Here is a 72,089-nt window from a genome sequence, read left to right on the forward strand (position 1 = left end):
AAGAGAAAAAAAATCTGTTTGGCCAAGCAGTCCTGTTTATTTTATTTTTCTCTGTGCCTTTTTCTAAATAAATATCCCTCCACAGTTTTCATTGGCACAATACGGCCAAACGTATTTTAGTCCTTTAAACAATATGAAGCAGTTACAGAAGTTCCGGAGTTACTAACCTTAAAAAAATCAATACAAAGGTTTTACTTTAAAGTATGGAAATGGAATTACGTAAGTTCTAGTATGTTCAATTCAAAAACAAAAAAGCATTTCTGAAGTTCTACTGCTTAGTAAGGTGACCCATAAAATAAATGATTTTGAAATTTTGCTCATACAAAAGAAACTATATACTTTTAAATAAATAAAAGCTGCTATATACATTATACTGTACATTTAAATGAGAGATGACATGAAATGGAATAAATTTAGAACTGCCTTCTCATCAGCAAGGCTTATATCTTGACTTTATTACAATTCTGAATAAACCCCTCTGCTTTCGATTACTACTTTTTTCATCCTAGTGGCAGCCACATGAACGCACCACCATATTCCTATATTTCTTTAAAATAACATTGGAACTGTCATCAAAGTAGAGCACGGAGATGGCATTCAGTTTTGTTGGTGCACAGCATGGCTTTGGTACATGATCAGGGAACATCAAATGAACCTGAAAGACAGAGAAATACATAGCTCATGTATCACAAGGAAAGGTACAAGGACAACATCAGAACAAAATCCATCTTTGCAATTCAGTTCTGTGGTTGCAGATTTTCCTCAGTTAGCGACTTTATAGAAGAGCTTACCTCCAGAATGTTGCTCTGATTTCAATCCTGCGTGCAGTGTTACACAATAATAGCAGATGGAGAGTTAAGTGAAAAGTGGCCAAGAAAGAAAGTTGGTTTTCAGATGAAATTTAGAAAAGAGCTGAAGTTAGTCTGCAGTTTGTGAAAACACATGTTAGTACCATCTCTGCTGAGGACGATGCTTAACATGAAGCACATGCTCATGTCCCTTGTCTCACCAAGACTCCAGCATGTGCTAAAATGCTTTCTTGCACAGAGTCTCAGCATGGAGAAAAGCTGTGACAGAAAGCAAATGCTGTGCAGGCAAAGGCTCATACTGAAACACTGTTTTTGATCTGTGAAAGAGTAAGATGTGCATTTTCTGACAGCACGAGTGTATTTTAAGATCTTATCTAGGTATCCACACATCCATCTCTACTTCTACTGAAGTCAAAATCAATTTGTAAGGTGAGTGCCAGCTGGACAGGAAGTTTGAGGAAAGAGCTGAGACAGAGAAGGCTTTCTGTACACTAGGCTGAAATATATCAATGAAAGGTTAAAGAGAAGAATAACAGTTTTGAACAGCATCCCAGAATGAAAAAGATCTAGTGGAAATATCTGAAAATGGGGGAAGTACAAGTTCTTTGTACTTGAAAGAAGGTTGGAGGTAATATTCTGCACATGCTGAAGACTTGGAAACTGGGGAGGCCAGAAAAGAGGGAGTTGTAATAGAGAGGGCAAGAGATTATTAAGGCATGGATGAAGACTTCAGCAGTAATAGGTTTCATTTGTATGTTAAGTCTTTGTAAATCTGTTAGAGCCATCTGTCTTACAGTGATATAAGCCCCAAGTCTTTGCCAGACAACAGAGAACAGTCTATCAGGAAACGATTTTTACATAACTGTTACCATGAGAAGGTCTTTTGAAATGAGCAATAATAAATCCTGAAGAAACAGTTTAGAAAGGGTTTAAACACACACTTAAAAACAGTTTAACAAATGAATAGCAAAGCACTGAAGAATGACTGTGCCATGTCTGAACAGATGTTTGCCCCACAACAACTCCTGGTTCCATCAGCCCCTGCCTTGCTAGTTCCAATGCCCTGCAGCACCTCACAACAGCAATGCCCACAGCATGGCAACAAGGGAGCATCCCTACAAAAGGTAGAATTTCAAAAGCCTGGAAGACAGTGTGAGTCTACCTGCTGATGCCCTGAACCAAATGACTGTGAGATAAGTTAAATTCCAATGCATTTTCAGAGGTTGACTGGAGACGAAAGATAATATAACTCATTAAATACAGCTTTTCTTGTATTTATATGTATCTGTATGTTCTGTCTACCCAAGTTTGACCTCAAAAAAAGTGAAAGGTACTTGCCCAACATTTCTCCTAAGCTTGTTACAAATGAGAAAAAAAAAGAGAGTAAAGTTTGGAGGGGTACCAAGGAACAATCATTTCCCAACCCAAAAGAGTGGGCTTTTTTAGAATGGTGTAATCAGTATGGCTGAGAGATGATTACATTTGGACGAGGGTGGGGTATATGAATAATTGTTTCTCAAGCCATCCCCATGTGCACACCTTGTGTAAATCTGAGTTGCGCATAATTTAAACCATAAAGCATTCAACTACTGTTATCTCATCTAATTTATGTGCAGTTAAAATTTAATTAGCGTCTTGATTTTTTGGCTGCACAAATGGACGATCGTACAGTACATGCAGAGGGAGACATACAATTCCAGAAAGGCCATAAAAATGAGAGAAAATCTAAGTATCCAATTTTTTAAAAGTGGACAATCTACAAAAATTTCTTAAACATAGGAAATTAATCATTTTTGGAAAGAGTAGATGCACAAGAGAAAATAGCACTGGGCCACTTCTTATTTAACAGCCCATAATTGCAGCAGGAAACTCTAACTTGAGGATCTCAGTGTTATTGGTAATTTTTGTGGGCAGTGTTTGCATAGTGATAAACTTTTGCTTTGCTGACCTACTTCTTTTCAGTTCAAGACTGCATGGATTCTGTTGTTCATCATCTTCTAGGCACATCGCTATATTCCTTGCCAAGTAGCATTTGCTGTTCCCCTTCACGTGAACCTCCTACCACAGTTTTGTATATTCCCAGTCTCTGACTTTTCTTTTTGTCAGTCTTGCTGGCTTCAGGTCTGGGTCAGAGCATGATGTTGTACTGATGGCTGGGCTTGGGGAAGGTACATAAATGAGAAGATGAATGGAAAGGGATAGGACTCAGCACATGGCGAGTTTCTAAAAATATCCCTTTCATGTAACATAGCAATTCTCACAAGCAAAGTTTATTTTCTATCAGAAAGAATAAGGGAAAACCAAAATTATTTCTTTTTCTTTTCTTTTCTTTTGGTTTTGCCCAGGAAGGTGATAACTGTACTAATTTCTGAAGTTGATCTGTCATTTATTTTTTTTCAATCAAAATCAAACATCACAAAAGCACGTTTCTCTAATTTCAGGCAAGTAAGTGTTTTGACATTTCCAGAAGCTCATAAGGAATTACAACCATTTTATCGTCTCATTTCATACTCCCACTCCTTTCTTGCTTAGTGTATCTCATTCCTCCATTTCTTAATTAGTCTTTTAATACTAATGATTTTCAGAGACAATTCTTCAGCTGCCACATTTGAAAAAAACAAGGTAGTTCATCAGAACTGTGGCACTGCATTCTAAAGGTCCTGATTTCTGGAGCTGCTGTGTTTACCAAAGTGTAGCTGAACACTTGTAGGCAGGAGGAGGCCCTGTGATCTGATCCAACTAAGATCATCTTTTTGGCAGCTCTGGTTGATGAACAGGACTAACATGAGAACTGGCAGAGGCAAAAAGCTGGCTGCAATTCTTTTACATGTACCAGGCAGAGTAACAAATCCAAGCACACTTACTTATAAGCCGTATTTGTTAGCCAGGCATGACTGAACACAATTTCTTACATGCAAATGCATCTGCTTGCAAAGCTTCACATTCAATTACATCTTAAGTTTTTTTTGCCAACAGTTGACGACAGAGGTCTACAGAGTGGCCAAGTGTCAACATTTCTGGAAGAAACAGCATGTAGATGCTAACGTGGAACTTCAATAAGCTGCAAAAAAAATAATTAGGGGAACCCCAGAGACTCCCTTTGGTTCCTGTCTACACAATGCTTCAATAATAAGACACAATCTTCTCATGTATTATTGTTTTTCAAATTGAAGGGAAACCTATCACTCAGGTCACTCTGGACAATTTGTCTGTTCTCCAGTGTAATCATCAAGTCATGTCTTTGAAATGGGTAATTTCACAGAAATAATGAAAATCCAGAGGTAGTAAACAGAGAGGAAGAGACAGGCCCTGCCCCAAGACACAAGCACAAAACAAAAAACAAAAAACAAAAAACAAAAAACAAACAAAAAAAAAGTGTAACATAGGCACAGACATACCAGTGTCTGAACAATGGCGTGGTTTGTTGCATTCATGTGGGCGTTGAGGGGAAACGAACACTCTCCATCACAGTAAAATGCAGCATAGCCCTCTGGTGCAATAATCCAGTCCTGAAATCACAACAAATAAATTTACTCAATTTTATTTATTTATTTATTTATTTTCATACAGAGAATGTAGAACTATATCAAACTAACCAAGGCTTGTCCAAGGACAAAATGAACTACAGAATATGGCACATTAATACACTTCTTTTTGCCAAAAAAATAAAAGTATTTGCTTTCTTCCTGCAAAACTCCAATGAAAATTAAATTAAACTGAACTGAATACCAACTAACGAGGCTGTAAAGGGAATTAAAGTTCCAAACATATTTATTAGCAAATTTTTCTTCCCAGAAAGAAGAAACTTTTTTGTGTGTAATAAGTGTGACCTCTTTCTTCATCATATTCAATACTATTAATTGTAATATTGCATGAGACTAAGGGTTACTAGAGATTACTCAGTTGAATGCCACTGAATCATTAATTTTGAGGACATCTAGCGACACAGACTGTATAGGGAAAGGAACATACCAAGGAAAATATATAAAAATGTTAACAATTGAATGTGGTTAGTTTGCTGAATGCCTCCTTTGCTAGGCAAAGGTAATGGATTTACCATGGGAAGAAGGGAGATAATCTATTTCGTCTTTTTTCTTTTTTCTTTGACCACCTTGATTGACTGATCTGTGAGCCTTGTGCATCATGGGGCATATCAGAATTTTATGTTTCAACAAAAAAAAAGGAAAGAACTGATGATACCCAAAAAAGACACAGTGATGACTTGTTCAGAAGCCTGAGCTCAAGTCAATATCACAAGCCTGCTCTGTCAGCACAAACAGAATACTTATGCTCTGTAAACTTGTGAAAATACTATTCCTACTTCTTCAGGCTGCTGTGAGTAAAAACACACTACAAAATTCAGAATTTGAGTTGAGCCAAAAAACATCTAGACTGTTCTCTCTTTTCCTCATAACAGCTCTGCTTCTGTCTTTGTGGCCATTTACTAGAAATATCTTCTTTTTCTTATTATTTTACAAAAGACAGAGTTTTTCCTAGGACTTCTGTCAATTTGGCTTTGGTGTTTTAAAGATCACTGAACAGTGATTTAAGTTTTCATTATCTAAGGATCCAAACCCAGTGAAATCCCTTTGATTCACAGAAGACTGGAGCAAGGAAAACTTGAGGGCAAATTTCAAAAGTTCCTTTACTAACAACTGTAGGGATTTAGGTTTCATTTACCGCAGACCTATACAGATCAGAAGTAATGTTTCAGATTTATCTTCCAGCAAATGTATTCAGATTGTAAAGCCAGTAAAGCTTGAAAAACAATTAAGAGAACGGCACCAAAAAAGGTAGAGAGACAGTGATGGGGTTTCATTTCAAAATGCTTTTAAAGCATTTTGTCTCTCATATACCTGTTACCATGAGGAAAACGTACTGTAAATCCTGGGGGACAGTAAAGTCGACTGACCCAATTAGCATTAATAGGAAACAGAATTTATAACAATACCTGCCATCCCAAATCTCGGAAACTGACGTAAAGTTCATGTTTCTTACATGCTTGCTTTTGCTCACTTGTGTTAAAATCTATAGGAAGAAAATAAAAATTATTTTTTATTTATTTTTTAAGAAATATTGTTAGAACTGAAAAGAGATGACTGTTTTTGAACTCCCGACTAAACTGTTCAAAGGAAGGTGACAAACATACTGTCATCTATACTCCTTGGGGTGATCATAAAGGGAATGTAAAGTAGGATATTCAGAATCACCAATGTCAGCCTGATGCAATGTGTGCATACTGCAGGGATGAAACAATACTAGGAAAAGCAGGTTAATATGACTTATGCTTGCTTGCTAGCTAAGTAACAATTCTGATAATATCTGCACAGGTAATTAAAGCAGTATACTGTCAGCCTGATCAGGGTATACTGAAGTCTTCTGCATGTTGGCACAGATTTAATCATGAGGTAAATAAAATAGCTCTGTCCAAAAGATAACAGTGAGAAAAAAAAGAAGTCCTCAATCAGCAAAACTCCAAGAAGTCTATTATTTAAATATTAGCATGTTTTGTACTCTTTAATTCCAGAAAGATCAATCAGGAAATGATCTGTAGTTTTAGATCTAATAATGTACATGAGTATAATCACAGCTGCTATTTAAGTTCTGAATGTTTCCAGGCAGTGAAAGATGTGTGAGGATTGAAGGACATGCAGAACCTACCATGTTTTCTTCTCCAGGACAACCTTAAGCCTTGAGAAAATGTAGTGTTTGTTCCTTACTGCCCCTGAGTAACAGGAAAAGAAGGTGGTGTGGTCATGCCTTCACCCCATTAGCACCCTGGATGCTAATGCTCTAAACTGAGTGTCAATAAGATATGCAAGGGAGCGGTATTTTCTGAATATTTTTTAGCACTTAAAAACTTGAAAAGCTGGGATAGGACAGTCTTTGTTTAAAAGTTCTTTGAAAATTAAAGGAGATAAATTTTTCACATAAAATGAAATATATATATATATCAATTTTCACTGTACTCTAGAATATGAAAGAACTTCTTGTTGACTGGAAGAACTCCATGGCATGCCACAGAAACTGTAGAAGAGAGGAGGTTCTTCTAGAATTAGTTTTCAGATCCTGCAAAGTTCCTACAGCTTAATTGAATTAATAGCTTACGTATATGTTTAGAAATATTAGTAATACCATTAATTAAAGCTCATAGTTAAGAATCAGGAAGTCATAGGATTGGTAGGCAAAAACAAACAAACAAACAAACAAAACAAACAAACAAACAAAAAAAACGCTGTGATAACTTAAGTTTTGTGCAGTAAGATGGAAGTAGTATATACTGAGCACTGCTAACAGATATTTGCCTAATGTTAAAAACCTCCATGAGTGAATTCTACAGCATCTGAGATAACCTGTTGTATTGCCTCACCATGTCTGCAGAAGATGTAAATGAACTTTTCTACAAATGTACCAGTTGCTTCTTGTCAACTACCCCCACTTGCACTTTTGTTGATTCTCTGAATTCTCCTCAGTTTGTCTGTGTCTTTCTGAAGATTCAGTGCTCAAAACTGGAAATAGTACTACATGAAGTAGAACAATTATTTCCTGTGATTTCTGGATGATTTTCTAGCAGTAGACCACTCAATGGGAATTTTAAAGCAAAAACACACTGCCAAATGATCTACTTCAAAACCTTTTTTTGAAGTACTGCTGGTTATTCTGATGAATTTGTGTAAATCAATGAATAAAGAGCAAACTAGGATTGGGAATATTGATGAGATCTGTGAAAACCATGAGATCACAGAGCTGAAGGTTCAAAAGAGGTCAACAAGAACAAAAGATCAACAAGAGAATTGCAAACATGGGCTTCAGGAGAACAGGACAGTTTTCAGACTCAGAGGTCTTCTTAGTGTGATCTTTTGGGAAACCGAGCTGGAGTCAAAAGGAGCTTGGTGTAGCTGGCTAATCTGATCTGCCAGGAGAAACTTTGAGAAGCATCAGGTATGCAAGCCAAGTAGACAGCACAGAGCTACTATGGCTGAATAGTAAACTCTTGACTGAGCTCAAATTCTATTATTAAATAATTCTAATATCAGTGTAGAATGAGAAATAACACAGACATATTTTCTGAGCATACAGGGAAGAGTAGTAGGAAAGCCAAAGCTCAGCTGGAGTTGAAGCTTTGATGAACATGAAGAGTAGCAAGAAAGGTATATTCAGATCAAGAGAAGAATTAAGAAAAATGCAGATCCATTGCTCAACCATGCAGAGGACCTTAGTGATAAGGACTCAGAACAGTTATGCTACTCAGTGCCTTATTTACCTTGTTTTTTACCAGCAAGGTTTGCCTTCAGCAATCCTGAGTTCCTGAGCCTAGTGGCTGAAACTCTATCCACACAGTAAAATAAATAGAGTTAGCATTTAAGAAAATCAAAGGTATGCAGGTCTATGTGAGCGGAAGGCATGAGTTTAAGGGTGGATAATGAGTTGATCAACATCTCTGCAAAGTCACTCCCTGCCATTTTTGAGTGTTCATTATGACTGAGGAATATTTCTTATGATTCACAAATGGAAAATACCACACCCATCTTCAGGAAGAGTAATCAGCTTAACCTCAATTTCTGTGAAATCTATGAATCAAATCCTGAAAGCCTTGTGCAGGCATTATGGAGAACAAGAAGGACTCTGTGGGCTAGTTGCAAGTAGGTACTGTTCCCACTCCTTTTGGAAAGCTTTTTACGAGCTCTTCCATAGTATTTTTACAGCCAAATTGATCAGATGTGTTTTGGATAGGTAAAGAATATAATGGGAGGTAACTTGGCTGGACTGCTGGGCTCAGAGTGTTGTGATCAGTGGTATGAAGTCCAGCTGGCAGCTGGTTGCTAGGGGTGTCCCTCAAGAACCAGTACTGGTGCCAATACTTTTAACTGTCTTTGTTAACAACCTGGACAAAGGGACAGAGTGTGCTCTCAGCAAGTTCACAGAAGTTACCAGATCTGGGGGAGTCATCAGTCATCCAAATTACCAATAAAATGTTGGACCAAATCAAATCCAGAAGAGATTCAATAAGATATCATTAAAAGTACCCATCCAAATTTTACATTTATTAGTAACATGCTATTTGAATATTTTTTTCTTTCTTTCTTTTTTTTTTTTTTTTCTCCATTTCTTTTTCTTTCCTTCCTTCTTTCTTTCCTTCTTTTTCTTTATTTATTTCTTTTTAACACATTTCTGTTGAATTCACCTGGACCCCAGAATGTCTTGTGAGATAGTATCAAAAGCTGTTCACAAGTCAAGATATGAACATTTGCAATACTAAATAATTTGTTGTAGTATTATCTTGGGTGGTAAATTAGGATTTCTAATCTATAATACCTAAATCCTCTTTTCTTTTTAATGAGTAATACTACCTTTTTTCCTATGACATTTTTCTAGCTCTTAGTGTGTTGATTCTCAGTGATAGGCATTAAAGGTTCAGCTCAGTTCTCCACGAGCAGTTAGTTACCTGCTGCCATGTCAGATATCCACAGTATCCATGGTACATAGGATCAAAATATATGCCCACGTGGAATCCTAGAATCATAGAATTGCTCAGGTTGGAAAAGACCTTAAATATCATTGAGTCCAACCATGACCTAACCATACTACCCTAACTCTAACAACCCTCTGCGAAATCATGTCCCTGAAATCATGGTTCCTAAACACATCCAGGGATGGTGACTCAACCACCTCTCTGGGAAGCCTATTGCAGTGCTTAACAACCCTTTCTGTAAAGAAGCATTTCCTGATATCCAACCTAAACGTACCCTGGCACAACTTGAGACCATTTTCCCTGTCCAGTCCCCTGTCACCAGTGAGAAGAGACCAACCCCACTCTCGCTGTAAGCACCATTCAGATATTGGAAGAGAGCAATAAGGTCACCCCTCAGCCTCATTCTCCACAGACTAAACAACCCCAGTTCCTTCAGTCTCTCCTCATAGGGCATATTCTCCAAGCTCTTCACAAGCCCTGTTGCCCTGCTCCAGCACCTCCATGTCCCTTCTGTACTGAGGTGCCCAAAACTGGATACAGTACTCAAGGTGAGGCCTCACCAATGCCAAGTACAGGGGCAGGATGACTTCTCTAGTCCTGCTCACCACACAATTCCTGATACAAGCCAGAATGCTATTGGTCTTCTTGGCCACCTTAGCACACTGCTGGCTCATATTCAGCCAACTGTCCATCAGTACACCAAGGTCCCTTTCCATCAAGCAGATTTCCTGCCACTCCTTCAGAAGCCTTTAGGGTTGCCTGGGAGTTTATCCATTCCATAACCTTCCCGAGCACCAAGATGAGACTGATAGGTCTGTAGCTTCCAGGATCATCTTTCCAGCCCTTTCTGAAGCTGGGCGTCACATTTGCTGGCCTCCAGTCTGCCAGGACAACCCCAGTTAGCCAGGAGATCCTATCCTGTAGAAGTTCCGTGTCTTTCTTGAATTGTCACTGGAAGCAGGGCAGTCTAAGACATTAAGAGTTTTCAAATAGCTATATTATTTTAGTTTAACAAAGAACTCTTGATCATTCCTTGTGCTGCGTTGTCTACTTCACTCTGCACATACATTAGCAGTAAGCTGAAAGTAGGGGAGTGCAAAGGAGCTTTAAGTGAAAACAGTTGGACCATATTTCACTGATCACTTTTTACAAGGATCTCTATAGTGACTTTGACTAATATCAGTGTGTGCAGGAAGTAAATATTGAGTTTTTATGTTTCAAACCACTAATAAGAATTTTAATTTCAGTCATATAGAATGCTCTGACTGAAAAATTATGGAAAGTTATTCCTTTCCTATGTGGAAGGAGGGCAAAACAAAAGAATTTCAAAGATTTTTTCCCCCCAAGGAAAGCAATGTAAACTATGTACATATATATTTATATTTACTATCATAAAGTACAGCATTCTTAATATGACATCAATCAATAAAACTCAGGAAATGCATAGTTAAGCATTGTTTTTTGCTATTATCTCACTGCATTATGACAAAATATTATGTAGGTTTACTGTTGAACTTCATGGTATGAATCATCATCAATTATATAAACATGGATATTTTCTAGTGCCCAATGCCACTGTAATTCATTTTAGGTAACAGTCAAAAGAAGAAAATAAAGCCAAACTTTGTTTCAAGGTAGTTTATGAAATACCTTGGGAACAAAATTTCATTGTTTTGGTTTGTTTGGTTTTTTTCCTTTTAACTGAAGCTTAACCACAATATAAATGGGTAAGTAATAAACACTTCAATCCTTTGTGCATAGCAGGCAGGCGCAGTCTGAATGCACTACATAGAGATCACATTCCCTTGAAGATTTTAGTAGGAGGAGGATCCTGATGCCAAATCTATGAACGTCTGCCCAGCTACTAGAATAACTGACGCATGTTTTCTCCATATTGCATTTGTGTAGATCCTTACGAGTACTTCAAAAATGTATTTTCCAGTGGAAGAACTGAGCTGCCTTGAAGGGCTGTCCTAGTTAAAAGTTAAAATTGTCTAGCTGACGACTTCTTTTTTTAATTGATAATTACTCCCCTACAATATTTATAGAATCATAGAATCACAGAATGGCTTAGGTTGGAGGGGACCTTAAGGATCATCCAGTTCCAGTCCCCTTGTCATGGGAAGGGCTACCCTGTGATAGAACAGGCTCAGCCCCCATCTAGTCCAACTGTGAACACCTCCAGGGAGGAGGCATCCACAGCTCCTTTGGGCAGCCTGTGCCACTGCCTCACCACCCTAACAGGAAAGAATTTCTTCCTCATATCTAATCCAAATCCACCCTATTCTAGTGTAAAGACATTTCCCCTTGTCTTGTCAACACACACCTGGATAAAGAATCCCTTCCCATCTTTCCTGTAGTTCCCATTTTGATACTGTAAGGCCGTTATAACAGAGCCTTCTCTTCTCCCGGCTGAAGAACCCCCAAGTTCTGTCAGACTGTCTCTATAGGAGAGGTGCACCAGCCACTTGATCATCCTAATGGCCTCTCCTGAACTTGCTCCTAGAGTAAGTTCCACGCCCTTCTTATGCTGGGGGGACTTAGGGGTTAACTGTGTAGATGAGCTGCTTGTGGTATATACAAAATATCAGAAAACTTTACAATATTCAAAAACAAATAACAATAAAAACACCCCTTTTACTGTAAACAGGTATCCCTGGTGCATTTACAAATGTCAGGGGCTTTACAAAACTTAGGATCATCAAAGGGAACACATGCTCTAAGTCACATATTTCAGAAATCACTATTTTCCAAGTCCACCACAGAAACTAGAGAAGCAACAGTGTATTTTTTCTACATATAAATCACAAATAAAACTGAGTGCACTACCGAAGTGGTAACAAACATTGCAAGTAAAAACATTTATTTCAAGATATATTTTAATATTTATTTTATACTCAAAGTGGTATTTATTTCCAGTACATCACTAGGTAAACCTTGTGATTTACTTGTGAAAGATAGGTTACGGAAGTGATTTCTGTGATTTCTTTACCACTTCAATAACAGTTTGTGGTTGCTAAGGTTGTTATCTTTGTACAGAAGATCAGGGAAAGGCTTACACATTACATGAGAGGGGTCTCTAATCTGCCATTTTTTATTTTTATTTTTATTTTTATTTTTTTGAGGTTTTAAGATGGGTTAAAGTAGTACATAATGTTCATAATATATTTTCACAAATAGTTGAGTTTCACTCCAAGGGAGAATTCTTTCCACAGCAAGACATTAATTTGCTTACTTATAGATGGTGCTTAAGAATTACATCTGCATTGAGGTTTTGATATACTGGTACTAGATCTGCCACTCTTCTACAAAGACATATTTTCACATCCTGTCCCTGCAAAGCAGAGTTATTTGGTCAAAACAGTAGAATATTTAGAAAGTGACTTTACCATCTAGATGTAAAGAGCATTCCAGGAAAGAATTGGAGCATAATTTATTCTGGACTCTAATGGAGAACTACCGCTTCTGTTCTGGAGAAGTAGCTGGGGGACAGCCCTCTCTCCCTCTTATTTTCATGAGCAGCAAGGATCTCATCCAGCTGCCTGCTACGCAGGACAAGTTTCAAGCTTGGATACAACCTTTTCCAAAATACACTGTGAAGAGCCCGTGATACATGCAGGTGAACTGAAACACACAAGCTAGATCATGTTCTCGGCTGACATAACAAAGGTGGTTTCAGCAAAGCTGTGGAGAAAGACAGAAATAGAGCAGGAGCAGTTTCCAACAGTTCAGCCAATGAGCAGCTGTGACTCCACTGCATTTGAGCAGGTGCCATAACTACTGTAAAGAGACTAGTAAATCAGACTAGTAGTTTTGTCTTACCCCCAACACTTGGCATCCTAGAAGACTCCTGATGACTACTGGATTTGTTGCGGTTCTGGTTTTTCCTTTTATTATTGGCTGCTCGGACAGAACGGAAAAGCACTTCACTTGCCTTGAAGAACGCAACCATGAATGGCTGTTTTGACTGAGGCCCATGCCTTCCAATCAAGCCGGCAGATTTAACATTGATACTTCGACCTATAAAGCAATGGAAATTGTAAGTTGCATACATGAGGTGTGGTTCTACCCCTTCTGAAGCCATTGTGGGAGTTCCACCTCTGACTGAAGCACAGTAAGAATTTTGTCCACAATCCTGAAGTTACACAAAAAGAAATCCTGACCTCCTTTTGCTGAAGAAAGCTTAAAAGGCAAAAAAAATTCAACAATTAGACTGCTTTCTAAGTAGTTTGTCATTGCATAAAATTGTAGTTTCCAGACACTACATATCTTATTCAATGCACTGATATTTTAATTCAGCCTCTTGTACACATCTATTGAAGTAAAAAAATAATGAGGCCCATTAAAGTCTATCAGCTATCAAAAGGATAATGTAATGCAGTCATCTAGTTTTTGCATCACTTGGGTGTCAGATGTGAAACCCAGTATCCCCAAAGCAAGTATGCAGCAAAGTGAAGTGTGGATAATAAATATACCTCTACTTTAAAAACAAATATCATACAGTGTGACTCAAACTGATGTTCATTCAGTAGTAAAGGTAGGAAGGAGTTCAGTCACTCCAGAGAACAGGGCTTGAAATATTGACATTATTGACTCTGGTTCTGTTCCCGAGGGATGTGCATATTTCTTTAAAATATTTGTTCAGCGAGGTCTGTGTGGTAACCTCACTATATTATAGGATCTAAACCTCAGTAAAAGAAAAGAAAGCAAAACAACTCACTGATATTGCATCAGTGACATTTTAGCAAATAAACCCTTGCTCTTAACAGAATTTATTTTGGCAGCATAAACGCTTTTGTGCATACGTGTATTATGCAGAGCCCTTCAACCGTCAGAAAATGAGACAGTGTCATGTGAAGCTGTGCAGCTGTGCTGGGTGGGGGACACGGAGGTCTTTTAAATGGGGAGGTGTGGGCACCGGCACTGCCTGTGAGGCATCACTGTACTGGGGACTCCGCTAAGCTGCCTGGAAAGGCTGTCACACAGACAACAAAGGAGCATCTGCTCCACAAACCTATAACACTGTTAGCTCCTTCACCCTGAAAAAGAACTTACAAATAAACATAGGAATCGGCCTTATAGAAATAAGCATATAGGTTTCCTTTTCAAACACAAACGTACAGTGGCTGTATGCCAGAGTCTATATTTCTTAGAAAAACTCTATCACTGGCGTAAATGAAAGAGGCAGTTTGATTTGTGGTTAAAGTAGTTTCCATTCTACTTCCACTGTAACAAATGTATTAATTCAGCTCAGACTTCCTCCTTCTGGCAGCCTTTTTGCAGTAAAAAGAGAAATTAGAAGTTTCAGCCAAATACCATACCTTGAACTGACCCACTTCAATACATAAACACTTTTACAACATGTTTATTCAGGTGTAGCACTTTAAATTGGTTTAAGATGTTTCCAGTGACAGAGAGCCCAGCAAAGGCAGGAGAAGAACTGAGAAAGTTAGCAGTTATGGAGTAGAGTAATTGGCAACATATTCTGAACAATTTTGATAATTACTTTTCTGACTGCAAGGGAAAAATATATTTGTTGAAGCTTCTGATTTCATTTTAAATGACTTTTTAGCCTTGTGTTTCTTTAGTTCTTCTTTTCATGTATTTATTTATGTAACTATTAAATAATTCAGCAACATTATTTTCTATATGTTCAAATCTTCTGTCGCAAGTCAGATATGAAAAACTGTACAGACTATTCTCTATTCATTGCAACTCATGGACAAACCAACCTCTTACCATAAAGTTCCAAGTTTCCCCTCATTTCTAGAGGGAATATTTATATTATTTTTCTTTATTTTTCATTCCAATGACTTTCAGAATTTTAATTTTATCTATAAGAGATTAATACATCACTGGTGGACATTTTAAGAATACTATTAGATTTATATACTGAGGGCTGTAAAGATCTGTGTAGGTTTTCCGAATTTAAATCTAGGTTCTCTGAATTTACAATGGTGGATATTGTGTGCGAAGCAAAATATCCTTCAAACCAATGTGAACTCCCTTTAAAACAACTTTTAATATTATTAAGTTTCCTCTGGGTTTCCTTTAGACTTCAGCAATGAGATGGCTATTAAGATTCCACAAGTTAGGGCTTACTTGGTTATTCAGGGTATAGAGATATACCATAAAAAATTAAGCCTGTAACCCACAGCCTTTTTACACAGAGAAACAGTTTATGTGACTTCATTCCCTTATTTGCTTGATCTTTTAAGCAGCCAGCCAGAGTTTTTAGGATCCTTTTCATTTTTTTCACTTCATGAATAGTGTATGTACTGAAGCTGCTCCTAGTGAAGTCAAAAGGAAAACTTGTATTGACTTCAGTGGGTTTGTCATTAAACTTTTCTCTCTCAGTTTATCATATACCTTAGCTTAACTCTAACTTTCAGAAGACAAAGCAATCAAAATATACACTGCCCTCGAGACATTATATTTCTTCCAAGGAGGATCTCTGAACTGTTTGGTTTGGAACTGCAAACCACATATGTTATCTCATTTTAGGTAGCTTCTGTGTAAAAGAAAGTTTGCATTTACAGAACGTCTATCCTCTATTTAAAGAAAAAGAAAAAAAAAAAAAAGAAAAAAGGAAAAAAAAAATTGTGTAGGTGGGACACTGGGGAGATCTTCTTCAGAGTAAGAATGAAAAGCTTTGCCTATTTATTTCTGAAGAGGAGGTATTCCAAAGTATCCCAACTCTGAAAAGCATCAAGAGCTCCGCCATAGCAGGAGCTCCATCTCCAAGCCACAGCCTTGTAGAATTCATCTTTCTCTGTAGCATGGATTTTAGAATACTGTAAAAAAGTCCTACCCTAACTTGAACTGGTCTTTGTAGCAAGAAGCATTGATGAGCTTCATTTGGTAAGTGGTTTTAGTCTATGACTTCTAGTAACATTTGGAAAATCTTTCTCTTGGCTCCAAGGACAACTGCAAATTGAAGTGTCTTCAGCACAGTTGTTCCATACTGGAATACTTGACCAGTATTTTCTAAAATCGACTGAGTGGTTTGTGCAGACCCATATCTTCCCTGATGTCTTCACTCAGATGGCAAAACCAAACAAAGTGTATCTCTGCCAATCAGGTTTTACCAAAGAAGAATCAAATATCTTCAAACATTCCAAAATGATTTTCTTTTATACTTCTACAATATTATTAATCCGAAAGATTACAATGATTTTTATTTATTTATTTATTTTTGCCTGTAGACACACTTTGTAAGCAACCAGCAGTCAACTTCACTAAACTGAGCCACTGCACTTGCACTACACCTAGCAAAAATAAATAAGTGCAACAGATGATAGATTTCATTCAGGGACAGTCCGGAGCCTTTATATTCTTCACATTCTGGCATATGCTTCTCAATCTTGCTATGAGAATTTATTGTCACTTCTCCATATTGACAGGTATATTGGAGACTAAAAACTCATTTAAAGCACCGTGTCTCAAATCTGCTGAACTCCTCAGTCCTTATTCATATGAATTTGAGTCCTTGGCAAGAGGTGTTTGTTTAAATTGGCATTTAAACTTCTTTTTGGCATTTATTCCATTTGATAGTAAAGTGCCCGTAGCAGTTTACAGAAAGGGTTGTATGGAAGTTCCAGGTTGAGTAAGAGAACTGAATGATTATTTGCCTTTTAACGTTCTGGTCCCTTGTAATAAAGGAAGAGCTGCTTCAAAAAAATCAGCTTTAAAGGTACTTCCTCAACGATCCTGACAATTTTATAAGTTTTTTTTACCTGGAGGATCAACACTCTGTAGTAATTTGCTGTGTGACTCCCGTGTCTGGTTTTCTGCTGTCACACACAGTTGCAGAATACAACTCCTTTCATAAACTGATTGAGTTCTGTCTTAAAAATTCATTTCCCCCCCATGTGCTCCAAATGTAATTGCAAGAACACTTCAAGTTTTCAAAAACAATGTCTTGGAATCCTGACCTGGAGAGATCACCACGTTCTTCATGACATTCAAAATCCTGACTTTTTCTGAGATCACCAGTGTAGATGCCAGTGACAGTGGTGAGATTTGTGACCTGGCTCTCTCTCCTCAGGCAGTATATATTTTATGTAAGGCACTTAACAGACACTAATTTTGCAAGAGCTTTCAACCATTATGCATCTTGGCCAGATTTACACTGGCAGCACAGGACAATGACTGAGTCCAAGATCCATTATTTTGTCCTGAGTCATAGAACTGCAACAAAGCACTCATTTTGTTATGAAAAACAAGCACTTCTTATTTACTTTCAAAAGTGTTCAACAAGCTACAAAACACATTTTACAGATTAACCACTACTTCTAGGTCACAGTAGTTATTTTGGTAATTATCTTACATGTAGATAGAATTGAGAACTTCAGTGATGCTGGGCATTCATTTCTAATCTACTAGAAAAAAATCCAAAACCAAACAACAAAAGCATTTCAATGTCACATCTATGGTTTACTTCTTGCGGAGAGTGATCTCTGCAATAAGGATAAGGGAAGGCCTCTTGGAGAAAGACTCTGAGTGTACAAGATCCAATAACACCTGATATTTGAGCAAAAACTCTCCTGAGGCTCTGAGTCTGGAAGATCATGAAGTGGTTTTCAAAATTAGACAGAAACTTGCTTAATTTCTCATGCCTAAACAGTGCTCTTGAGAGCAATGGGATTTCACAGAATCAAAAGATTAGAAGCTTAAATTAATATTTATTTTAAAAAGATAAATGCTAAAAACACAAGTACGATGGCCCACTTATAAGGAAGGTATCCCCAATACTCTGACTCTAAAGTATTTATATCCTCTCTACTGTATTATCTCTGTAAACTGTTAGGCAAATTTTCCTGTGGTGGAAACATTTATCTATATGGACATAAATACAGCTCTTGAAACAAGATTCATGTGTTTTATATACTTCTCTGCTCCCTGAAGTCTTTAAGGAATTCTGAAAAAAAATGGGTGGTCTGCTGAAAAAATGGATGGTCTGCTGTGCATTTCCTAGGCTTCTCAGCTTTAGTCAAAACTAAAGATCCTGCTTTTGATACTAAAATCTTTAAACTGCTAGTTTTATTCTGTTTATTTGAAGGAATTTTGCATACCTTTTTGTGTTGACCTTCATAATTCACAAAGCTCTTGAAAAAAGCACTTGGGATTATTTGTGAATATTATTTAGGAACCACAATAAGCTGCAAAATGTGGCAGTATTATGTATGCTTGTGCACAAAATCAGACATAATCATACACAAATATGCTTCCCAAGTACTTGATTTATCCTTTCAATTTAATGTACTTAAACTGTGAACCGTCTGTGGGAGTCCAAAGGGTTTTCTGCAGTTAAAAATATGTTCAGGAAGACAAAAAAATAAGGGGAGATTAGATTAATTGGTCATTTACCAAAGAATAAGAAGTTTAAAAACATTCTAAATGAAACTGGGGACCAGTACTAATTATTAACCCAACCACTGTTGCTTAGAAGCACTTCTATCCTTCATCTGCTTGGGGAGTAGGGCAGAAGGTTGTTGCATAGCTGTAACAACAGGATTAGGACCAATATGCACTGTTGGCTGCATGAGGAGCAGGGGCCCATAACACCTCCTCAACACTCCTGCTTCCAGTAAGCATGCCCATACTAACATGGGATGTTCACATCACCTGTTACAAGCAGACACAAGAAAATGCTCGTGGTATTCTGACCCAGCTGGAAACATAGTTTACACATATTGGATTAAGTTACAGGGTGTCCAGGCTCACTTCCAGCTACTGGAGATGGACTGTCCATTCTGCTTGGGTGTCAAGGTGCTGCTGGCATACTTGTGGCCAGTATCAGCTGTCCCACTGTCCCAGTGGCACTGTCCCCAGGCTCTTCTAGTGGCAACTGCCATGTAGTTGCCCTGTTTTGGAGTGTAAGAGAGTCATCTTTCTGGCTCATTTTACACCAGCAGAGCTCAGTGCCCCACAGTATTCCTAAGCATGTTTAATTTACTCTTATAACTTTGGCCAAAGTCAGCTCTGAACCAGAACTCATGTAACTGTACTTAGGCAGTTCTTGAGCCCAAGCTAATAAAACCTGCTGAGGGGCAGGATATATTAGCTTGGGTTCAGTGCTGTGCTAACATGGCTATATGGCTTCCAGATGGCTCAGAATTTAGGTAGAGCTATTGCCTGCCAAAGTCCATATATATCTGTATATATATATAGATAGCCTAAATTCCCCACCATAAGGACACTAATGAAGGTGAAATCACTTTGATGTTTTGCCTTGTAAATATCAGTTCCACCAAGGGACTTGAGTGTAACAAAACAGTATCCTCTGGAGAACCTGCCAGCTACTGTGGTCATGTGGGTAAGCGCCAAGTGTGACTTGGGGCAACCTTGGGATAAGACTGATAATGTTGAATGTGATGCCAATGCCAATGTAAAAGTAAGCAGCCTATTACCTGAAAAAGTCAGGGTGCTGGTATAGGTTGTTATTGGTTGAAAGTAATTTGTTTATGCTGCCTCTCTGAAGGCTTCACAGGAGATAGGGACCTTGAAATGCCCAGCCTGAGATCAGAACATACAAAAACGTGTCTTCTAGCATCTCCCCTATTATTGCTGGAGAAGGACCTCCCAAGTATTTTTTGCAGGAGTAGGAGCCAAGATCCCTTCCACAGGAAGCATGTAGTAGTATACCCAAATATGCACTGGAAAAAGACTTGGCTCTCCCCAGGCTTCATTTGGATCAAGAAACCTATTTTTGTTCTAGTTTCTCTTTGTTCTGAGTAAAAAATAAATACCTGAAGAGTCTGAGTCAGAGAGCTGAGGATTGTTGTTTCCTGCCTATCTCAACCAGCAAGAAAGCCTAAGGAAACTTGCTATAGGACTACATGCTGATAGAAGTCATCTTAATCAATTTGAACTTCTCAAGGAAAGACTCAGTTTCTCCCCTGTGATGCACAGCCTGACGAAGTATAAGGCACAGTGATTTAGGAAAAGGCACAGAAATACATGCCAATTAATAACCAGAATGTTGTATTGAGATCTGTGTATTTGGGACCTGAATTATTCTGTAAATCACTAATAGTCACTGTTACACTTTCTTCCTTTCCCATTTTCCACAGGCAATGCTAAGTTCTCCTCAGCAATAAGACAAATGGTTAAAGGGAGTCGGAAGCTTTTGTAGTCCTCCATTAGAAGTGATGTCTAATTATAAAAATGTTAATATAAAGGTGCTGATTCACTGGAACATGTTTTAAGTCTTAGAAGGCATATGGTATACATAGAGAAAAAGTGTCACATGGAGCTTTTCAGATTGTTTCTGCATCTGCATTGACTTTGTGCTGTAATTCATCTAACACCCGCATTTCTATCAGTGTGAAAATGATCACCTCTCGTTTTAAACACCATGGAGAGTTTTGGTGTCAAAAGGAGAGAACCAGCCAAAGGAGATGCTGCAGAATGTTGAGGAGACATTAAAAAAGAGAATCAAAAAAACCTGATCCTTAATTTACCACAGCCCCAGGGAAACAGTGCATTATATGTTGACAGCTTCCATATGTGTCATGCAAACCTTTATTCTTACTGTTCAAAATAAAATGTCCCATTAAGAGAAAAAGTCTACATTCCATGCTAAAATGGTACGTATGATACCAAATACTGTCTGAAAGAAAAAAAGAAAATGCATTCCAATGTCATGTGGCTTTTTGTACTTTTTCAGCATTTTTAAAAGAAGAAAAAAAAAAAGTATTATAACAACCAGACATTCTCCAAGGGTTTGTGTTTTTTTGGTTGTTTTTTGTTGTTGTTGTTGTTTGTTTGTTTTTTAAATCACCCTGTTATATTAAATAGCTACAATTTTTTATTCCTCACTTAGACATTATTATTATTGATGTACTTTCTTCAGGTTTCACCAAAGAAATCTGTCTCTACAAGTAATTATTTAAGAAGTCATTGAAAGATAACTATAAGAAAGATTATTACTAATGATAATGATAACAATATAGTAGCACCCTGGAGTCTCAGTAATTACTGTTTCCCTATTTTAAAAGAGCTCTATGAATAAATCTGAAAAAATGAGTGCATATTTACAGACTATTAGCCAGTACCCCAGTGAATACACCAAACATGAATCTTCTGTCTTAATGGAATCCAATTTAGGATTTAGTTTAATGCTATGTTGCAATAGAAAGGTTCATGGACCAGGTCTTAATCATAAATGTCTCTTCAGTTATAGGGACACAACTTCTGTACTTTTCATAAACTCTATAGACAGCTGGAGGCATGAAGGAAGGTGCCTCAGAACTGCATGGCCTGAGGTTCCCCTGAGCCAATGGCAGGTTTTCCCATTGCTTTTGATCATTCCCTTGGGCATTCACAGAGAAGTGGCTGGAGGAAAGGTGGGTGGGGTTCCCTGGGTTGCAAACAGAGTCCACTGCGTACCAAGTATAAAAAATCATGTTTTTTTCTGTACACAAACATGTCATTCAACTGCTGGTGTTTCTAATAGCTTCCAGAAGTAACAGCAACCCAATAAAAGTAATCAAAGTTTTAAGAACGAAACTGTAAGAGCATAAAAGGATGATTTTTCTTATGTTAAACTGAAGTGGTATAGCACAGGTCTTCCCAATAGCTCTGAAAACTTTAGTACCTTAAAGGGCAGTCTTCTTGCATGAATAAACTAAAAGGGGAACAGAAAGTGAGGAAAGGGGAATCCCCTTCTCTCTTCATCAACTACGTTGAGAAATTAAAATGAGCAAGGTGAAGAAGGTAAACCTGCCTGTGACGTTGGCAATTAAAATAGGAATTATCTATCACCTTTCTGATCTTGGGAGCAAGACAGGGGAAATATTTACATAAACTGCCCTTTTACAGTTTCTTCAGTGTATTAGCCTAAAGGTTTCTTTTAACTGTACAAACTTTCCTGCTGTTTACCGAGGGAATATAAGTTCGAGGCTTGAATCAACAAATTGCTGGTTCCAGGGTTTCTTAATGAGTGCCTTTCATGGATATTTAATTTTCAAGAATTTCTGTATTTGAATCTCTTGGAAGAAAAAATAAAAATAATATATATATATATATATATTCAGGGATGGAGTTTATTCTGGAGCAGGAAAACTGGCCAGGAGCCAGTCCACCTCATTTGGATGCCTGACGGAAGTGTCACCTCTCCAGAATTTTAAGGGTTTAAAACTGGCCTTAACCAAACCAGGCTGCCTCCCCACACAGCCCACGGCCAGGTGTGGGGCATTTGAAGACTTGTTGAATGCAGCAACAGCATGGCAGCCTACTTAGGATCAATGTCTTCCTTTTCCACTGGCTATATCTGGACTTTCTGGGCAATTTTAGGTGAAATTGCCCACCTCAGTTCAAGCCTTTCTGAGCATTGTGCCTAACGGAGGACACCAGGGCCACGGCAGCTTTTTGCATAACTCTCCAGCAGGCAAAGAACTTGCCGGATAATTCTGAGAGGCTTTGTTCACAGCCCAGCTGAGCCTGAGGGAGAATGCAGATCAAAACCAATGAGAAAATGTAGCAGAACAAAGAAAGAAGAAAAAAAATATATTAATTCTTACACCAGAGTTTCTGCTACTCATTAACATTATGTCAGCTAAGGTTTAGATTAGCTGGCATCATAGATCCCCTGACCTCTGGCATAAAAAGCTTTTCAACAAGAAAGCTCGACAAGAAAGTTAAATCTGAAAGTTTGCTTGTAAAGTAGCATGGATTAAGTGAACCATCACAAAAAAAAAAAAAAAAAAAAAAAAAAAAAAAAAAAAAAAAAAAAAAGGCACATAATTCTCTTTTTATTAGTTTCTAAAGAAATATAAGAAAGAACACTTCTAAAATATTATTTTGCATTGAGATGCATTTTCACTTTTTAATAAACAGCATAACCTTGAATAATGTAGAGGTCTAGTAAATTGTTCCTAAAATATCACTGCTATTATTCAGACATAATAGGATTTTTTCTACTTTATAGCTAATTAAAATATTAAATATTTCAATGCTTTGACGCATTTCAGGGTAAAAATGTTTTGAAATTAAAATTTCTTTGAAAGATAGAAAATCAATTTCCACATTACCCAATAATTAACCTTTTTCCAATGTCAGTATTAGTGGCAAGGAAGTCACTCCAGTCCTGTAGCTGTTTTATAACTTCCTCCATACTTCTCCTCAGAAAGATCTTTAGAAGCTTAATAAACTAAAAATTCCCCAAATCCTCGAGTTTCCTGACTGTATGTAGGCAATCATCAATGAAAGAACATTAAAATCAAACCTGATTTTAAAAGCTTTTATCCCAAATTTCATTTAGTTTTACTAGATTCAGTTAGCTTTAGAATTGCTATATTCCATATAATTAAGAACAATAAATAGTTTCCAGATCAAGGCTATATCAGGACAAGATTTTGTTTTTCATTTAGAAACCCGCCATGAATTGCCACCCAGGAGAGTTGAAAAGCACCAGTCCAGAAAAGGTTCACAGCAAGAGGATGACAAGAGCATATATGGAGTGATGATCTATAGTTACGGTCTTACCGTCCCCCGTTTCAGCGCAGAGCTGCAAGCCCAGATTGTTCTGTGGATTAATCACCCAGTGATTGCTGGTCACAGTAATGTCAAACACAAACCAGCCCACATCAGAAGCTTGAGCCTTTCTTGTGTCTAACAGGAACAAGTCTGCATCCCTAAGTTAAAGAAAATAGAGAGTTATGACATTCAAATATTACTATTTTTTTCTCCCTAACTTTCTTGCTGACAATAACTTTCTCCAGTCCAAATGAATAATCCTTCGACACATCCTCATCACAACCACAGCACAGTGTACGCTTTAGCCAACACATGATTGTTAAGTATAATAAAGGTATTCCCCTCAGATGCCTTGCTGAAATGATCCTGCATATGAAAACTGTAGCTCTGGAAAATGTAAAAAATCTAGTTTCCTGGTATGAATACACAAAATATATAATTGAGACTGTGCATAAAGGATTCATCTTTCAGCACCAGAATGTCTAAGGAAGATTAACATTTATAAAACATCCAGTGTAAATGACAAAAAATGTCAAGATCACGTTCAAATTTCAACTAAAATTCAAAGGCATAGTGTGGCTAAAAGAATCTGTTATTAATATCATATGACAGCAGTGATATCATATAACAAAACATGAATATATGACAGTTTCATATTAGTACAGATGTTTAGAAAATAAGTCTATATATCAAAGTGGAAATTATATACTGATTCAGTAATGTACTTATTACATTTTAACTCTCTGTTCCCTGGTATGTTCTCAAATTCATTCCCATGAAATTTTCCAGTAATTCAGAAGGGCTGCTCAGGGGAGTTAGTATAATTGTGTTACTAAATGTTTAGCATGGATCATTTATTTGTTCTGTTTTCACATATCTCCCAACACAATTGGTTCCAGAACCACATCTGCATTACAAATAATTTACGGCAACGGCAATACCAAAAGCAAGATATTTAGCTCTCATCAGTTTCACTTTACACGCTTCAACAAAGCAGCATGCATTATTAAAAACTGTTTTATCCAGTTTGCCTTTTAAACTTAAGTCTATTGTTATATAAAGCTTTCCCTTCTCTGCCATAAAATGTAATCAAAACAACAATGCACAAGAAGAAATGTTTTACTCTACAACTTGACAGCACAAGTGAAGGCAAACTTGGCTTACACAGACCTTGGAGTTGCACCGTTAACTTACAGGCAGTATGAATGTATGTTTAAAGAGGTAAGAGAGACGGCAAGAACAGGCTTTGTGCATAAGTGAATTTAGAATTATGATGTTCTTGTCTCAGTATTCTTAGTCTGCTTAATCACAATGACATGGTAGGAATTTACGACTTTATCTAGACTAACCACTTTACACGCACAGAAAAGCTCTTACACTGAAAAAACATTTTGTATAGCTCTTGAAACTGTGTTAGTTCAACACATGGGAAAATAAAACCAAATGAGCTCAGACAAGTGTATGTTTGCTCATACGTGAGAAACAGTTGCAGAATCAGGTCAAAGAGCTCAGCAGCAATGAGTGAATATTTATTTATTCATTTGTTTATTTTTATGACATTTTTTATTAACAATTTTCTTGGAACTTTTTTTAAAATTCACTCTTTTTGCCTTACTCTACCGGACAATTGTTTGCTGAGCTCTTACAGCTTGTGCTCCAGTAGAACTGCGTGAATGGCCACACAAGGAGAAAACATACCTTCTCCCTCCAGAGCTAACATGAAAACAGTCTTACAATTCAAAAGAGCCTGACCGACTACTTTAGCACTGAACAAATTAACAACGTACCGCAAGCTCATAAATAGTATTCTCTGGAGTCTTAAATGCCCTTTTTTTCCCCCTCTAATAAGCAGTTTTATCAGAACCTTAAAACTGAACAGTTTAATTCTGAATGCCACAGGCTTTATGACAGTTAGTTATTTGTAAATATCTCTTGCACCATTTGGTAAATTTAATAGGAAAGTGTAGAACTACGTGGAAAATAAAGTATTACATTACACTGCGATGTTTTCTTGTTTTTATTGTCTCCTCCCAGAATACATAATTATTTTCCCATATATATTCTTTTTGCTCCAAACTTTGCTGTGAATGATACAAAAAGTTCTCCAAAGTCAATGCATACAATATCTATATGCTGAATCAGAATACTACTAACAGGGTAGCACAGAAATCCTTGCATAGAACAAATTCTCCCCGAGGAGCATTTCACAGCATGACTCATTATTTGTACAGCAGTACAAACTCCCATCGCTCTGTCTTCGGCACTGCTATGTCCACCTTCCTGCAAGGACCTGGCTATGATAACAGGCAGATTGTTCTTACCCATTTACTTGGCAAATAAACTAAAAAATTAGCTGTGAGTACCTAGAGGAAATTAGAACTGAATCACAAGAGAAGATAGTAAAATAGAGAAAAAGACTCCAGATGAATGCCAATATTCTAGACCATCTAGCAGGAATTTACTACAGAAATTAAAAATATGTGTCGGGAAAATAATGACTTTTTCCAGGATTCATATAAATACTTGGTGAAAACCTGGCTTTACAAAAATCAGTGACTGCTCTGGATTCAGTGTCCTACCATTAGCTGATGCCGCTGAAATTTCTTACCACATTTCACAACATTTTCAATTTTAAAATTCTCCTTTACGAAAGGAAAGAAGGAAATAAAACCCAACACATTTAAGATGAAAAACAGCTGCAAATTTTGGCCCTAATAAAAAATAAATAATAAAATAATAATAATAAAAAAGATTTCTACTTAAAAATAGTCCACAATACATAATAAAAAAGTAAGGCATTATGTTGTAAATAGCCTGCAGTGCAACAGTGAACACATCATATAGGCAGAACACAGTTGATTGCCTTTAGCTTTACGGAGACTGTTCAAGTTTAGTGATCTCAGTCTGGTCTCAGACGCCTAGTTGCCTACATCAGAAATGCTACCACAGTCAAGAATTTCAGCATAGTCTACAGGCAGAACATCTAAGATCCAGATCTCCTGGGTCATTCAGGAAAGTGAAGGTGAAATAAACCATCTCTACATTCCTTGAAACCCAGCAAAGATTTTGACCAGATTGAAGTATGACTACTACTATGTAATAGGCCATCCCCATAATGCTGTTTCACCTCTCGCCTCATTCCAGAAAGCTGCTCTAGTATCTTAATGCCACTTGAGGATTCCCTAATGTGGGAAGAATCCTTGGGGTTTAGTTAAATTAGTGGCTAGCTGCCACTAGATCATGAACAAGGATTTGGCCTGTTGGAGCACATTAATTTCGTCATGAGAAAAGATCAGGGTAGGAGTACATTGGCAGGGCTGAATAGAAAAGTTGCCTTGCCATTGGCATTGCTTTACATATTTCCTTAGAACAAACAGAAAATTTCAATCTCAAAGTCTGTAATTTCAGCAAACTCTGAATGAATTCAATGCATGCATTTCAGCAGCCACTCTGAAGTCAGGAAAATGTCTGAAACTACAAAGTCTGAAACACAGAAACCAAAAACCCTGACCACACCTTGCCCAAAGGCACAGCAGAACCTGTAACAGATTGCGTAATCCTACTGGACTCCTCCATTTCCTATTCAGAGCAAAGAAAGATGAAATTAAGCAGTTCTGCTGTGGTATGAGCAGGAGTGTGGAGCGCTCTGCAGCTGCAGAAATATTTGCACCTAAATCTGAAATTTTATCTCATGTCTAGATATGGGACAAACCTGAGGTGACATAGTCATGAATAATGCAACTAAAGCCTGGATTCCAAGGCAAGAAATGTAACTTTTTTACAGTTACAAAATATGCTTAGGAGCTCTTCTGACCAGAGATACCAAGAAGCAAGTGGGAAAAGTTCCTTGTTTCAGATGTGAGCACTATAGAGATTGTGAGGTTGTGGACTTCTCCAATCCCAACATGTCAAATCATTTGCCTCCATATGCTGCATGTATAAGTGGAAACTGAAGGGAAACACTTGAATTAGACTGTCTGAAGTTTCCTTAGTTACAACAGGGAAAAGCCAATGGGTGGTGCGTCATTTCATGAATACTCTTCCAGCATCATGATTCCATCAGAACACATGGGGTTATTAGGCTAGTGAATGGAAATATATAAGTATTTATAAAATGTTTATATGTAGAAATAGCAATTTTACTATCTTATAAATGTGCAGATAAGATATTGAAAGAAATCATGAGTATTCTTTAGTGGTTTCATAGGGACAACTGTCATTTAACAGGTCAGATGCTTATTGAAGTTTTTGTCTTGCTTCAGAGGAGTAAGTGGCTTTGCCTTCTCTAAAATAGAACAGAAACTACTACTACTAAAAAAAAAAAAAAAAAAAAAAAAGGCAAAAAGTAAAAAAAAAGACCGTACAAAGAAAGGAATCCATTTAAGTGGATTACAAAATGAACTTTTCCCACTTGTTCTTAAAAAATATCTTGCTCTTCAAATATATATATATATTTTTTCCTTTCAGTTCCTCCAAAAAGTTTCTTTTGGAACCTACAACAACAGAACTTTTGCAAGTTAAGCACAGAGGAAAAAAAAATATCCTGCACTGTTCTATTTCTGCACAATGTAGTAAGAAAGCAGAAGATACTCTGGAAGGCTGGAAGGAGAAGTGTTTTCCCTTCTGTTGGTTCTGCTCTACTGACATAAAACAAGTCCTCTTTATAGCCATAAAATGTTTATAATTTGATGGTCAGAGATCTCACCTGGAAGGTACAACCTCAGGGTTCTATAAGCAGCAAAGAGATTTGAACTTTGGCCTAGCCTTTCAGCTACCTGATGATAGAGCATTTGATGCTTTGCAAGTTCACGCTGCCATTTCCACTGCCCTTGCTATGCTAGACATTGCCAGAATAGAAATGTGTTATCTGTTCCAAGATGAGGGAGGTTTTTATTTAACTCATGACAATTTTTCTTTCTCACTTTGCTCAAACATTACAGACATTAAACAATTTAATTTTAAAATGTTCACCAATCTACGTAGAAACTCCAATACCTTGTGGGCATGTCTTTTTTTTTTTTTTTTTTTTTTTTTTTTTTGCACAAGCATCTTGGAATTGCTGCTACTTTTTAATGGGAATTTTGTGGTATTTATCTACTTTGCCTTGTTAAATCTAGTCATTTACATGCTCTTGAATAGTCTTGGAAATATGTCCCACACTTTTCTGCAAACACAGAATCAGAGATTTGCTCATGAGTAATGTCATATGTGTTTTAATTCTCAGTTATTGTAAGCAGCAAGTGTTAAGTGTCCGTATGTCATCTTTAAGGCAGAGCCTGATTCAACCTTTCAGTTACATTCTGCAGAATACTAAAACACGCTTGGAAAAAAAAAAAAAAAAAAAAAAAAAAAACATTCCTTCAAAAGTCAGCAAAAATGAACAGTCTATCTGCCTTTAAGGAACTAGCTGAATCTTGGCTTGTAGTACCTCAGTGTCAGCAAATGTTGTATTTCCCAAATCCAGACGCTTACACTGTGCATAAGAATCCACCATTTGTTCACTGAGAACATGAACCCTCACCCTCTCTGTGTATGGGCAGACTGTTTGGTGAGGCTGGAAATGAAACTCCATAAACCTGGAATAAATTATGTTGAAGATAAGTTTTGTTCTTGCTCAGTTTTTGTTGACGTTGCCTAGGAATTAATGCAACACAAACCACAACGATAGCAATAATGCCTTGCCAAGGGCACGCTTATGATCAGTTATCACCTCTCTAATTCAGATAGAAATCTGGAACATTACTGAAGGCATAATATGTTCATGCCGACATGGTACCTGTTGGGATATTCCTTGATGATCTGATAAATGCTAATCTGAATTGTTTCATTCTCAAACCGGCTGTTGCTTCGATCTTTGTATATCCGGAATTCAGCTGCTGTCACTGCTTCTCCATGTGGGATTTGGGTGAGGTCAAACCGAAATTCCTTGTAGTGCCTTCGCTGGTGGGAGAAGTCCTTGTCTCTTTCAACTGTTAGAAAAAGAATTGAATGCAAATTAAAGTGGTGAACACCGATTTCCCATGATTAATGGAGCGTTCCCCATGCTTAGGAGTAAACAACAGGACAATATAAAACTGTGGAAATAATAAAACCACAAGCTCAGACATACTTCCAGTTAAAGGAAATTCCACAAACCAAATGTCTTCAGTTCAAAAGGAAAAACCCTCAGTGGCTTTTATACAAATTCCAGAAGCCAGAGTGGAAAGAATATTAAAAAAAAAAAAAAAAAAAAAAAAAAAAAAAAAAAAAAAAGTCTGAAAGAGGGCATGTTGTAAAGTAACTAGAAATATGGACAAACTTAAAGCTGCAAAAGGATTTGGGACTTCGGTTTAGTTGCAAGCACAGCAGCAGTAATATCAGAGAAATAGATGGCTTTGGAAAGTGCTACTCGTCACTAATATCCAGGCAGATGAGGGGAATGCTGATCATTCCCTCTTAACATAACAAATTCTGAAGTAGTGCTAAAGTGCACTGCAACCACTGTATATTCAAGAAATGATCACATCACATAAATCACATCATGCAAATTAACACATGCTGCAGTCTAATGGCATCGGTGTCATCGTGCCAGTGGTCAGAAGGACCCATGAATCAAGGCTGAGAGGCAAAATGGTGTTGCACCCCAGCACAGGCAGGGCTGCTCCTGACTGGAGAGGTCTCTCCAAGAGGCAGTGGCTGCACAAGACCACTGCTGATGTTTTTGACACCATAGTTCCAGAACAACTAATCTTTTTCTTCCTTAGGTCAGGAGTGGATGGAGATTTAGGTTGACTTCAGTGTAGTGGGGATTGGTCGGGTACCTGCAGCAGTCCTGACCCTGAGATAGGTGCCACTCCCACAAGGGAATATCTGTTTTGGTTCAGCAAGGGAACCCACAGGGCCCGGTGCTAGCTGATGACTATCTTATGGGATGAACACCAGATTTTACGGATGCAGAAAGGAGAATCATTCACTTTTTTCCTTCCTAGAAATGTAACGCTGACCTCTGAAAAAGCTGTGCTCAGACCCTGATGCAGTGGAGAAGTTTCACTTTCCTCATGACTTGACTGACAGTGGACAAAGACTGACACAGAGCTAAAGGTTTGTGACTGCACCCAGCTTCACTAAATGCTCCTTCCTACAACTCCTGTTCTTCTCTCTGAGTTTTGGTAATAACTAACTATCTTCAGATCCTGGGGAGGAACAACACGAGTTCTGAAAAGTTGTAGGTATAGATTGCTACCTTATATTTATAAACAATAAAATGTCTTCATTTTTACAGTATATTTATACTTAGATATTCATGCCTATGTGTACACTGACACCACTTTATATGCATATGCAGTGCATATCTGTTTGTATATACATGCTGTTTGTGTTATTATAATGCATATGTAGTCTTACAAAGCAGAAATGTGCTGAAAGAAAATGCTGTGTTTTGGAGCTGCCGTTTAGGGGTACAGTCATGGACATCTTAAAATGAAAATCACTGAAGCAAAAGCTTTTACACTGTTTTCAGAGCAGCCGTCACCTGTGGCCACATAACTAGAGCCCTATAGAACACATTCATCCTTTCAAAAATGTTAACCATCTATCTTTGCTTTCATGAGAATATTTTCTTGGAAGTGTACAAAACTAGGTTGCCTTACAAATCACCAAAAATAAAATAGATAGGTTATAAGAACAGTTTGCCTTCAGTGAAAATGAACTTTCTCTTGGCTGACAAAAGGAAAATTGTCTGCTAGCTGCAAGGTTTACTTGGCTCAACTGTGTATTTAGCTTACGTGGGCTTGCCATCTTACACTATGTAGAAAAAGTAAAACAGAAAAGAGGCAGAAGCATGTAAACGGGCTGCTCTGTACCTGGAGATGAATGGGCTGCTACTGAAGAGAAACAGGATACAGTCTATTTAGCAGCTCTGCTGCTCAGCTCTAAGCTGTGAGGTATATACAGAGATCTAGCTTGAGGCTTGGGGTCTGTTTGCCTTTTTTTTTTTTTTTTTTTTTTTTTTTTTTTTTTTTTTTTATGTACATGTAAAGGCTTTCATTTCTGAGAGAACTTGGCAGAGATTAACATATGCAAATGCACTGAACTGTGGAGTATTTTTCTAGCATAGAGTCTGCCACAAGTTTCTAATGTTATCACTCAGGGTTGCTGAGCTAACGTAGAACAGATATGTCCATAATCTGCAAATGAAAAGTATATTAAAGCCAGAATTAATGTAGCAACAATATCCTGCATTAGAATTTATTCAACAAGTATTTACCAGTTTTCATGGGTAACTAAGCACAACTCACTGTGAGTAAGCACTGGAGAATTAGACTCTGAATAAAAGTTTTAAACGCCAGTACTCCTGGCCTGAGCTGTTTTTATTTGGGTTTGAGGTTTCTTTTTGTCTAGTTTCTTACAAGTACATTCTAATTAATAACATTAGTTTGGAAAAAGCAGTTGTCTCCATGTACACTACAGTCTGGACACAAACCTCTATGACACAGTGTGATAACCACTGATGGGATTCTCTCATGAGCATTTACAACTGCTAAAAGAATACTGATAGCCCTTGTCTGTTGAGCCCCAAGTTACAGTTTACTTAGATATTATGTATCCATGTATATCCAAGGAAGAGACAGTGTTGCCATCTGATAGGATTGCAATTTCAAAATTTCCTTAGGCCTCTACTTGGCAGGACAGAACTGGCAAGCAAGGCAGGACCCGGGAGTAGAAATAGTCTCCAAAAATGAAGGAGTGTGTAAAACAGGCACTAAAATCCATGAAAAATCTCGAGTCCAGGGAAGTCCCACCCTCCACATTGAAGCCAGAATCTCAAACCATAAATTTCTGTAGGCCAATGTACAAAACATTAAAAACAATTTTATTGTATTTAGAAAAGTTAAGATTTTATATTATATAGAAGACTGGAAAAAAGCAATCGCAATCATGTTGCAGCATTGTCTGGTGTCTACAATGATGAATTTGAATTATAAAAGAGAAATGTTATTTAATGATATTGAGTATTTTCATGCTGAAAATAAAATACAAATCCAGCTCTCTTCTGCACCTAATAAATGTTTTGTTAGGGAAGACTGTGAATGCACGGTATGCCATCCATGAGGTCCTTTGCCTTGCTGAAATGGCATTAAGTGCATTAAGCGGGGCACCATGTCTCAAGTATTTCTATTTCAGCGTGACAGCTTTTCAGGACTGACAGTCTGAAAAATACAGTTCAAGATTTTGAAGTATTCAGTTCTTCCAGATCATTCTCATGTCATTCCAGCTCTGCTCAGATCATCTGACAAAATGTTTCTCTGTGGGACAGATAACAGCATCTAAAAAATAAAAGTTACCCGGAACATCAGGAAGTCCTTTTTTAACTATCAAAAGTCTATAATTTTTGTAATTAAAAAGAACTACTTTATCAGGTCAGTGCTGATTACAATAAAATTCTTCATTTGCTCTCACTGCTCAGGAGCATTGGCTTTTTGCACTGGTATTTTTATACCACCTGAAACTAATATATTCAGCACTATGGTTACATCAGAAAAATTGTAGCTCAGGGGAATATCACAAACACCTGTGTGTGTAAGATAGGAAAGAATGATATTTTCCACCCATGTGGCTCACTGATGAAATATTCATACTGTATTAGCACTCACCCCAATCCAGAAGGAAAGGAAATCTACACCACAAAAATATTCTGAAAAAAAAAGGATTATCTCTTGTATGAAAATATTGTGCAGTAATTTCCATTAACAAAAATACCAAGTACAGAGATGGATGAACAGTTCAGTACATAATCAGTGTATTACCAATTCAGCTACAAACGTCTAATTGACTGTTGACTGAGCTTAAGAAAAGTTAAAATTGCTAGCAAGAATTTTATGTTGTGGTGCATGGGACTATTATGCATTCACTTTGGCAGTTAGCTCCCCACTGATGTGTTTCACTTTTCCTGAAGAGGTTGGTATGTGGTGACATACATGGAAAGTGAAAGCTTCTTCAGCAAAGTGGGGAGAAACTAAGACCAGGTTGTAACAGGCTGATTTTACAACATAAGGTCCAAGAATCCCAACTGGATTCATGAATCATGAAGCTTCTCTAATCAACTTAATGTTTAACCACTACATATACATGCCAAGGCAAAGAAAGGGTCTTGCAGACCGTGTAACTAAAAAGGGCCATTTGCACTAATCTCACTGAATTTCACTGTTTAATTCTGAGTTCTTTGTATAAGCACTAAGTAAACCAGTCAGTTTTAATCACTTCAAGGTGATAAAGGTTACAGTAAGCCGATATACTACAAACGACACTTGTTTACATCTTGAATATAATGAAATGATAGTTTATCTACAGTGAACACTTGTGGTTATCTGACAGAAACAGGTCAAAGGTTCCAGGCGTTTTCTCCTGAAATTACTCAGTGCTGCCTCTAATGACTGATAATTGAAAGCAGAGGCTGGAAATATCAAATGTGGTAGGTGACAGATAAGCAACAGATTAATGCAAGTACTCTGTTACAGGACACTAAGAGGTCAGAGGCCCTAGGAATTAGCTATTGTGCTACTGTGAAAAGACAGACATCAAATAGCTATTTACCTCATTGCTCTGCTCTCTGGTATTCAAATCCTAGAAACCCATTCAAGACTATTAAACATCAGACTATGTTAGTGACAATGCTTTTTTACAAAATATGGGAAAAAAAAAAAAAAAAAAAAAAAAAAAAGGTTTTATAGGGTGTGTTGACAAGGGAAAAGATGCGATCCAAGAGCAGAATGAAAGATTCTTTGATATGACAGATGTCAAGATTTTAACAAAGTGCATCACAGAGAATTTAAGAACCACATTCAGCAAAACATCATTTTCAGCTGAGGAGATCAGAAAATAGACTTCTGAAAATAAATGTGTTAAATCTTTGTAATTTTGTGCAGGCTTTTAGGCTGCTGAATAAAAATATTAACTATAAAATATTTAAATTAGGCTTAACTCAGCAAATACACCTTTCTTCTCTTCACTCCTCAAAATGCAAAATCTAATTCAAATTTTCTTGAAGTACAGGGCAGGCTTTTATATCTATCTGTTAGACTTTGAATAAGAATTAAGCTTACAGAAAGGTCTTAAAATGAGTGCACTTCTAAAGGTTAAGTGTAAAGTAAAAAAGCAGCAAAAGGAAATACTTGTCTTGGTGATGCTGCTTTATTTGTTAAAGATTTAATGGCTTTTATAAAACTAGAAGAATCCCAATCAAGGCTATTTTGAGTTAGAAGCCGAAATTCATAACAATCATTTGTATTCAGAAGAATGTTTCAGACATCAGAGATATCGTCACTAGAGAGCCACTTCTGTTTCTTACAAGCCAACTGTCCTGCCCCAGCCATAATAATAAGAGAGGTGTTTATCTACCTTTCCCCTTTAGTCAGTTGCTCCAGATCATAGGAACAGGAGGTAGTCCTTTCTCAACAGACATTTCAACCCATGGCAACTACTTTCAATGACCACATAGTGACTGCCAGAACACTGAGTAGCTCAGTAGGTGGTACATCCTGGGCCGCTCACAGGCACAAAACAGGAGTTAATAAAAATGAAATATATATATATATATATATATATTTTTTCTGTTCTCACATCCTTTATGTTTGTTTTACCGATAACAGGCATCTACTAGATAATCATTCATCCAGGTGTTTGAACTGCAGAGCTTCAGAGTCAGATGCCCACTAGCCTGTTCTTCTAATACCTGGTTTTCTGCATTTCTTTTCACACTGCAACTCATTTTCATCAGGGCCAGGATCTCCATTTGTATTCTGCATCCACTAATAAGGAATAGTAAGTGATTTAGACTTAAAATATCAACTTTTCCTTCTGATTTTTCTCCCTAGATTAAGGTAGAAAGAAAACCTACATTTTCTGTTTTCTTGGTGAGCAATCTATTAGAGAAACAAAAAGTGAATGAAGATGCGATAATTATCATCTGGTTCTTTCATGAAAATATATTGCAGAGGGTTCAGTGTTGACCACCCAGATGCCTTAGCTGTGTTCAGAACATGCCTTTTGAACCATGACCTTTTGGGACTTATCTCTGTACAAAATGGATCAGCTGATACTCAGATCCCAAGATCAGTCATATTCTGACCTTAGGTCAGAAGTGTACAGAGCAAAAAGCAGGTGTTCTCAAAATTACCAGCCTCCTTAACATTGCATTCCTGTCCCATCATAAATACAGAACACCTCCATCAGAGTCTTAGTCCAGTTTCTAATTCTGATCCCTTTCTTGATGAGGCAAAATATTTCTGGAATCAGTGAGAATTTTCTTTAGCTGTGGAAAGTAAGTCTCCAGAAATCTTGTTATTTTTTTCTCATTGCACCAGTTCATTTAATTTTTTATTTTTTTTTAAGTGTTACTGGATTACTGTATTTTTTAGTTTCTCTGTATTTATTATTATTAGGATGGTTGTATTTAAAGTAATTATAGACTTATATATGTGGTTTTGAAAGAGTGATGTAAATCCATTTTACAAAATATATATTTTCTTATTAAAACCGACAGGAGAAGGCTTGGTAGGGCAAGTTCCACTGCAGTACATTTGGAGTTATTTCACTAAAGTATTTTCAGTCATTTACTGACATCAGTGAGCAACATTTAGTTGTTTTGGTTAACTAAATTAGGGACAGTTAGAAAATTATTAGATGAAATACTATGCAGTTAGTGGCAGCTTCACTAAATGAAAAATTATCTATCGCTTATTGAATACAGGCTTTTAATGGTGGAATATCCCTTCCATAATTGCACAGAATTACTAAAATCTATGAATTGCAAAGCAATTCAAGTCAAGATAAAGTCAATAACAAAACCTTCAGTGACTGCAATTGAATTTAGAGCCAGAGTGAAAGGGAAAACTATAATTTCAAATAATAATAATAATAAAAAAAGAATACTTTGCATGGACTTTTTTTCCAGCACACATTGTTTTTTATTCTTTATCCTTCACAGAAAACAAAAACAAACAAACAAAACAACAACAACAACAAAAGCATTTCAATAATATATAACAGAATTGAGTTAGAATATTCATTGGTCATACCCAAGTATTTAGTATTACATCTTTTGAGAATGACCAGAGAAGTACTGTTCCATTATTGAAATTTTAAGTTCCTACTTTTATTGTTGTAGTTTATAAGATTGGACTTCAATTAGTCAACAATAAATAAACACATAGTTTGAATGTTTTGAAGTTCTTATTAAGGGAGAGATTCAATTGATGTGATATGTACTTTCTAATTCCCTCAAAACCTTCCTACTTTAGTAAGCAGTAGGCGGTGACAAGACAAATAACAGAAGAATTTACAAAGACAAATATAAGAGCATATACAAAAAAAAAAAAAAAAAAAAAAAAAAAAAAGTATTTATTTTTCCTGGAATTAGTTTAAGAACGAAAACTCAGTAGTCAAAAGTTTTCACCATTCCTCATGAGCACAAAAGATTTCCCAGGAACCACAGAGCAGTGCCTTCCAGCAGCTTTTATAACCACAGAACTAAACATATACCTGGACCAAAGAGGCGTAACTGAGCTGTGCTCTCTGTTATAATCTCCCAGATGTTCTCTACACCATGAGAATATCTATGATGCTTTTTTTTTTCACACTGTCCAAAATATGGAACAAAATATTTGTTTTAATAAAATTGCTTGTCTTCATTCAATAGCCAAAGTTTTGCTGAATATGTCACTGGTAAGCATGTGGTATTCATTCAATTTACTGTTTTCTGTGTCTTCCAAGTCAAATGCACTTGCTCGGTAAGTCAAAACAAGTGCTCCACTGCAGCTGCTCCAGCGATAATTAAATGCTGGAAGGATTTTAGTTGTTGATACAGAATAAATGGAAAAACAGAAACCTGCTTTTCTTATGCTGGTCTGACACTGGCTAATACAAAAGTAGGAATAAGTAACCTGAATAAAGAGGTTGGATGACTCCTACTGTAACATAGTTTTGGAAGTGAACAATACCACAGGAGTCTATGCCTGGATATTATCACAGTCCGAATACAAAAGGTAGATAAAGGCACTCTTCACAATATATTTTTTATTTCTATTTTTTTACAGTATTGTAGAATAGCACAGTATAGTTGGAACTAGATGATATTTAAAGTCCCTCCCAACCTAAGCTATTCTATGGTGGTTCTCTATCCATTGACTTCTTGAATGTAAAACTTTCACCGTAGCACAAAACACAGAAAAAGATGCACTGTATATAAGCCCTTTTTAGTTCTGTGAATCATGGCAGAATGCATCTCAGTTGAATCTTCCAGAAATATAGTAGCTGAAAGCCCAGATGATCACTGCTTTAGGGAATAACAGCAACAAGTCTTAACAGGACACCATATTTTGGGCAGTCAGATAGAAATGTGTGCCAAAAGAGGGACACATTACAACCAAATGTCTAGGGGAAGACAACGAAGAAAGGATGTGGTGCAGCTTGCATATGGAACATACAGAACAAGTCATCCTGTTGCAAAGGAACTGATCTTAAATATCTATTTTAAAAATGCATAACCACTAGTTTTTTGGTTGTGTTCATTTTTATCAGTGAAAATCATTTTTACTTCAAAAAGCAGAACAGGTTAATGATATTCAGTTCTGAGCTAATGCATAGATAAACTATCCAACCTTTATTGCACCATGACCAAAAGTTGTTTTTTTCTGCACTTGCAATTACATCTTTGTCATTGCTTTGGCAAACCACCATATTTTGATCTCTTCTGTCAACTGACTTCCATTTTTGTTTGTATGTAATTTTGCTTTTCTCTAATCACAAATTGTCACGAAGAAAACTAACAATTATTCCCAGGTTTCTGACTGTGTGTGAAAGTCAGGATGTCAGATCAACACAACCTTGAGGTTAACAAATGACAGAAAAAAGAAATCCCTCTTGAGTTCAGCTGCAAATGAGTAGGAACAAAAGTTATACCTCTGGGACCCAATGGTCAGAAAATAGGTGTAAGTTATAACTGTTTTGACACTGTTTTTGACACTGTAAAAGTATACAGATGGAACATAACTTCTGAGCAGGGTGAAAGGTCATATATCATCATAGGCCAACTGGCAGGGGAGTAAAACTAAACATTAAAGCACATTCTATCTTCCCACATCTTCTTAGTTCCTGCACATGTTAACCCTCTGCTGCTCACTTCTACCCAGTGGTACCAAGTAACTCCACCATCATCATTTTGTTCACATTGCCTATAAAGCTCCAGCTATTTCCTGTGGTGGGTTTTGTCATAAGAGCATCCATGGAAGTTATTTCTGCATATTGAACTGGATATGACCAGACACATTATTTTCTGCTTAGCCTCACATCTGAGTGTTTTAATACTACCCATACGCATTAACACTAACTAAACACTCAATAAAAATCAGCTGTAACAATGACAAGGAAGGAAGTCCTCAGGAGCATCTCATTCAGAGTTGAGAAAGGCCTAATACACATAACTGAAATGTATTTTGATATGCTGTGTTTCAAACAGCCCTCACACATCTCAGACCTTGTTCCTTGCTAGTTTAGTTCAACTTAAATCAGGGCTCAGATTTATACTTTATGTATACTGGGCTAATCTCTGTATTAACGAAGTCATTGCCCTAAAAATAGAAATGTAGATATTGGTATTTCATCTTAGAGAAGTCATCAGCCTTGTTTTGAAGGTTTGCACTGCGAATGCTTGCTAGTGTCAACAGCATAGCCCATCTAGAGATCCCACATTCTGGAAAACAGATACAGGGCCAGAAGCACAGCAGGGGTGGGATCCTGGCATTGTGGCTGGGGTCAAATGGGAGGGATGGGAAGAGGAAGAGGAGCCAGGAGAACAGACAGAGCTGTTGAGCTGCTTTGAGAGGGCAGGTTTTGAGAGCCCGTTTAGGAGCTAGCCATGGTTTTAACAGCTTCTTACACTAGTTTAGACTGCACCCTCTCCTCTACAGCACTGGTTGTCTAATCTGATCATAATTAATTAATCATGAGGAGCAATGATTTCACCTAAAAATGATTCCCCATACTGAATAAGAACCTTCACTGAGAAGTAGAAAACACTTGTGTTTGTTTTTCTTGTTTGTTTGTTTGTTTCCCTGAAGGAAACTTAAATCTTATCAAAGTTAATTAATATTTCTACCCTTTTTTAGGACAGGAATTAACTGACTGTTAATGAATTGCAAGTTGTATTGGCCATCCAGCATTAGGCCTGCACTGTCAGAGAAATTAAAAACAGACTCCACAGAAAGTATTTGTGCCATGAAAGAGCTCAGATTAGTTATAGGTAAGACAACACCAGGTGAGCATCCCTCACAGTAAGTTATTTTGGAAAGACTGGGGGAAAAAGATCCAGGAGTATCAAAATGACTTAAAAAAAATAAAAATAAAAATCAGGAATGATTAATGTCAACTTAGAAGACAAAGATAAGAACCTTCTTTGTGTCATTGACTGGTTGAGGGTGGCAGGAACCTCTGGGTCCATCTGATCCCACCCCTGCTCCAGCAGGGACACCCATAGCAGGGTGCCCAAGACCATGTTCAGATGGATGTACCTGAATCATTCTTACATTCTCACTGCAATTCCACCCGTGGCTGCACTTCTCACATGTAGATAGACATAATGTTTTATAATATATCTCTGCAGTTCCTGACAAACTTCTTATCTATAGATAATAGTACATCTTCAAAATAGTAAAGATGTTGTCACAAAGCTCGTGACATATTCTGTAACACTGACTTCCCACATCTCCTAACAGTTAAGCTAATGTGCCTCATACCAAATTTGGGTGCCTTTTTGAGCAGACATTAAGAATGAGCAGGGAGAGAGAAGCCACCTGTTTACAGTGCTTTTATTTTCCATGCAATTTTTTATTACAACACTGCCAAGAATACTTGGTGTGTGTTTTACTGTGTAGAGCCAGCAATGTGCGCTTGCACCTATCTGTACTAAAACTTTATTTCTACTAGGAGTAGGACTATTGCTCTCATCTTTGCTTATAGTTTTCCATATAAATTAATTGCGAACTCTCTGTTGCCCATCCTCAGAACTGAAAGCGTCATAGTGTTATCTTTTTGGATTTTTTTCTAGTTCCATTTTGAGATCATGCTCTCTGTCTGAAGACAACAAGATGGAGCAGTAAGGTTTAAAGGAGGCCACAGTAAAACCCGCTGACCAGTGTGACATAAATTTAATTAAAGAAGCTCCATTCTTGTATGACAAAGATGACAAGCAGGTCTGAACTTTTTCTCATAACCTGTTTTGGAATTGTCCCAGCTGAGACCAGCTTTCAGCTCACACATGTCTCTTTCATTGATTTGAGCCCCCTGAAGAATCTCTATTACATTAGGTCACTCTTAAACACACATACTACTAAGCACATCCTATGTTTTTCATTTTGCGTTTCTAATGAATAAGTGTAAATATTGTTAATGGTATCAGTCTCTCCATCTTGACACTGTGAAATGCAGCATCAACTCAGTTAACTTATATTCATTCTGTAGCAGAAAGTGCTTGTGGATTTTCCATTAATTTATACAAGTATACATTTTAGGTAATATTATCTAAACTGTACTTACATAAGTTTTATATATATATATATATATATACACACACATATATAAAAATCAACTCCTTATAAATATCGTCTCCTTACAATAGAAAGCCTCACAAAAAGTGATTAATTCCACATCTTAAGAAGTGATAAAAAATATCACTTTTTTAAGAGATGTGGCTAAAATCAATACTCATCTCAAGAGCAATAAAATGGCATTAATAGAGGAATGTGTCAAGGAATCAAATAACTTCATTCTGAAAAAAATACTTAACATTAAACTACTTAGGTAAAGAACATTATATTGTGTCATTATACCTGTACCTCCCGAATTCTAAAAGCACCCACCATGCCTCCTTGAAATTCATCACATTTAAATAGTATGACTTCAGTTACAATTTCTACAGGTTTACACCAATGACAGAAAGTTCTGTGTTTCTAATTGTAGAAGCTTGTAACTTAAATCAACATGTAAAAATATTCAACTGTGTAAATGCAACTGCGCAGAGCTGAACTTCAGTTTTAGCCATTCCTTCCCCCCCCTCCAAAAAAAAAAAAGACTTATTAAAGATTTTGAACTTTCACAAGAATTTCGTTCAGTTTGTGATAAGGGATTCACGGGCAGATCTTTATCATTCTAGAGCTTCATAGCACAGCACAAGGTAGCATTTTTTATCTAAAATGTGATTCATGCTGCACAATAGAACTTTCAAAATAACGCCATAATTATGTGTAATTCACTTCCACAGACAATTAATTCTTCATGGCACTTCATTCTTCAATAAGTCCAATTATGAGGGTCATAATAAAGCAAGAATGAAAGCATATTCCTTTGCTTTGTGTTTTTTAAAGTCCTGGGTCTAGATTTTCACTTGGTATTCATTGGCACTGTACCAATGTTAATAGAGCTGAATTATTAAAACAGCTATGGGTATATATGTGTGTATATGTATATTTTTAAAATAATAATTATAAATATAAAAATATAAAAAATTTAAAATAAAATAAACAGCACCTGCATTTTTATGTTATAGCTTCCTTTTTTAAAATTTTACTAATTTATTATTCTTTTATTATTATAGTCTATATAATTTTACTATTATTGTAGTTCATTAATTTAGGAAAACACGTTTAATATAATCTGTTTATGACAAGTGAGCTATGGAACAATAACGATAGAACACATATAACATATCATTTTTAGACAGAAGAAAAGCAATATGATCAACACCAAGGGTTTTAGAAGACATTAATTATATGAAAAGCATTATAAAATATTGTCTGAAGTTGCCTTCTGAGCCTTTAGAATGCCCATTTTGAAGAACTGCATCTGTTTCTGGGTGTTGTTTTGTTTTCTCTCTCTTTTTTAATTTTTTTATTTTTTCTGCAACGACAGGATAATTGCTGCATTTTAATGAAACCTTAGATGTCCCCATAAATCACTAACTCACAGAACATCTCATACCAAATATCATACAACTCTCAATAAACTCATGGGAACTAGCAATGCTAGGGAAGCATAAGGAACTCTGAAGTTTTGGAAAACCACAGAGAGATCATTTGTGGTTCATCTCTTTTGTCTCATCATATGTGAACTTCAGCCCTTGCAGTGCTGTTGATAGGTTTCTTGCTCCTTCCTTGATCCCTTAAGAGAAAGCTCCAAGCTGAGAATCAGTGAAGAGAAGCCTTTCTCAGAATAAAGAAAACTGTGGGATTTTCTTCTCAGAAATGCCAATGATCATAAATAGAAAAGGAGCAGTTTATGTTTTGCAATCAACTGGACAAAACACAACCCTTACTGATCTAACTAGGAGATTACTCAGCACCTCATTCCACTGAAATCTTCTGCTCTTTTAGACTTCAACTCTTTGGAGCAGATCCATAAACTCTCCTCCTTATTTCAAAATGTTACGACAGGATGTAATTAAGTACAATTAACAAGGAGGTCAAACGGTCATCTGATAAACACTGGTCCAAACAGGCAGCTTGAAAGGTCAGGGCTGCTAAAGCCACATAGTATTGATGGGAAATAATATTATGATTTAAGGGGGAAAAAATCCCAGTGACTAAAACTCAAAAGATTTACATGCTTTCTGTATTACATACACAAACCCATACACACACCCTGATACACATGCACACATGCCACCAAGAGGCAACATCCCACATTCTGGGAACTAGAGCTACACTAACCACATGCTCACCATGCATTACACCAGGTCTGAAATGTCAGGTTTGATGCTTTAATTTCAGTATTTCCTTTTCTTTTTCCTTATTTTGAAAACTGTCTCTTTTAAGACTTCTTGTCCTTGGCTTATCAAAGCCTTGAGCTCACCAGGAAGAAAGGCAAAGTGTTCAAGGCTCTCAGGATCAAGATCTTTTTTAGATCTAGCCAGCCACAGTAAAAAGAGACTTGACAAGAAAAAAAAAAAAAAAAAAAAGCTGTTGTAGTGCTCTGCAAAGTAAAAGAAAAAAGGACATTCATTCTTGTGAATGAGTGCACAAAAAAGTGAAAATGAATACAGAACTATTTACCCGTTCTCATTCTGTGGTTCAAAAAACTGAGGCACACTCTGAGCTTCTTCAGGTTTTTCAGTTTTGGCTCCTCAGCCAAACTCCAGCTTTCAGGTTTAGGTCTAGGGCTTGAGCAGGCTCACTGCAAGACCTTTGCACAGCATCTCATGTACAAGCCAATCAGGTTGTCTTGTAGCAGATAAACCTTCTACATTACTACTACTCCGTAACCTGCAGTCAGATAACCCAGCTGAGGCACCTTGAGAAGGGCCTTCCAAAATTATGTCCCTGCTGCATTTCTGCCATCATAAATCACAACAAAGACTTCAGGTACCATATGGGTGTGTGCTGGGCTTGCTCTGCTTTATTATCCACACTACTGTTTTCAACTAATTTATTTTGCAAGTCATTACTCTAGAATTCTGTGGCCCAGATACCATGCACCAGTGGATGTCACCCCCAGTGCTCCAAAATCAGACTCAGAAATCATTTAGTTTTTCTGTTCTTTCATCTCCTGGAGTCTAGGCTTTCCAGGACATATCTTATTACCTCTACATATGAAACTTATGCTATCCATATTGCCATAGCCCAATGCAGTATTTTTCCTGAAATTATTTTGTAGTATCTTAGAGTTGAATATCCCATCTAAATTTTTTCTTCATTTTTTTCAAATAAATATTTCATATGGATGTACCTAGATAAGTTAGTACTAATTTACGACTATTCTGGATCATGGCTACAGTTTTTCAAGATAAAATGAATAAAGCTTTATTAATTTGACTGTAGTCAAATTTTTGAGAATTAGAACAGCAATTCCATTTGAAAGATGCAGTCTACAGAAGAATTTTATAAACCAGGTTCTCGTGGGGTCTGAATGAGTAGTTTTGCTAAGAAGACAAACCTTAAAGAAATTTCAATAGTTCACATTTCTACCTCAGAGGATTAAATAAAAGTTTGCTTATTCACGGGTACAGATATATGTCTTTTACCATTACTCCCTGTCCCGATCAGCTTTCTATGCCTCGATTCATTAAAAAATGCTGTCTCACTTTGCCATAATTACAGCAGGAAAAAAATATAACTGCATCCTGGCAAGATACCACACATACCATCAATTTAATAGCAGTCAGGATTTCAATCTATTGTACTGAAGCAGTTGCTGAAAAAAAGGAGTCAAAAACTAAAAATTCAGATATGCGTCTTGGAGCATCTCTTAATAATTATGGGAAGATTCTGAACAGAGAACTGAACTGCTTGTTTCACAGTCATTTTATGTATGGAAACAAATTCATAATCCGGTACCAAACACAAACCAGCTCTTGCTAGGTGTACCTCACCCACAGACTCACATAATGGAGTTGTCAGGGTTGACAAGTTCTGCCTGCTGTAGCACTTCTGTGTTTTATAGGAAATTTTAACCAAGGGTGTTATTTTAAGAGATGAGCAAATGGGGAAACCCCATGGCCTAACCAATAAAATATGAACTTTAGGTGCAATGGAGCACTCATAAATATTACTAAGAACAAGGGGATTCATTGTTTCTCCCGACCCCTTTTAGCTTCTCCTCTGATCTCAATCTCTCTGTGTGCGTCATGGCAGCCCTCATCCTTTAACCTGTGGTTTTTAAAAGCTAGCTTCAATGTTATTTATGACCATAAACGTTAGTAGGCCGTCTGTGTGCTCCTTGCATACACATACTGGTGGTGGGGAGGGCTGCATTTTATTTTGCAGGAATTAGAAGTTTTGCCTGGGGAGATGGCTGGGGGGTGAGGTAGCAGCTCTGCCATGAGGGACCAAGAAGAAAACCACTCCCTTCACCTGCAAGGCTTGCTGGAAACAGAAAACCAAGACCTGATTTATGTTCTCTTTCAATTATAAATTATCCATATTTATGACATTCTTTCTCATTTTCTCTTCTGTTCATCTCTCTCTCTCTCTGTCTGCTTGTGCCTTCTTCAATCTTCAATTAAAATGCTGTTCTACCACGCCTCTGCAATTGCCTTGGCCTATGCAACGCTCTGCTTCACAACACCTCTGGGAGGCTCCCAGTAACACCAGTTGCCTCCCAGCACACATTTTGCCACTGTCCAGAACCTTTCCCAGGCCCGCAGGCTGCTGCCTGCTGAGCAGAAGGCCTCTGTTCCCTCTGAGGCCTGCTCGGAGCTTTGCCATTTTTCTCTCATTCCTCCCCTCATTCCACCATCTCACGCGCCGTCGCCCGCTCTCACCGCTTCTCTCCTTTTAATCCTTTCCCCAGCTGATCACCACTGACAGAAAATTAAAGTTCAGTGACCCTGCCCAGGCGGAGGGGGCTAGAGACAAGGGAAAGGACAAGCAGGAGAGGATAGGGAAAAGTGTGGGAAATCATTATGAAGTCTGCTAGCAGCTAGAGCCCTCCTGTAGCCCTGGGGAGTCTTTCTTTAGCTGGAGGCTGCAATTGGCACTTCATAAACTGTTCATTCTCAGCTATGTGGAAACACCAGACGACACCTAGCATGATCAGACTATAATCAATCAATTTTCTGCAAAACTCCATTAGCCTGTGGGCCCATGAAAGCGAGCTGAAAGGAGCTGCCATGGCTAAATAGAGAAGAAAAAGGAACTGCCCATCTTGTAATTACTGCCATAACTCAGGCAGTGAGAAGGCAGGTAGCCATGGTGAAATTCTTTGCAGAATGTAACGTCCAGAGAAAATAATGACAGAAGCAATGAGTGTAGGAGATCACATATGTGCCAGAGCTGTCCTGTTATCTAAGCATATAAAGTGGGATTTAGGAGGAGAACCAAGAGGATTTCCACTCAGCTCATGTCGGGCCGATTCCTCCCTCACATCCTCTGCACTGAGGCGTCTCCGCGAGCCGCCCTCCTCTTTCATGACCAGCCAGAGTGACTTTGAGATTGTGTTTTCCTGGGAAAATATGTACTGTACAATACATACAAACCCCACAACCCCACCCAAAGTCTGTGTTTAGTCTGGAAAGCAGCGCTTTCTAAAGAAGCAGCGGAACTGGGTCAGCCATTCTTCCCAATGGGAAAAATATTATTAACAATATATATTTATATATATGCGTGCATATATATAGCTTTTCACCATGCACATCTAACCATCTGCTAGATCAGTTTCTCTTCAGTTATCTGCAATTTCTTTCAAACCTGTCGGCAAGAAAAGTCAGACAGTTTTATGCCCCAGTTAATGGAGAGCTTGACATTTTTTTGGCTGAGTAGATACAATAATTTGCTTGAATTTAAGTGTTAACTTTGGCAAAAAAATAATTGAAAGTTATAAAAAGCATTATTTTGTTAGATGGTGATATTTATGGATTACACACAAACCTATCTTGAGGGAAAAACTACATAGTTCATAAACTTCACATAGCATGAGAGATTTAAAAAAGAAATAGACATTTTTCCATAGAAAACAACAGAATATGCTAAAATTCCAAAATGATTATGGAAAATATTTCTAACTCAAAATCAAAAACTATCCCGAACAACTTGCCCTGTCATCACACAGAAATTGGTTATATCTGACTAATGAATTGTAAAGAACAAGTGAGAATTTTTATGGAATGCCAGCCAGTTAGAAATGTCCTTTTGTTCTTGAAATAAATAAATAAACCTGTGTAAAAAGCTGCCTTAGCATTTAATCTGAGCATAGAAAATATTTCCATTATTAAAAGTTACTTCTAATGCCTGATTGGGTACCTAGGTGACAACAAATAATTTCAGCTCACTGATTGGGTGACTAAAATTCATCAAGGGTGAAATAAAAAAAAAAAATCTTAGTATTTCAAGATATCAGCGAAGTGTACTTCAGACAAAGATTAAATGAAACCTTCTTGCTCTGATCTGCTTTAAATTTTAATGAAAAGAGTGAAAACCACCATCTTATTGACTTTTGATTGCCATTTAAAAAGCTTCACAAATATTTTCTTATTTTTTCTTGGTATTGATCCAAGTCCACAGATAATGACATGGAGACTATTTGTTATTTAACAAGTTTTATCTCTGTAATAGCATCCCTCTGTCCATGGCAAGATAGCACTATTTCTGTCACTTCACTTAAGGCTGTGTCAATATTTTCACTAGAAGTCTGCATTTTACAGACTAAAACTGCACAATTGCCAAGGAAATGCACATAATGTTAAAATTAAGACAGCAATGTCTGAAATCGAGTGGCAGAAGTAGGGAGAAGTGAGAGAAGTAGGGAGAGTAAGAGACAGAGAGGGGGAGAGAAAGGATGAAAGAAAGAAAGAAAGAAAGAAAGAAAGAAAGAAAGAAAGAAAGAAAGAAAGAAAGAAAGAAAGAAAGAAAGAAAGAAAGAAAGAAAGAAAGAAAGAAAGAAAGAAAGAAAGAAAGAAAGAAAGAAAGAAAGAAAGAAAGAAAGAAAGAAAGAAAGAAAGAAAGAAAGAAAGAAAGAAAGAAAGAAAGAAAGAAAGAAAGAAAGAAAGAAAGAAAGAAAGAAAGAAAGAAAGAAAGAAAGAGTAGGGATATAAAAAAGAAGGAAAGAGAAAGAATGTAAGAAATAAAGAATGTAAGACAGAAAGACAGAAGAAAAAAAAAAAAGAATGAAAGAAAGAAAGAAGGCAAGCTCATTCCTAAACTTTGAGGGGAGAAGTTAACAACCCTGAGGCCTTGCATGTATCCTTCAAAACCAGCTCCCCTTCTACAATACCTGACATTTTATGGCTTAGCACTCAGTAACCCTCACCAGTGATATTTTATCTTGAAGAAACTGAATTAGCTTAAATTGTGAGACGAGCTACTAAATACACTTCAGGTCTGATTGTATTTAGCAACATTTTGATTCTCAGATGATACAATAAAATGTTTGTACAGGTATTCATTGTGGATTAATGTACTGTAGGATTCTTAAAGGAGCTCTATAAAAGTTATGCTTTACCATGTTAACATTCTTGGCTGAATACAATGGACTGTAAATCTTGTGAATTTATGTATTTGTTCAGTGTTTTAAAGAAGAACAAGACAGTATGCGACCTTGGAGCAGAGAAACTGGACTAAAATGAGCAGTCTTGCGTGCCTCCAATAGGCAGTATTCACTTGGATTTCCATGTCTGATTTAAAAACTGTGTTTAAATTATTAACTATGTTAATCAAAATTACAGAATCACACTGAGTGTGAATTAGAAAAGGTGTTTTGATGATGCTTTAAAAACTCTAAGTATCTGTATAATATTGCATTGTAATCTAAATTAGCATAGGGCAGTTCAAAGGCACAAATTTTATACTAATCTTCACATCTGAGCTTTTGAAATTAATGCAGATGCTAAGAAAGAAAGGTGTGTCCAAAAAACCCACAAAGCTTTTATATATTTACCCCCTATTGCATATAGAGCATGAATCAATTCAGAGAAAAATAAGGAGAAAGAAAACAAATTTGTTTAGCAAATGCAGCAATCTGTTTAGGGAAAAACAAAACAAAACGAAAAAACAAAACAAAACAAAAAAACACAGATGTGTTGTAAACCAATGGAAATACGGAACATTTGAACTGCATGAGAAGGAACATGGACATCCAGTGGATTTGATGATCACTTTGATGCTAATGTAAAATTCAGTGCTTGAAACGCTTAACTGTAGTTTCAAAAGGTGCTGCTGTTTCTCCCAGTCTCGGGCATGCCTGTGTTTTCATTTGAACCCTCTCTTTTCCTGAGAGGTGAGGAGTGGGAATGCTAACATTTATCTTAACAACATCCTTTCTCAACTAAATTTTAAGTGAGCACAAAAGTGAATAGAGCTACATTAGCATTATTTGTCTGTTCTCAGAAGAACAGGGTATCATATATATGTCATTTTAGGAGATCAGCCAAAAAGAAGATGCCAGAACTCTAAACAATCAGGGATTTGCAACAATATAATAAAATATAACAACAGGATAAAAAACACCCAGTGAGGAAAACAAAGTCCTGAACTTGTAGGTGATACAATCAGATCCTTGAAAACCCCAGTGTATTTAGTGGAGGATTTATTCTTTGACTGCTGGACCAACCCCAGTTAACTCTTCTGCTACAGTCATCAATATTTATGGAGAGCTGCCAATGCACACAGTCTTATACAAAGCACGGGACAAGGCATATTCTCTGTCTTGTTGTATCTTTCAAGAAAGAAAGGGATGGAAATTCCGGTGTAAGGAGCAGGTGTTTACAATTTTAACTTCGGAAGAAGTAAAAGCAATCTTGTTTTTCTCCCTGGTTGCTTGAGGAATTGCAGTTCCCTTGATGATTATTTTTAAAATTTGCTTTGGAAAGGGAGGTATTCACAGCTCTAACAGGTTGATTTTTTATCAGAATTAACAGATGCATTCCAGTTTTTATTCTTTTGTAAAATATTATTTATCCTTGCCCATTTTTTTTAACTTTACTTTTTAAATCCTATCCAGTCTTTTCAATCTAATGCTTAATAATTCTTAGCAAACACCTCAGTTAGGTATTTCTTGTTTAAATATTTTTATTCTAAAATAATTTAACTAGTTGCAACTATGTACAAAAATTTCAATTTAAATATCAGCATGATTAATAAGGCTTTATAATTACACCTTATGTAATTAATAGCGTGCAAGTATGAACACGGTGAATAGTTTTTCCAGTGCAGATTAATTTCATGCAAGTTGACTAGGGCTTCAAATCTAAAACCTTTTGAATTATTACAGTGCTGCACCAGCATTTATTGATTTCAAGGTACAGTGTTAGCATTCACTTATCACTGCATATTTTTTCCCATTGTATATTAAGAGAGCTTGCCCTCATCTGTCACAATCTCACGTGGCATAAATCATATGAAATGGTTACCTGTTTCCATGATTTATTTTGTTATTATGTTAATTATACCGAAACATAGGATTGTTTAATAAAAATGTTGAAGTTAATCTACATCAGTTGTCAGTATTTCTTATGCATGCTACATGGTGGAATATATGATAAACCACAGTAACCAATGAGTATAGAAGGGCATTTGAAGTGAATTAGTGTTTAGCCTCACTAAAAGCTGAGACATATTTTAATCTTGCTGAGCACAAACAAAAACGGGTATTTACTTTTTTTTTTTTTTTTTTTTTTTTTTTTTTTTTCCTGTAAGCTAATTGAGTCTATTAAACATACTCACTAGAAAAACAACACGCTCACCCACCACTCTTCACAGCTTAAAAACATAAGGTGAAATATACATAGGCTATAACTTCTCCCAACAACTTTATCAAGACAATGCTTCCTTCCCAACAAAATGAGACTATATTAGAAACTTCCCAGTTAAGGTAAGACACTGGAAACCAGCAGCCTCCCAGAGGGGAGTTTCATCTGGGAAAGCACAGCAGGATCAGGCCAGCACACGTCTGACACTGACCCTGAGACTTACACTCATGAAGTGCAAGAAGTCCTCCTGAAATTAGAGACATTCCTTGAAATCAAAGAGTAGGTCCCAAGTTAACAGCCATCAGTGCCACTGATGAAATGGTCTGTGACATATTCACAGAGGGTTATTCACAAGACAAGTGAGAAAAAAGCAGGATCGGGACCTTGCCTAATGCTGAAGGGATCAGAGCATTTCTTATTTTTCTTTGTAACATAGCCATTTTAAACTCAATGTATTCCAGCCAGTCTGGGTGGATCGAGTCATCCAATGATAAGTAAAAAGAAATGCAGAGATAAGAAGTAACTCTTTCTTAAGGATGAGTAACACAGTTTCCAAAAACAGAGATTTCATTTTCTTCTACTCTGCTATTTCAGGAGCAAGAGCAACAAGCAAATGTATTTGGAGTTCAGACATATGTTACTCCTAACAAAAAAAGATCTCAGAATTAAACACCCCCCAATCTGCCAAACAAATGTAATTTTATTACTATGCCAACTAAACTCCAGGGTGTCATTTTCTTTTTTTCCCAGAGATTTTAGCTGTTGAGGAGTTTAGTGTTTGGAAACATTTTTAATCCTGCTGCAGGGATTAAAAACCTGGTAGACATAAAAGGTATAGAGCATGTGTGATAATCGGAAGGTATTTCAGAACATGTGCCATTGTTTAAAAAGTTTCTTCAGAAAGCATTATCCTGGAAAACAGGGTTTTATCAGATTTCGTATGAGCTTACTGAGAAGTTTCCAATTAAATCTCCTACTATTCAGATCAAACAAGAAGTTCTTAGATAGCTTTATGAGTCCTGCAGCACTTAAATTACTTATAAAAATAGTAAATACATTTCATGAATTATTTGCAGCTTTCTTAATGAGGTTTAGGTTGCCTTCTATTAAAGAAATCTGTAACTGCTTTTTTAACCACAACATAACTGGTAAGCATGTTTATTGTACTCAGAAGCCAATATAATTTAGTTTTATCAGGTTTTGTGTCTGATATGATAAAGTTTTCAAAAGCATTCTTTGCTCGCATGTTTCTGGTGTTTAATTCTCTAATTGATTAATGGCAGAAAATAAGAACTGTTGCAGACTTTGAGCACCATGGCAGTGTAGTAAAACACAGTCTGTGGTTATTAAATAGAAATAACAAAGAAACAGAAACAGATTATATAAAATCCAGCCAGCCAGCTGAAAAGATAATAAAAATCTGACTCTTACCACTAGGAAAAAAAAAAATCCCAAATATCCTAAGAAATCTTTTTTTTTTTTTTTTTTTTCCTTTTTTCTTTCTTTTTTTCCCCCCAGAAATGGTCTGACTTTTCCCTTTTCAAAACATTCCGGGTTTTAAAATATTAACAACTGATGTTTGTTCATGTCTGAGCTTTAAACAAAACAGTGCGGGAAATAACCGAGCAATAGGCATAAGTGTTTGATTTTTTGAGATTTAAAAAAAAAAAAAAAAAAAAAAAGAGTTAGTTGGCCTAAGGCTAGAATTTTCATTACATCAATGAAAGAAAGAAAACAGAAGCCAGCAGAGGGGAGTTATAGAAACTGACTTTATATAAACAGTGAGAAAAATCTTTTTCCATGGCCACCTACAACGTAGCTACTTCACTGTTAGTACAACTTTTCTATTGCAAGTGGCACAGCAGCCAGGGCCCAATTCTGCTGTTTTAGAACAGGTTACGCTCCGGCTGAGACATTTCCCTCTCTCAGCCCTCCAAGATCAGCCTAACAGTTCATCAAACAGAGCAGAAAGAACAACAAAAAAAACTTTGACATACCTAAATTGACAAAGCTCATGACCATGTCAGCATCATTCAGAAAGTTGGTGTCGTGCAGGCTGGCTAAGGGAGGATTCTGTGTGGCCAGGGTAGTCATGCGAGACAACTGTATTCTCCGCGAATATCCATTTGGAGAGGCAGGGTATCCTTTCCGCATCCCTCTGCTCTCCCCTGCCATGGATCCCTTCAGTGAGTATTCCAGCTCCTCAGTATCCTCTTCATTTGTCATGGCATTATACAGGTCCAGCATGAAGAGGGGTGCAGAAGAAGCCTGCTTTCCTGGTGAAAATGGTCTGGGTCTGTGAGGTAGACCCAGGATAGAGAGAATCTCTCTCTGAATCTCCCTTCTTTCATGGTTCCGCAGCCTCCTGTAAATAAAACTCGAATGGACATGATTGTCTCCTAAACCTCCCTGTGCGTGACCCACCAGAACCCAGCAATTCCAGAGCAAGCCCACGAAAGCTTTGAGTGCAGTTAGGTTCATCTTTGAAAAGAAAAAGAACAAGGAAAAAAAAAAAATCTTTTCTCCTACTTGTCCTGAGTTCCTATGAGGTCTGCTTTCCCAGTGGCTGAAAAACAAAATTTACCTATTCTTCATGTCAATGTCATCTCTAAACATAACATCTTTGGTGATTTCTCTCCCCCCACCCTGTTTAAATATTATGGAATGTGTCAGGTTGCAGTTATTTCTAAGAAAGCTGAAATTCAGACTTCCAATTTTCCACTGTTGTTTTCGTTTTTTCTGCATTTATGGAGCAGAAGACCAGTATTTTGTCAGCTGACCTAGGCATTCCTATGTAAACCTTAGATAACCGGGTCTTGGGTGGGGAGCTGTATCAGCAAGAGCTGTTCTTCTGACACATTGTAGTTCCCAGAGTTATCTTCCCTTCTTATTCTGAGTTCTTCGTACACCTTGCGCTCTTCCCAAGATAAATCCTGAGTCACAGATTAGTCTTGATCTGTACCTTGGTGGTGTACCACATATCTGTCCAGCAGCCTGGTGATAACGTTAACATCTTTTGAAGCGCTTGAGTGTAAAGTAATTCTAAAGCATGTACTAATCAAATTAATGTGTTGCCATGAATTTATGTGAAAAAAAAAAACGCCTGTAAATCCATTCAACCCTTTTCAGCTTCTTAACTGTTATTTCCAACTCTAGCAGGCACAAATATAACAGCTCTCTTCAAGAGAGATCTAAAGACTAATGTAAGCACAACCCTGCTGGGAAAGAAGAGGCTTCTCATTGTAATTTGAAACGGGTATAGCAAAAAAGTCCTTAACCCTTCTGTTGCCAGACAAAGCTTTAAGCCTCCCTCCACCCCCCAATTTACAGTAATGCACTTAATTTGCCTATCGACTGCTTTTTCTTTCCTGGCAGCCTGCAGGATATCCAAGCAAGTACTTTTAAATTTAGCAGTTTAAGGATATGTAGATAGCTGAAGGCTTGGCGTAACGTGGAAGCTCCTGCAACTCTACTCAGGAGTCTATAGTTTCGTAACCTTGAATATGAAACCCTTATAGCCGACCAAAATAGCATCTCATTAATTCAAGAAATGCTTATATTTTAGGTAGGTTTAGCAAATAAAGGTGACCTTTTTAACAAACTCCATAGGAAATCTTGTCTGCTAGGCTGGATTCATCCTTCTCTAAAAATGCCGGGAATGCGCTCTGAATGAAAACAAATTTATTCAGTAAGCAAGATTTCAAGTTGTGCATAGCCAACAGTGTAATTATGGTCAGAGTAACAACTTTCATAAATTATAATTTGCAATGATAATTTAGTCAAAGTAGATTTTGACTCATAAATTACTGTACTACATTTCCCAGTAAATATCAAAAGCTGAGATTTAATCCCACAACCTGTTATTAACTAGAGAAAGAAACAGCTTAACTGAAGGGGAAAGAAAAAGAAAAAAAAAAAAAAAAGAAAAAAAAGAAAGAAAAAAAGAAAAAAAAAGAAAATAAAAAAAAGAAAAATAGATTTTAAAATTGCTACATACGCAGTTAGGATTTAGCTTAGGATTTTAGGAGAGCCAGCAACTTGTGTTTTCCTCTCACTAAAACAAAATCACAGTGTTAAATTTCATACCGCTCAGATTGTTTGTGGTCACATTTTCTCACTCCTACAGTTTGCCTCATCCTGGGGAGATTTGCCTTTGATGGGGGTGGGGGTGGGGAGAGGACAAAAAAAAGTTAATAAAACACATGACGCTGAAGAAAAAAACAGGTATATAAAATGCATCCCGCCGGGTTTTCCCTTACATGACTAGCACCTACTCAGCAAATCACACAGTCCTTGAGTAAACTTGGGAGTGTGACAGCAAGTATAGTCACACCCTAAGAAGCCAGGAACAATTTATCTAGTATACTAAGTACAAATGAGCTTTTCTCATATATTGTGACTCCTAGACTATATTCACAGTCCAGTCCAACTATCATTAAAATGTAGCTGATTCTCTCTCATAAATCAACACACATAATAGACGATGCTTCTACCAAGGAAGGATTTATCTCATGCTAGACCTGCTGGATTAACGCTGAAAGCAATGAAGCTACTTAGCAAAAGCTCTGCTATTCTTAGTGGAAATACACTCAAAATCAGAATATGCTTACTCCCCTCATAAAGGTTTTCCCCCAAAATACATTTGTTAGGAGAAAACCATCATTTCCGTTTTTGTTTTGCTTTCACTTGTTCTGCTCAGACAGTTCTTATGATACATGAGACTTTACCATACATATGTCTTTTTTGAATAAGCCCATCATGTATTTTGCAACAAGGTTTATTTCTCTTTTCCAGAAATATATTCTCTTTTTTTTCCCTAAGCGTTCATAAAAGCCCATGGATTGATTGCTCAGAGGATTTAAGTCCTCAGCCCATCAGTACAGCCAGCAATAGAAACTTCCTATATTATCCCACTAGAGTGTCTGGAGTTCTGTATTTAGTTAATCTCTTCCTATTGAAAAAGCCAAACATACCCTCAAGACTGAGGATGCTTTTACCTTGTAAACATCTTTCTAGATAGAAATGAGGTAAGACAACCTGGTAATTATATGGTTGATGAAAAGAGCTCCTGCCACTATCAGACAGAGCCATAGCCAAAGATGCAAATTAATACAATGGATTTATTTTACAGTAACCTCCTCTTCATCAAGTTATCAAACAAACATAAGTAGAGCATAAAAATAAACATGTTGTTACTAATGTAAACACAATGATCTTATGTAATAAATCTGTATTACATAAACAGTCATGGTTAATGTGGATCCCTCATGTACACGAGATATAGCCAGCTCTAAAAATGAAAGCCTTTGCTAGAGGAATGAAAGGACTCTATAAGAGCTGATGGGTCCCCTTTTGTGTTTCCATTATGAACCAATTTACTTCCAGAGAAAAATACCACATACAATTTCAGCATGTCAAGACATTTTATTTGATAATATATAAAAATATATTGGCACAGCTATCTGGATTCAGTTTAGCTTGGGGTTCAGTTTCAAAGTCATCTTAGATCTATGTTTCAAGTTTTACAATAAAAACTTATTTCAACTTGTTTGCATAATATCAAAACTTAAAAGAAATGCCATGTTCATGCCATGTTCAGACACATTCAAATCGAAATAACAGCTGAGGTCAATATAAATTATTGACCCAGAATCAAACTCAGGGATTTAAAAAAGATGCCCCAGAGATTCCAGCTTTACCCTGCATCCAAAACTGAAATTCCAGAATATAAAACTTACACACAGATTGACCTTCTTTCATCCCCAGATGCTCAACCAGAAAGCAACATAAGAAAACACCTGACCAGTACTTATCTGGTACATAATAAAGTAAGAAAATAAAGAAGAAAACCAAAGTGACACATAGGGGAGGTCATATTGGAGCAGATCTCTGGCAGAGGAGCATGTGGGGTCAGGGTCCCAGAGGTGAGGCAACAGCAGAGCACCATGTCGGCACCACAAGCAGCACAATGTAGGAATGAGAAACATGAATTTCTTAAATAACATGGCTTATGGATGCAGAATGAGCAGATTTGGAGCTTCTTACAGCTGCACCAACCTAAACAATATTAGAGCAAATAATATAATTAAAGTCATGTAACCTGGCAATTCAGGTCTCAGCAGACTTGGATTGCTATGGATCCTTAGAATGCAACAGTGAAAAAAATTATTGTTCTCCACAGGCTACTGCAATCATTAAGGGTAAGGTTCATTTTATGGGCATTGCCCATTACTCAGAAATAAAATCAGAAGAGGGCAGTAACTCACTGGATCCTCACTGTCTCATCAGCTGGCACATCACCACAGGAGTGGGTCTCTGTGACTCTCTGACACATGCAAAATATAATAAAAGGCAGATCCTTTCCAAGATATTTGCAGTCTCTGTCCCAAGCCTACATATGGAATCTGATTGGTTCTTCTGGCTCTTTCCTCCTGATCAGCCAGCTAAACTTGGCATTTCTATAATGCATAAACTGATGACCCATTGTTAAAAATGTGTAAGTCTGTCACTGCTATCTCTGCAAGGTTAATGCTGAAAAAGGTGTATGGAGAAAGGATTCACGAAATCAGGAAAATAACTAGGGGTTAAAATTACAGATTCCCCAGCAACACAGAAAATAAGTCTTCTGTATTCTTCAAGAGACAGAAACGTTACACAGATGTTGTTGTCTGGCATACCCGCTATACTACTTACCTCTAAGCTGAATTTACAATGGTTTGGACGTCAGCTGTATATATATACACTTTTGAGCATAAGGAGGTGTGCTTATCTTTGTATGTTCCAAATGTCCAAGCATGATCTCTTTTGCATTTCTTTTTCTTAATTCATTGAGCCGAATGGTCTATGAAAGTTGTATTTTTACCTTGCAAACAAAAAGAAACATGTTTTTTCTGTATCAGTGAAATACATGTCTCCTAAAGCAAAGGGAATTCCACTTGTAATTGACAAAGTGTGAAAATTGGCTGCATTTGCTGCAGGAATTGGCAGTTGGAAAATAAATTGATTACAATATTATGAATGCGGCATACCTACATAAAACTCTTTAACTTGGGATAACCTCACAGTGCTTGCTACTTGATAGACAGGAATCATTTTACGTGTGGAAACATCACCGCTACTGGAACAGAAAATTTGCTCTTTGTGATTACTTTATTAAACTTCATATCCAGACAGAATGATAGCTGTGCTGTGCTCCTCACACCTCAATTTTAGGGCAACCACTGGTGTTTTACACAATGTCTGTACCTTTTACATATGTTCCTGAGGATTGCTAAGCATTATATAAGGAGAGTGCTTCTATTTCTGCTACACTCAGGAAAATGCTCTGCAAAGCAAAGTTTGCTAAATACAAGTGTTCAGTACTGAACGTTACAGGGCAATTTATCTGGCTACCAGTCAGCTTTCTGTAGCAAAATTGTTTTTCATTCAGAAATTCAGAAGTTCCTGCACAATCACATATCAGCCCAAGAGGTAAGTCATCAAGCATCTGATAGAACGCTTGGTTTAAAAGTCGCAAGAGGAACCCCAGCTCTAAACTATAATCATCTGTGAAGTTTGTTCTGTTCGTTGCAAAGCTTTCGGCACAAAACAGCCTTCAGGATTAACAAGGCACTCTTTTTAAAGGTTAAAAAAACAAAAGCAGAAATCTTTCTGTAATCTGCTTGAAGACTTCTTATAATTTACTGTATTTGAGGACTGGAAAAAATAAAAAAAAAGGAAGAACTTGTTTCACACATACTCTCAAGAATACATGAACCGCAAAATATACAATTAATAATATGATCCAACATCACAGTGCTGTCGTTTGCATAATTTACAAACCCAAAGAGCTCCCAGAAATCCCCTTTGGTTTATAATAAGCCTCTAATTAGTTTAAAAAAAAAAATAGAAAAGAAAAAGAAAAAGAAAAAGAAAAAGAAAAAGAAAAAGAAAAAGAAAAAGAAAAAGAAAAAGAAAAAGAAAAAAAAAAAAAAAAAAAAAAAAAGAACTGCACTGATGTAAATACAAAACACTTGCACAAGAGCAACATTACTAAGTAGCAAAGTATAGCACTTTTTAAGAAGATTATTCTTGGCTCAGCTTGTAGAGGGTTTTATTGTGCCCCAGCTGCACACTGGTACCTGCTCTCATTGTTTGCTGCCTACAGCGTTTTCATAGGAATTTTCTGCTGCTCCCATGCTATTCTCTCTGCTTTTTGGGGGAAACTCTTCTGCCTCTCGCTGGCTGTCTTTTTGATTTCACCTACAAAGAAGTTTCAAAATTCACTTTTGCGCTGGTTCCCCTCAAATAGCTGTATTGCATTATTGTTCCTTTCTTGAAACGTTCAATCTATCTCAATTTAGGATTTATTTCTTCCCCTGAGCATTTTGCCACTTAGGTCTATAGCTGTGGCTTTAGCACCTCTACTGGCAACTGTACCACATAGCAGCCTCACAGTCATTCGTACACTGCAGTTTTGTTTTCATATGTTTCCCTTTCCTTGTTTTGTATGTGTTACCCCTCTCTTTCCTTTATTTCATCCCGTTATGTCTCCTTGCTTTTGGATATGCAGCCTCTGATGCCACATGGTCTTTGTTTTCAGCTTTTAAACTTTAAACCTTTAACCCCCATCATTTCCACTGTTTCTTGCCGCCCTTCACATTTATTTTCTCCCTACTCGCATATCTGCAGACAGATCTTATTTTCTTTTTTTAAAACGACGTCCTTTGTTTAGGAATATGTTTACCCTTTTGTGAAAGATCAGATGGCCTCTCAAGCAGTAAAAGAGGAGCTACGTTTAATTAAACGAGCACTATCATGAATCATGCAGTCCTTGAGAGACCAGTCACCTCTTGCTGTGCAAAGAGGACTGCAGAAGAAAAAGATGTGCATGGGACCACTGAAAAAGACTAAATTCACCCTGAAGCCTTTGGTGCATATCGTCTGGTCTTTCTATGCAAACTTCTTCAAGCTCGGTGACCCATTGTGGGTGTAGCCCAGACCCAAGTAAGGAACTGGCAACATTCAAGCTACAGAACAGTGTGTGGAAAAAACAACATTGGGCTTGACTAAGAATGATCAGTACAATACATGAAAATTTGTGAATGGTCCAGTAATGTTAGAAAACAGGTGTTGGCACTGCTTGCATACTACCTCAGTCAGAAAGAACATTAATTGTATCTCTTGTGTTTGGTCTGAACCCAGAACAGCATAGCAACCAAACTGGGACAGGTAAGTGTGTTAACATACATAACACACATATTTGAATTCTCTGTGGCTGGGTCTGTTCAAACAGACAACAGGCAGAAGCAGCATGACAGCAGTGGACATAATGCAAGTCTTTGGAATGAAATATTGCCTGACTGAATTTCTCTCATTAGACCATACTCCCTTCTAGCACATAATCTTGCTTTTATCTTACAAATGATTACAATTTGCCACAGCTGATGAATTATTACTAAAAAAAAAAAAAAAAAAAAAAAAAAAAAAAAAAAAAAAAAAAAAAAACAGTAGGTAAAGGTTGCCAAATATTACTAATACAAACAATCTATTCAAACCAGCATGTGGTAAGCTGGCAAAGCAAAGAAATAATGTGAAAAGATTGTCTGTGCTGTTGACCTAGAAAACTCATTTGTTTTCCTTAGTGCTTTGTTACAGTGGTTGACAAAAACTGAAATACTAGGCAAAGCATTTACCTACTTTTCTCTAAAATCTGTATATTGGCATTAAAAGATCACTTCAGCTGCTAAGCTTTCCTTTATGGAGCTAGAATTTTGTAAACAGGATTTGCACGATGTTAATTAGAGTAATGCATGTCCCTCATGAGACAGGCTTAGGCAAGAAAAGAATTATTTAGACCATAACCTTTGCATCCAAAACTGTATGGTAATCTAAATATGGTAGAGATATACAAGTGGTCCATCTGTTCTATTCTTTAGGTTCACTACCTACAGTGATCCCTTTTTAACATTCAGACCTTTTATTTGGAACAAATGGTACATCCTAGAGGAATTCTACCATGTAAATTATAAGACAGCTACAGATGCAGACTGGGACTGTGAATCAATCTTTTTCCTTTGGGAAGTAGTTACACAATTATATTTTCATGGTTTTTACTATTTGTTGTTCAGTATTACTCATCAAAGAATGTATCTGCCTCTCTAGAAACTCAGCACTGGGTCATAAAAATAAACTGGTTTTTGTTCATTTATAGCTCAGATTAGGATGATACTCAAGGAACTTCTGTAGTTTACTCAGTTACATCAATAATGCTTAATGGGAATAGCTTCAGCATAGCGCAAGTAAACAGGTCTGCCTTCTCACAGTCCTTTTTTCAGAGCAGATGTCCAATATGTTCAGGGCTTGTTGTTTTCTTTTTTGTCTTCAATTATAAAAAGTGCACTGAAACAAGTCAATGAGAACATTCCATGATTTTCTGACAGATCTTTTCCTCAACACCCAGTGAGGATGTCCTGAAGAAGCATATACATGGGGCTGCTAAGGAAGCTTCAGGTTTGACCCTCTCCACTCAGGACCCATTAGATATTGCACCTTCTGGTTCCAGCCATGTCATCCTCAGGCATGAGAAAGTCCCGCAAGTCTCTGCTGGGAGCTAAGCTGTCTCAGAAGCAGAAACCTTTTGCAATAATTTTTTCTGAGGCCCAGGATTAACTAATTTCTGTCCTCATTTTTAAATTGTAATGTTAATGAGTCTTCACTACTTCCAGAATGAATGCTGAAGTTTGTTTTCCTGTATTTATGGACTTTGAAAGAACTAAGATCCTCTGCTTCCAAGCAATGAGGAATAATCTTGATGCTGATGAAAAAAAGAAAGTATGTTTATACTACAGGATGGCCAGAAAACTTCAAAACCATAAAACTTCTGGCCTGTTTAGTTCTCTCCTCAGAAAACAACAACAACAAAAATACCCAAAAGATGACCAAACAGATTATTTGCATTAAAAAAAAAAATAAAATAAAATTTAAAAAAAAAAAAAAAAAAAAGTTTTGGTCTAAGAACCTCTTTGCCAAGTTTCAATCTAAAATTATTTTTTATGGCTAAGTTATAAATTGTTCAAAAATGGGGTTTATAATGGAAATGGTGACAGACTTAAGTATGGCGGCACTAGCAGGCGCCAGCGTAATTACAGTCTTCTCAAGACGTAACTTATTACAGGCTACACAGCAGAGCCAGTATTTTGTATTTTAATTAAGAAACCTGGATTTTGTTTGTAATAATTGACTGTTATGCTGCCCCTCTTGCCAGGACGCTCTTGTAAAAGAGACTCTTGCCTGTAGTAGTCTTTCTTTGTTAAATATTTTAAATGAATTTTATATTGTTGACTGGAAGATCACATTGATTTTATAGGTCATTATTAACTGTCTTTTGGTGACTTCAGTTGCTCTGTATTTTTTAATGGAGATTTTTTGTTCCCCTCATCAAAAAAGTTTAAGTCTCTGGGAAGTGTAATACTACAGAATCAGTTTGATCTGCTTTAAACTGTTCCCACACAGGCCTTAAGTCCAAAAGCACACAATGCCCTAGACAGGTGCAGACTGCAAAACAGACACTCAGCACTCTTTCTCCTGACCAAGACTTCCTGTTCCCTGGGCCAGGGCCACAGCCACATTCTGCACCAACTACCCAGCAGCATCCTGAAGCTGGGCTGCAGAGCCCAAGGAGCCACATGCACATCAAACTGCATAGCGCCATGTTGCACAGCCTGCTGCATCTGTTGGTAACACTGAGCTGGGACAAGGCCCTTGCCTCACCCACTGCAGGCATAGCCAGATCCATGCTGGCTGCCTGTGGCTTGCTTCACAAGTGCTGTGAGTTTCAGGGTTTTCCGTTTCTTTCTATTTTTTTTTTTCAGGTGGCTTAATGATGTTAGAATGTATATCTTTACATAGCCAACAACCACAAACAGTGTCAGCTCTTTACATGTATGTTCCACCAATATTGTGCTATGTCATTTTGAAAGCCGCACTGGCTTAATTAGATATACAAAGATGGAACATGATATGCACAAAATTAACCAGTTCTCAACAGCGCATGTGTACTCTACTCGTGGCATTACTAACACTACACAGGCACATGCATAAATGAGGCACGAGGCTTAACATTTTTAGCCTGAAAGCAAAATACAAACTAAAGCTGATGAAGGCTGAAAGACTATGTTTCTCACCATACTTTTTCCATGACTGACTTCCATTTGTACATCTAGAATTCAGCTCACATTATTGCCATAGTTCCCTTATTTCTGCCTGGCCTTGAAGTTATGCTGTTCTAACAAACACTACTCAGGCATTTCCCCAAGGCCCATCTACCAACCAGAGAGATTATCAAAGTTAATTATGTCACTTCCTTTCTTTTCTCCAACACACTCCCAGGCTAAGAAGGAGATAAAGGAGTCAGTGTTACCAGCAGATTTCTCCCTGCTTCCTCCTACAGAAGTGTGCCTCCTGCCAAGAGGACCCTCAGCAAGTCTTTGCTGACTTTTGTATTTTGCAAGTGGAGAACAGGAAAAAGAGCATAGGAGATAATCTATCACTTTGTGCTTTGAAAAAAAAAAAAAAAAAAATCAAGAAAAAAGAAAATAATTGCACTGTCTTGTGATTTCCTTTTGGGTCCTGAAACAGCTATCAGTATTAAATTACCAAAGAGTTATAATGATGGCCAAACAGCTGAATGAAAATTGAAATGGAGTGTTTGTTTTCATTTTGCATCCTTGGAGAACAAATGGAGGGAAATGTAAGAGAGAAAAATAGCAAGAAAATCAATAGAAAATGTAAAGAAATTATATCATAGGCCTTTCTCCAATATCTATTTTTGAGGTTTCAAATATCTCAAGTATTACTCCTCACTAGATATTTATTATGTGACATTGATTTCAACTGTGTAAGGAAAATGTGTTTCAGTGACAGGGCGCAGGCAGAAAAACTGGTGAACAAGCAATAATCTATGGGATGACTGGAAAGTCTAGAGAGCGTGAGCCTAGGATACCTACAACTAGCCAAGGTCCAGTGAGGTCCCAGAGAAGAGCAAAATCCAATAGACACATCACTGGATAACTTTCTGGATGCTGACTTGCGCTCTGCTTTTAATCACAAGAAGAAGAGAAGCTTTAAAGGAGAGATTTCAGGCATGGTAGTGACTCACTGTTCAGCAAGTTCCGATCAGGGGGATGCAGTGGGAAGGGAGCAGCAGCCTTGGCCAGGATGTCAGAGGGAGAGGCACCCAGGGCTGTGCAAGCAGGGAGTGGAGGTAAGAGCAAGGAATGAGCATGCAGCACAAATATGGGGATTTAGAAAAGCTAATATGTTTGAAGACTAGTGATGAAGAATTTTTGCAGTAAGTGCTACTGTAGGTTCAGTTATATAATTTTTCTCCCATTGGACATATGCTAAAACACCTCTTTATCTGATCCTTGCATATATTTCATCATGCATGAAACATGAGGGACCAATGAACAGGCTGTGTGTGACAACGAAAAAGAAAGAAAACACCAGCCCCATCATCTGACTCCTTTATCCAAACTGACTAAACTGATTGCCTTGACATCATGTTTATCAATTCCACATGTTTTTAGGTTTGGGGCCTTTTTTTAATTCCCAGAAAAGGATGCCTGCAAAGGTGAAAGCAGAAACCAGTAAAGTCCATCTCCTCGGAGGGTGTATTTGACCTCGTCAGTCTGATATTTTCTGCTATAGGAGTGAAAAAGGCCTTTTAAAAAAGCAAACAAAAAAAAAAAGTGAAAAGGAAGATGAATTTCTGAAATAATGTCTACAAAAGGTGTGCCAGAAAGAACAAGCAAAAAAGGATGAATTTGTATTCTACGTTCAAGAAAACAGCTAAGTATATGAAAGTCCTTGAAATCCAGAAGTTTTCCACTTGAAGCGTCTGGAAATACAAACTTGAATTATTTTCAAGATTCAGTCAATTCAGTAAGAGAAGAGAGATAGTGAAAAATACTATGGGGAGTGGTTAGTAGAAACCAGAATTAGGCATCAGTCTCCTAAGAATGATATGCAAACCAATGGTACTAAATTTCTGCCGCAGGATATTAGTAATAGAAAATTATATAACAAGTAGAATGAAAGATTAATGCTCATATTTGAAATTAAATAACAGTTTTTACAGGATTTGCTGAAACAGTACTTTCCATGTGACACACACAAGAGCTAAGAACAAAAGCTTCATTTTGTTTACCTAAGAGGAAGCCTTTTCTGTCTCATGTCATTGTGTAAATAGAAGTGCCATTAAATCTGAAAGCTCCACAGGAGCTGAGCAACAGGATTATGCAGCAACGCTGGCCATTGCAAATCTGCCTGCAGATTCTGCAGCAGCCCTTCAGTCAAAACATGGAGCATAACTGCTCCTCAGCTGGAATTGTTCTGGTGACTTTTGTCATAACAGTGGAATGATAGAAAACATTAAGCAAATTATGCAGCCTATAGTCAGGCAGGGCACCTAATTAAGTCAGTGGGAGATTTTTGCTTCGTGCAAACTGCGGAAATTGGCCTGGTTTCTTTATTCACTCACAGATTATGATCCCTGTCTCTTTTTGTGCGGCACTGGCATATGGTTGGAACACCATCAGGCTGTTCATTGTGATAACAGTCCAGTCCACAATGTACTAGCTCTATCCTGCAGAGGGAAGGCTTGTCCCAAGCAGGATTTAAAGGTGTGTGATACAGTGCGCAAGTAAATTCATTCTAGCTAGCAGTAAAATGTCTTCTGGCAGAGATCCAGCAGAGCACTTAATCATATGCTTATCAGTTAAAAGGATGACTTGAATACTTCAGATTATGAACAAGCTTTTATGTCTTGTTGCATCACACCCAGAATGTTTGCACCATTTGCCAGGATTAATATTAACCAGAGACTGAAAGAACTGAAATGGGAAAGAGGAGTTTATGGCAAATTGAAATTCCAAACACTACAGCACACAACCATGATATTTTGATCCTGCAAATACTTTTCAAATGGTTTGTACAACCACCTGTGTAACAGATGAGATCTCTGATTAGAAACTTAAATTGCTGATCTTCAAGAGTATTAATTATTATATTGTTTTAAAGGTTGCTTTCAAGTCATCCCAGACTATCCCAATTATATTTAAATTGGCATCATCGTTGGTATTTCAGCTCCCTGAGCTGAATTAAAACATCTTAGGATCTTTTTTTCTAAAATAAATCCTCTTCCTTGCTATGGATGACAAAGTATTAAAAAAATCAGAAACTCTTGCAGTTGCATAATGTAGTCCCAGCTGCAAGCGGATAATGACCAAATGAGGTTATCAAAAGCAGCACTGATCAGACATGAGTCTGGCATGCTTTCTGTCCAGCCACATGCTCCTTCTGCCTTCTGACCCATGCCTTACTTACTTTTCTACATTGACAGGCTTCTAATGAAGTAATATAGGAAGACTGAGAAAGTTTTGTACAATGAAATAGTTAATAAATGACTACTTAGTGTGAATTATGTAAAATAAATTGTTTTTCACTTACAATGTTATTTGATGAAAGGCATTAAAAGGAATACATCTATTCCAGATTACTTTAAGCATTAAAAAGTAGTGACTCAAATACATACACAAACAAGAAATAATGATAAATATCTAGAAAAATATTTTGAGTGAGAAAGAATTAGAAGTCTGAAAGAATAAGTAGAAGAAGAGATGGGAAGGACTCCAAGGACTCATTTTGCTGAGAGAATGATATTGTATTGAAAGCACTTCTTTGCAATTCAAGAAAATAAAAGAAAATCTGATCATGCAAAGAATTATTCTCTGTAAGCTTCTCAGGAAAAGGAAAAACACAGTTGATATTTTGACCCAAATTTTACAGTTGCTATCATTCTGTTAATAAGTAATTTTTAGGTCAAAAGTGGATGGTTTTGTGCACTCCTGAAGAAAAGAAAGTCAGCAATAACTTGTAAAAGTGAGTTCGTACCACCACTTTCAATGGTAGTATGAGGCAGGTACTAATAAGAGTAATGTTACTACCATGCTCAGTAGACACATACATCAAAATAGTCAAGAGTAAAAGCAAAGACACTCATACACTATCTTAATTAACCCAATAAATGACAGGCAAAAAAATAGCATGTGGCTCACATGTGGCATTCTTCTGAATGATGTCTGCATACACACTGTTATTTGTATTTCCTATTTTACCTCTCCTTTACAGGAATTTGAAGATCGTCCATTTCAGTGAGATGATTGCTAGCTAACCAGAAGTCTGTATGCATTGACCATTACTTACCTCTCTTATTTCAAGTGGAGGCAGCTTTAAAAACTTGAAACCCAGCTCTGTTTTCTCATACCTTCACCATTACAGTGCCAGATTTGGAGAGTGTAATGGGCAGAGCTATCATACATTTTGTGTCCTATGCACCCTTACTTTAATAGGTAGTTAGCAGCTACTAGAATCCAATGATCTATAATTCAGCTAAAAAGGACAGCTCTGCTTCCCAAATGAATGTCAGCATTTCTGTTTAGCAGGAGGTGGATGTAGGAATGACTATGTAAAAACAATTTGCTTGGATTTGTATTATGTGATTCCTCCATAAGTAATTTTCCATAAGGAAATAAATTAAACACATGGCTGCAATCTGCAGTAGCAGAAACCATCCATTCATCTGACTTTAGCCAGTACCTCTAGAGGTCATTCTCAACACAAGTGCGGCATTTATTGCTCACACTACAAATATGTATGTATGTACACAGTGCACCACTCCTTGCTACAATAATTGTGGTACACTTTCAAACTAGATACATCTAGAAGACAGGATAATGCTGAAAATTAACCATATCTCATAAAAGTCACTGACATTTTGATGAAATTCATTGATAAAACTTTTTACTGAGTATTTCAGTGTATTAATAAAGCAAATATAGTCTTCAAATATCTAAAATCTATAAATAATGAATTTTATATCTGTCAGAGTATGGGTTAAATATATGATACGATACATTTTGCTCAGATCCATTAATAAATTTTCTTAAACAATCTTAATCCTTCTTGATGGCTGTGCTTGAGTAATATATGGCAAGCACTGTGACTTCCCTTAGAGTTTGGTTTTGTATAATCACAAAATTCAGTGTTGCAGAGACGTACAGATTTACTGTAAGGAGACAGCTACATGACAATCTTGATAGAGAAGCTGGTCATACTGTGGGCAAATTTAATAAAGAAATAAATCAAACATTAAATAATTCTCTGAGGAAACTTACTTCATTTGAGTGGAGAAATAAAGGTTCTCCAGTAACCATAGTGAGTTCATATTATTGCCATTGTTTTTATAAGTCGTTGCCATGACTTTTTTGACTTTTGGGCTAGATTGGACTTAAAACACAACAGATGGCTACAATTACGTGTCTGTAACTTTTTTCTTTTCTTTTCTTTTTTTCTTTTTCTTTTTTAGAACAACTAAACAGAGCACAATAAAATAAACAGGCTTATATTCCAAAGAGACTTTCGTGGTTTAAGGGGAACTATATGTGGTTATTAAAAATAAAAATAATAAAAAAAAACACAATCCAAACTCAACTCTCTAGACTGCATGCAATAGGAAAAAACATAAATTAAAAAACTGTTTCACAAATATGCTATATGAATTAAGCACACGATTACTGACTATTATATAATTATAATCTTATTTCTTCGATTAACAGTTTCAGGAGTGCTAAAATGAAAACCCAAAGTGCTAAAATATGTTGGTTGCTCTGAAAGTAATGCCTCCTACATAGAGTACAGCAATGTTATTTGATAGAGCAAATTTTCAGCTACAAAGCACAATTTTTCAACACAGTCACCACAGTGAACTTTGCATTGTCACCAGCAATGAGCAAAAGCCTGCATGTTGCACTCATCAAAATCTGCACTAGCAGAGGTGACCCACTGCTGCTGTCATCACTGCTGAAACGCTCCACCCACTTCCTCTCTGCTCACATCCACTGTTTGGTCTCCATAAACATCCAGCAAGCATCAGTGAATGTCAACAAGTGCAATTGTTTTCATGTGGAGGCATTCAGTGACACACCTTTCCCTCATCCGCACTTGCACATGAGATCCCATTTTATCAGATTGTCCCTCTGCTTCCATCTGTCTCATGGCAATAAAATGGAATAGAATGTGGGAACGCTCAGCCTCTACTGTCATACAATCATCATCTGCCTCTGATGTGGTCCAACAGATTCTAGAGCATCAAATTTGTGAATATTTTGGGTGTAAAGTACATTCATTCAGTGCAGCAAATCTACCACATTTTTTTTTATTATTTTTTTTTTTTTTTTTTCCTCAACCAGCAGTGCTAGCTTGGGCTTTCTATCAGTTTTCAGTGTGCACAGTTTAATTGTAATATTTATCATCTAGAATGAATGCTAAAGAAGAAAGCAAGACAGTACTAGCTAAGCAACAAATTACTAAATCAGAAAAATAGTGATGACATAAGTACCCTTGTCTTACTGTTGTATTCTACAGCATGGGTTACTTTAACACAAGGTACTTTGAAGAGCATAAATGTCCTCAACTATGGCAAAAATTAAGTGCATTTGACATGAAAATCAGCTTAACCATTGAGCTTTGTAGATTTTTCTTTTTTTCTTTTCTTTTTTTTTTTTTTTTAATTCATTTTCAATTAAGGCTACTTATATACTTTATTTTCTCTTTACAACTTTTCAAGCTACTAAGACATTCATCATCATATATTTTAAAGACATGTGAAAGCTACTTGAGACTTCATAGGAATGAGCCTTTCTGCTCCATTCACCGCTGAGTTCAACTCGTATAGAAGAATCCGATAGTTTAGCTGTTCATCCATGACCAAGGCAAAAATGCTACTATCTGTTCCACAATTGCATAACCATATCCATAAAGTTCACATGTCAGTCTGAAGGTGGGCAACTTAAAAATCAGTAATTTCTCCATTACTAACAATGTAATCTAACAGAACATCACAGCCTGTAGATGCGTGGCAGAAACTTTAATCAGTCTGAAGCATTCCTGCTATGTGCCTGCAATCTTCTATCCTCCTATGGAAAGTAGACATAACCTGGCTAAGAACAGTCACTTAGGGGTCCACAGCCCTAATGGTGCAGCATTCATTTTTGCATATTTGTGGAACTCCATCCTCATCCCCAAGTAGATTTAGCACATTTCAAAAAACTTCCAATAGGCTTTGAATGGACCACATTTTTTTTTTATTTATTTATTTTTACATGGTGTCACCACACCAAAGGAAGAAGCCAGTTTTTGTTAAAATACCTTTTTTACCTTGGAAGAAGGAAATTTTGTTAGCTTGTTTCTGCTTACTCAGCAGTTCTGGCTGATCTTCACATCTTTTGTTTCTCATATCTGCTGTACATAGCTTTCACAGCAATTCTCAGCAAATCTAGCCATAGACAATTTATCCAGTCTGGCAGTACACCGATATTTGAAATGCTATAGAAATTGGAAAACACTTTTTTTTTTTTTTTTTTTAAAATCACTGAGAGTTGTTTCAGAAGTATCACAGTGCTGCTTAATGCCAGCTACACAAAGACTGGGATGGACACTGATTCAGTTCGGTCACCAAAAAACCCTGGAATTTGTAATTTCACTAACATGTTATGAGCATGGTTTGCAGAAAAGGCTTTGCTGAAGGATTACACTGTACAAAGTCATTTTCTCTCTTTGGTATTCCCTGAATTACTAAGAAGCAGAATATTTGCTTAGTTTGGTTTATTTCCAGTGTAATTTGTGATGTGTGGAACATGTTTTGTTTCCTACTTCAATAGTTCCTTTAACATCACCTCTTCATTTTAAGTCTGGCTAGTTAAATGTTTCCTAAGAATCTTTATAAACAATCGAGGACTACATGAAAAAACACAGAGGATGCCACATGAAAAGGAAAACCCTTAGTTTAGTTCCTTTAAACCAAATTCCATCAGCTTCTGTTGAAATCATGAACTCACCACTTTCTTTACGAGAGCAAAGCTGATACTTTTGAATCCAAACACTCTCCGGAAGTTTGATTTTATAAGGTCTGCTGAAGGATGAAACAGTGACGTCTTAGATTTGCTTAATATGTTGAAAGAGATGACCACACCAAAGTACAAATGGCAACTGGCAGGTTGGTGCAGACTTTGATTTCAGTCATGAACAGCTATTTATATGAGACTTCTCTCTCCTACAGGAATCCTGATGGGAGAGTTTTCTACAGCTTGCTCAAACACATCATGGAAAGGAGATTAGTTTGGCTTTAATTTAACCAACTAAATAGAGTGTTATTACTGGAAACAGCTCTAAGCTTTTCAATTCCCCTAATGAAGTCCAAACTTCTATGGATGCTATCACCTGAGACTACTGTAATATTTTATTTGGATTTAAATCTTTAGCTTGGCAGTGCTGCTATGTCTCCGTGGACACCTCTCATTTTAGTTTTATACTCTCCCAGGTGGTTGATTACTTATCCTCGTAACAGGATTCCTTTTCATATCATGGAACCTCTTACCTCCATTCCAGCACCGTACTGAAACTTTAGCAGAGATGGAACGTTGTTTTTGTTTGTTTTGCTATCAAGACCTAACAATCCATTATATTAGATTTATTTGACAGATTTTTCAAGGCATCTTAATTTGCTGACTTTCTTTGATTCTTAATGTCATTTGGTACTAATCTCCTCTATTAACATGAAAGCAACTAAGAGCCAAGATTTTTATGGGAGACAGACAGGAAACGTATATATAAAGGAATACTGTGTTATCTTTTACAGCAACAACAAAGGGAATATAGTCCGAAATTTCCCCCCAAATGGCAGAGCTGATTTCTTAACTAGTTTCAAGTGTAAGACTTCTTGAAATATTTATATGGTATCCACAAGAGCATTAAGACCTGCTTAGAACCACAACCACAAAGGAGAGTTAATGGCTTCCCCTGATTTCTGTCAGAGAAGACCTAACCTGCACAGAGCTCTGTCAGGTCTCAGGTCAGTTGGATTGTTTAAGATGTATTGCTAACATAAAATATTGCTTCTACAAAAGAGACATTAGCCAAAACAAGGGAACCGAGTTTGACAATGTTTATATTGCTTGCATAACAAAAGGATGGAGAAAGTAGAGCATAAGAAACAAAATCTAGAATAAAGGGAGATACCTAC

The 72,089-nt window shown here is 37.0% G+C and overlaps 1 protein-coding gene across 1 annotated transcript; it reads right to left on the reverse strand.

The window, feature by feature from the left end:
- Nucleotides 1–421: 421 nt before the first annotated feature.
- BMP5 (bone morphogenetic protein 5) lies at nt 422–53,449 on the reverse strand. The gene is made up of 7 exons (XM_072332683.1): nt 52,966–53,449; nt 29,540–29,732; nt 23,773–23,921; nt 13,105–13,302; nt 5,761–5,837; nt 4,208–4,318; nt 422–655 (listed from the first exon to the last, which is right to left on the reverse strand). Exons 1-7 carry the CDS (start codon nt 53,447–53,449, stop codon nt 506–508), a joined length of 1,362 nt encoding a protein of 453 aa, XP_072188784.1. The 3' UTR covers nt 422–505.
- Nucleotides 53,450–72,089: the final 18,640 nt, after the last annotated feature.

This window comes from Excalfactoria chinensis, chromosome 3 (genome assembly GCF_039878825.1).
Source record: "Excalfactoria chinensis isolate bCotChi1 chromosome 3, bCotChi1.hap2, whole genome shotgun sequence".
NCBI classification, from domain to species: domain Eukaryota; kingdom Metazoa; phylum Chordata; class Aves; order Galliformes; family Phasianidae; genus Excalfactoria; species Excalfactoria chinensis.

What these genes read in the sequence shown, in the direction of transcription:
- BMP5 (XM_072332683.1), bottom strand. Translation starts at nt 53,449, where the DNA reads ATGAACCTAACTGCACTCAAAGCTTTCGTGGGCTTGCTCTGGAATTGC. An exon ending in CATGAGCTTTGTCAATTTAG is followed by an intron (nt 29,733 to 52,965) that starts GTATGTCAAAGT and finishes TTTTTCTAACAG; the next exon opens with TTGAAAGAGACAAGGACTTC. An exon ending in ACGCCATTGTTCAGACACTG is followed by an intron (nt 656 to 4,207) that starts GTATGTCTGTGC and finishes TCTGTCTTTCAG; the next exon opens with GTTCATTTGATGTTCCCTGA.